The sequence below is a fragment of the Equus przewalskii genome, chromosome 9 (genome assembly GCF_037783145.1).
Source record: "Equus przewalskii isolate Varuska chromosome 9, EquPr2, whole genome shotgun sequence".
Classification (NCBI taxonomy): domain Eukaryota; kingdom Metazoa; phylum Chordata; class Mammalia; order Perissodactyla; family Equidae; genus Equus; species Equus przewalskii.
In genome coordinates, this window is record NC_091839.1 from 16131978 (window position 1) to 16200553 (window position 68576).

Below are 68576 nucleotides of genomic sequence, written 5' to 3' on the forward strand. Positions count from 1 at the left end.
ATAGTCCAGTAAAAGCGGGCATGTATGGCATGTGGCACAAGACCCACGCATAATGCTCAGGAATCATGCTGTTTATTTCCATCACCTGATCCCAGGTTGACCTTGGCTCGAGTCTGGAGGGCTTTTCTGCCCCTGGCAGTGTTCCAGGAATGCGGGCTGGCCTTTATGAAAACATCATTAGGAGTCAGAGTCAAGGGAAGGGAGAGTGGAGATAAAATCAGACGACAAGAGGCAGCGAGGTCAGGAGCAATTCCCCCTTGCCTCGGGCGGCAGGAAGGGTGAGTTGCATAGAGGTGAACATCGTAGGCAAGTAAAACGGCTGAGCAGACACACAGGCGACGGTGGCCAGAGACACTGACGCAGCAGAACTGGGTGCGTGCATAGTCCTGGGGTTGGGTGGCTGAACCCTGTCTCCTTGTCGATAACACAAGCATTTCTTCTCTCGCGTCCTAAGGCCCGAGACTCCACTCCCGTCGTGCTGCTCACAGGCAGAGCTCCCAGCCATTGTGCCATGACGAAGGTGGCAGGTATTTCCCCCAAACGGCCACAGTCATACTTGCAGTGGCACCTGCTCTGCCTTGTGGAAGCTCGGCCCCTTCCCGTCAAGAAGTGGCGTCCGTTTCCCACCCCTGGAAGCTGGGCAGGACTCTGTGACTGCCTTGATGGAAAGCGTGAGATGGATGACTTCTGAGACGTCCGGACCCGGCCACCATAATGTGAGGAAGCCCAAGCAGCCACCTGGAAAGGTCACCAGTGGAGGTTCCAGACACAGCCCCCAGGTGAGGTCCCAGCGGGCAGGCGGCATCAACCGGCTGGCAGGTGAGTGAGGAAGCTTCAGGCCCTTGCAGCCCACAGCCTTGGGGCTGCCCCAGCTGACGCCGAGCTGAGCTGCGATGAGCTGTCCCCATCAAGTCCGGCCCCGATTGCAGATTCATGAGCAAGATAAATCTTCCCATGGGGGCAATTTGTTTTGTAAACTGGAGAGCTTCCAGTTATTTCCCACCCGAGGGGAAAGAGGACTTCAAACTAACTCAGACATCACTTCCCTGCTCAAATGCCTCTCATGCTGCCATCTCCCTCACAGCAAAAGCCTAAGTCCACACATAACCTAAAAAACCCATCCTGCATGTTTGTCCCACACCACTGTCCACCATCTCCCCCCGCCATCACCTCTCTGACCTCATCTTCCTCTCTCCCCACCCATCCCTCTGCTCTAGCCACACCAGCGTCCTCGCTGATCCCTGAAATTACCAGGCAAGTCCAACCTCAGGGCCTTTGCACTTGCTGTTCTCTTAGCTTAGAATGCTTTTCTCCCAGAAATCCACAGGGCTCTCCCCTGTCCTTCAAGTCTTTGCTCAAATGTCACGTTCTCATTAAGCTTTTCCATGATGAAAGCATTTAAACTTATAGCTTCCCCTCACCCCCCAAAAAATCACTACCCGTCTCCAGTTTTCTGGGTTACGTCTCTCCACAGCACCTATCACAGTGGAACAGACTGCGTATTTCACTTACGTTTCTTGTGTATAGTCTGTCTAAGTTCCACGAGGGCAGGTCAGGGATCTTCACCTGTCTTGTTCACCACTGTATTCCCCGCCCCCAGTGCCTACAGCGGTGCCCTACATATGTTTGTCACTCTGTGAATATTTGTTGGATAAACTGAATGAATGAATGAATGAATGAATGAATTGGGGCGAGTATTGTAGGATAAACAGATCCAGGGGAGAGGAAAGAGGAGGAGGACAGGAAAAGACGCCAACGCACCTCGGAAACACAAAGGCTTCTCTTTGCCCGAGGCACAACACACTTTAAAATGAGACCAAACAAAACCCTCTCGTCCCCACAAGTAATAAAAAAAAAAAATTTCCGGCTAATATCTGCCTTGCTTCCTCAACATTTCTTGTTTCTTCCAACATTTCATTAGAAGTGTTTTCAAACATACAGAAAATCTGAACAATTTTACAGTGAACAGATACCATATCATCTAGATTCTACCGATAACATTTTGCTGCATTTACTCTTATCATATTTCTGTGCATCTATCCATCCATCACTCCGGTGTATTTTTTGATACAATTCAATAAAAGTTGCAGACAACAGTGCACTGTCCCCTAAGTCCTTCAGCACGTCCAGCAATGTTTGTTTACTTTTTGTATTTTCTGTTTGGAGGTAAAATTTACATACAGTGAGATGCACAGATCTCAAGAGTACCATTCATGGAGGTTTTTTTTTTTTTTTTGGTGAGGAGGATTGGCTCTGAGCTAATATCTGTTGCCAATCTTCCTCTTTTTTTTTCTTCTTCTCCCCAAAGCCCCCAGCACGTAGTTGTATATTCTAGTTGTAGGGCCCCCTGGTTGTGCTATGTGGGATGCCGCCACAGCATGGCTTGATGAGCGGTGCTAGGTCTGTGCCCAGGATCCAAACCAGCGAACCCTGGGCTGCCAAAGCAGAGCGAATGAACTTAACCACTGTGCCACAGGGCGGCCCCCCATTCACTGAGTTTCGACTAATGCATATGGCTGTGTCACTCAAGATAAAGAACCACTGTCCTGATTTTTTCCCCACCATAAATTAGGCTTGCCCACTTTGGAACTTCATCTAATTGAAATCACATGGTCTGTTCTCTTTTGTGTCTGGCCTCTTTCACTCAGCATGACGATTTTGAGGTTCATCGTGCCGTATGTGGATCAACAGTCCATTCCTTTTTCTTGTTGGGTAGTATTCATTGTATGGACGTACCACAGCTTGTTTCTCCATATTGCTAGGTTGGTATGTTGATACAGGGGTGAATCTCGATATCTCTTCAATCTGTCCCCTCTCCTTCAGCCCCACGGCCCCTTCTGTGGCCCAGGCATCTCTTCTTTTTTTTTTTTTTTTTTTTTTTTTAAAGATTTTATTTTTTCCTTTTTCTCCCCAAAGCCCCCCCCCGGTACATAGTTGTATATTCTTCGTTGTGGGTCCTTCTAGTTGTGGTATGTGGGACGCCGCCTCAGCGTGGTTTGATGAGCAGTGTCATGTCCGCGCCCAGGATATGAACCAACGAAACACTGGGCCGCCTGCAGCGGAGCGCGCGAACTTAACCACTCGGCCACGGGGCCAGCCCCCCCAGGCATCTCTTCTTTACCCCCAGGTCTGCACCCTAGACTTCTCCCTGTGTTCTGACCTCTGGTCTCAACCCCCATCATCCACTCCCCACATAGCAATCAGGGGACTCTTTATAAGTCACATATCGTGTCCCTGTCTTGCTCAAAACTCTGCCATGGCTCCCCAGTGCTCCCAGGAGAGAGTGCCCAAGCTTTTGTAATGACTTTCAGACCCGTTTTGACCTCACCTCCTTACCTGCCTCACTCCCATTCATCCTTCAAGTCTCCATTCAGATGTCTTCTCCTTAGGGCACCTTCCTGACAGCCCCCACGGGCTGGGCGAGGCGCCTGCCCCGAGCCCCCACAGTTCCTGTGGCGCAGTTCACGCTACATGTTGATTATAAGAAGGTCTCCCCTGAATGTCAGTTGCAGGAACAAGATGTCTCTTCAGACAAACAAGAACACATCCTTTTAGCAAAAATCAAAACCGCCTCAACTAACACATTTCCCCTATGGTCTTAGCAGCCAGGAACCACCGAGGGAAGTTTAAGGCTAACCTAGATCATAGATGCCTGGTGCATCCATATATGTAAATTTTGGTTCTGTTTTAATGTTTCTGTAACAAGTGCCAGTTTTTCTGGGGCCCTGGAAATCCTCCGACTGGCTATCTGACGTGACTCGGATAGCCTTTGCGTCCTTGGATAGGACAGTGCTTCCCTTGCAGCCCTTTCTAATTTAGGCCTCTCGTTTTCTCACACTCCACATGCCTGCATGCTGAGGCTCAGGAGATATTTTCTCTGTTTATTAAAATTCTTTTGGGTGCAAATAGCTGAAAATTCAAACAAACCTAAGCACAAAGTAAATGAATGTAGCAATATTTAAAAACAGCAACAACCAAAAAACTATATTGGTTCCAACATGAAATTGGATTTCAGGTATGGCTGGATCCAGGCACCCAAGTGCTGGTGTCAAGACTGCCTTGCACAAACTTTCATTTCTGCTCTCCTCTGTAACAACTTTCATCTCCTCAAGCCTCTCCTTTCTTGGTGACAAAGTGAACCCCATCAGTTTCAGGCTCACCTCCCACCAGCTTGGCAACTCCAGCAGAAATAGAGAAACTCTTTCTTGATAGTTGCAGCAAATGTCTCAGGATTGGTTCTTACTGGGCTAGGTAGGTCACATGTCCTCCCTGAACCAATCCTGGTGACCAGGGAAACAGAATAAACTGATTGGCTAGGTCTGGATCCTAGTGGAGCTGGTGAGGGCAGGGTTATGGCCGGCCCTATTCAAATTAAATAGACTGAGGGGTTCCCCCCAAAAGAAAACTGAGTGGGATACTGGGGTGGGCAAAACCCAGCCTTTTGCTATCGTGCCTCTTCCCTGCCCAACGCTGCATCCAGGATGTTGGTCCGCTGTGGATGAGCACCCCCCCCCCCGCCCCCCACCCAACGCACACGCACTCGCTGCTCCCTATCCGATCATCGATCTACTGCTCTCGCCACTCCTTGGTGACCTTCTCCCTCTCCCTTCTTACTCGACTGGTGGAAAGATACCATTTCTCTGCTCCTTTTAAAAGTGGGTGTGATCAAGTTTTCCATATTCACTTGACATAAACTTAATCATTCTACAATCGGAGTTCGAGAGGCAAGGAGGTGGGGCTGGGGGACAGAGGGTGCCCGACTGGAGGAGGTAGGGGGTCCGGGATGGAGGGACGGGGACGGATGGGGACTGGGGGGGAATGGTGGGGCACAGGGGGGAGGGATTGGAGCACGGGCGTGGGGTTGGGAGTTCGCGGGTGGCGCGGAGAAGTGGGGGACTCGTGGGATCAGGAAGAGGAGACAGAGCAGCCAGGGCTGGGCGTCTTGGAGAGGGTGGGCCTGGAGGTCAGAAGGGCCCAACCGTGGGTAGGAAAAGGAGGGGGAAGGCGAGGGTGGGGGTTAGAGGGTGGGGCCCGGGGCGTAAGGAGCAGAGTGAACTGGGTGGGTTCCGAAGAGTATCGGTGTGGGAACTTCGCGGGCCGGGCCGGGCCCGAAGGCGCGGCCCGCGGACCGCGCAGGCGCCACCGCTCTAGGTCAAGTCCGCGGCAAGGGGTGCGGCCGGGGGTGTGTGTGTGTATTTCAAGGCATCCCCCCCCAACGCCTCCCCGCTAGCCGAGTCTCCGTCTCTGGTCCCGCCCCTTTCTCGGAAGTGACCGGCGGGTCGTCCAACCAGAGCGGCGGGCCGGGCGCGGTGCAGCCAATGGCGCGGCGGGGGAGGAGCTGGGGAGGGGGCTCGCAGGGCCCGTGCGGGGGGCTGGGGGCCTCGAAGGGCTCCGGAGCCGCGACGGGCGAGCCATGGCGCTGGGGCTGCAGCGCGCAAGGTACTGGGTTCTGGGGCAGGCATGATGGGCATCGGGGGGCGGCCCTCCTTCCAGGGACCCCTGAGCCGGGCGGGGGACGCACACCCGGGTACAAGCCACGGCCGCCCCGGGACGCGTGGGTGGAGGCACAGCCCCGCCGCACCGTCTGCCCTAGGGGATCGCAGGGGTGGGGGAGTCCCCAGGTCCCCGGCTGCCCCGCCCCTCTAGGCAGGAGCGACTTCGGGGTCGTGACGCCCGAGTTCCTGCTGCTCCGAGTTCGCTTCCCCTCCTGGCTGGGTGTGAAACTCGGGGTCCCCACGGAATTGGGGGTGGTTGCGTTTGAGTAGTTCTGGGCTTCTCTGGGAGGCGTTCTCCCTCCACATATTGACCCTTCTGGGCTCCAAACCCCCAGACTTGAGGTTGTTCTTTGCTACCAGATCCCTGGGATCCTAGGGGGTATGAGGTCCCCCCAAATTGAGCCTTCTCAGCTCTAGAGAGTCCCTTGGAATGGGGAGTCAGTTCCTGAGTTCCAGAGAGATCTCCTTTAATTGGACCCTCTCTGACACAGTCGCCCAAACCTTGAGTTCCCTAGAGATAGGCAGAGGGCGTCCCCTTTCAGAAGCTACTGGGACCCTTCCCAAGGCCTTTTGGTAGCCTTTTGGAAGATAAGGTCACCCCCTCTAATAACAGGGAAACAGCTTGACCTACTTCCCAAAGTCTGGCCCAGTTATCTCATTCCCCCACCCCCCTCCTCCCCCCAGTCCCTGTGATGGTGGGAGGGGGCCCCACCCCAGCCTTATTTGGGGAAGACCCCATGGAGGGTGCTGTGTCTGATGCTGTGCAGGCGGGGATGAGAGCGCCCCCCGCCCACCACAGTGCCCTGCTGGGGTCATCCTGGGCGGAGGGTGGGTCTCTGTGCTCACTGCCCAGCAGGTGCAGATGTGCTGAGGTGACTGGGGACCTGTGCTCGGGGCCCACGGGCAGGACATCCTATCTGGCCATGTTTTCACGGGACCCCGGAAAATGTCCCTGGCCCTTGGTTTCCCCCTGTCCAATCTGAGGCGTCCAAGAAGCCTCACCCCCTTCCCTCCTCCCTGGCTTCGCAGGTCTGATTGGATCTGTCTACACCCCCTATGTTTTCACCCACCCAAGCCGCACCCCTCTCCCCCCAATTCTGTTCCAGTCTCTGGCTCTGGGCCCGCCAGGGAACTCCATCCCACCATCTCTGGGCCAGCCCCGGCCCAGCCCCTCCCAGCGCCCCCTTCTGGCTGGGTGGGGGCCCCTCTTGGCTGAGCTGGGGTGCTCCCCCTTCCCCAGCGAAGGCCAGCCCTTTCCTGTGGTGTCATCCAGCTCTGTGCGCCACCCACTCGTAACTCGCACCCGGATCCCGGCCCCGCTTTATCCCCTCCTGCACCCCTAGGATGGCACCTGGGCCAACGGGGGCCTGGGTGATGGTGAGTGGGCCCCCCCCACCTCCTCACCCCCTTCCTTCCTTCCAGCTGGGGCTTCCTGCTGCCCCCGGGCAGGGGTGTTCTTCGGAAGTCCCTGATGGGCCTGTTGCCCCAGGCCCCCCCAGGTTGGAGGGTTCCCCGGAGAAGATAGGACTTCGGGTACGGGCACCCCACTGGATTCCATGCCCTGGGAATGAGTGGCGCGGGGGGGGGAGCAGAGAGACACCCCCTGACTGCCACCCCGAAGTCCCTTATCAAATCCAAACCCTGCCTTGGGCCTCTCAGGCCACTCCTGGGCAGTGCCGAGAGGGGTCCCCGCCCAGATACAGCCTGAGCCCCCCCCAAATCCTCTACATTTTCTGCAAGATCCAAGAGCCAGCTGAGTGTGAGAAGAGACACCCAGGGGCAGCCCTGAATGTGGGCCGGCGTCTCCCTACTTTCTCTGGGCCTTTGCTCACGGGTGACAAGTTCTTCAGGATCGGGAAAAGTGGACTTCTCCTTCTCCTGGTTGGGGGGGCCCCAGGCCCCATTCCCAGGCCTCACCCTGGGGCCTCCAGGCCCTGGCCCCACCCCCTGTTCTCTGCTGGAACACAGAGGAAGGGTGGCAGGGTTCCAGCCGCACGTCCCAGGCTGGGCAGAGTGCCAGGGGGCTGGACCAGGGCCGGGCACGCGGCCAGCTGGAGAGACTGGCCAGCTATGGAAACCAGAGGCAGCAGAAGTGGGACACGGGGAAGGGACGGAGGCCACTGGGCAAAGGAGGGGCAGGGCAGGGGCCCCTTGGGGGGGGACACACCTGCCAAGGCATGACATTTAAGAGCACAGGCCCCAAAGTCGGGGTTCAAATCCAAGCTCTCCCAGTTCCTGGCTGTGTGGCCTTGTGCCAGTGACTGCCTCTCTGAGCCTGAGTTTCATCGCCTGGAAAATGGGGGTCATCCCTCCCCTCCCCTGCACCAGATCAAGCTGAGGAGCCATGGGGGAACAGATCTTTGGGGCAGGACAGCCCGTCGATGTGCAATAAGCTGTGTTCAAGTCACACGGAGATCTGGGCAGAAGTGGACACACACACGGTGGGGCTAACTGAGACGCGTTGAGCATAATCAGTGGAGGGCCCTGGGGTTCCCGGCTGGGTGACTTGGGGGCCGGAGATGCCATTGCTCAGAGCCTTTGTCAAAGAGAGACCACTTCTGGTTCATAGGGTTGTTCAAAGGATTCAGTGGGGTCTCCTGCTCCGTGAGTGTCCAATACACCAAAGCCATCATTATTATCACGATCACTGTTATTTAGTCTTCTTCCCAAAATGCTTGTGTAAAAGTCATGGATGGAATTGCACACACACGCCACACCCCGGGGTTACCACCAGGGCCCATGGGTTTCTCCAGTGCCCGAAAGGTTCCTAAGTCTTCCAGCCTTGACGTGGACAGAGGGGGAATAATAAGTTTACCCTTTTTAGAGCACTCATCCATTGCCACGCCCTGTTCTAAGGCCCTCACATATTTCATTTAATCTTCAAAACGGCCCTATGAGGTTGTGTTGTGATGGTGCACAGGGAGGCTGTGCAGTTTGTCTAGAGTCACACAGTGAATAAGAAATGGAGTCGAGACTGGACCCCTGAGCCAGAGGGACTAGCCCCTGCTCTGTTTAAAAGGAAAGGCCAGAGATCCAGGTGTCCGTGAGGCCAGCCAGAGGCCCACGCTTCCTGTCAGAAGACCATCCAGAGAACAGGCTGGGAGCTGGAAGGAGGGTCCCGCTGCAGACACCAGCTGGCTCCTTCTATGGGGAGAGAAGTCTGCCACGGAGGATTACAGAGCCCAGCTGCCTGGGAGGTGGGGGGCTGGCCCCACCCCTGTTCCTGTTCCCTCAGTCCGGGCCCCCAGCTCCGTGAGGCCCGCCCACCCCCACCCTCTGGGCAGGAAGACAAACAGGGCTGGGACAGGCCAGGACGGAATGTCCTCTGGGCAGAGCAGGACTGGAGGCCCTTGCCCCCACCAGCCAGGAGGGAGGGATGGGGGCGATTGCTGGCTCCCTCCACCACTCCACCCAGCCTGCCCCCTCTGTCCCTCCCACCCGGTTGCCCTGTGGAGTTTTTCCCCCTCTGTAGCCAGACACGACAGTCCCCTCTCCTCTCCCCATCGTGGGGCTGCAGGTCTTCTGCTTGGGGGTGAGGTTGATGCCACCCCCTAGAAGTGGCCTCTCTGGCTTTTAGGAAGGGAAGGCTCCCCTTCTAGAGTTCTACTTCCCTGGGCTGGGTTACAAGGAAGGAATGAAGGACCCTCACTGCCTGGGTCCAAATCGCAGCTCTGCTGGTTACTGGCTTTGTGACTTTTGGGGCAAAAGATTTCACCTGGCAGAGCCTCAGTTTCCCCTTTGTGAAATGGATGTTTAAAGTGCCTCCCGCTTGGGTCTCCTAGGATTGACTGCGTACACACAGGCAGAGTACTGACTATGGTGCCAGACACATGAATGCTTAGCACACCATAGCTGCTTATTAATGGTTTTACCAATATTATAAATATAGATACAATTATATATATGTAGGATCCTCTATAATTTTTTTTCCCAAAAAACTGTAGAGTTTGGGTTCAGAAGACCTGGAGTTTGACTTTTAAGACAGTGGCACAAACAAAGAGAAACGTTAAAACCTGGAGATAAACCCAGGGCCCCAGAACAGAGAAAATTGAGGAATTCAAGCACACCAGGATTCCAAGCCTGGCTTCACACCTGATGGGCGAACGCTGCACCTCTCTGTGCCTCGGTTTCCTCATCTGTTCAATGGGGATAATGTTATTACCTTCTTTCTAGGGTTGTCTGAGCTCTAAATGGGTTAATATACGTTACACATTTGGCACAGGGATTGACATAATAGTAAAAGCTGGATAAGTGGCAGGTATTTGTGACAAAATGATGCTCACCCTGCCCCCACCCGTACGTGCAGAATGTGGGCATTTGAAGTGGATTAAAGAGCAGGGGTGAGTGGTTACCTGTCGTCTAGACAGAACCCTAGGGTCAGTTTGCTGTCACCCTGGCAGGGCCCCTGTTGGTGGGTCGTTGGACTTTGAAATCTGTGCTGGAAGATTCTGAGGACTCAGCTCAGCTGGTAGGGGAAAGGGCGGGAGAGGGGGTTCTGGGAGCTGTAGGGCAGGGGGCCTGGGAGACTGCAGGCGTCTTCTTCGTGCTCCCTTCCTTGGCTCTGGGCCAGGTCGGCCAGCTCTCCCCGCCCCCCACCCCCCCCCCCACCCCCAGCAGGAGGCCTCCCTGGCCCCCAGGCGTCCCAAGCCCAGGGAATAAACAACAGATAAGTCAGGGAGGGGACAGAGCGGCTCTGGGCACGCCTCAGAGAGGAGTGAGGCGCTGGTGGGCTGGCGTGGGGACAGATAAAACCCGAGGCGAGGAGCGGCTCCAGAGTCTAACCCTCCCAGGTCCAGAGAGCTTCGGGGACTCGTCCGGGCCACAAAGCGAGGCCTTCACAGTCGTGGCCCTGCTGTCTGTGAGCCCGGGCCCCATGTGGCAGCACCCCACGTGCTTGTCCCCTCCGCCTCTTTCCCTTCCCGGGACGCCACCAGTGAATGCCGCCCATGCCGGCAGGTCGAGCACCGAGCTGCGCAAGGAGAAGTCCCGGGATGCGGCCCGCAGCCGGCGCAGCCAGGAGACCGAGGTGCTGTACCAGCTGGCGCACACGCTGCCCTTCGCGCGCGGGGTCAGCGCCCACCTGGACAAGGCCTCCATCATGCGCCTCACCATCAGCTACCTGCGCATGCACCGCCTCTGCGCCGCAGGTGAGCCCCGCCCCCGGGGAGGCCCTCCTCGGCGAGGCCCCGCCCCCGGAAAGCTGCATCCTTGGGGTGGCCCGGCCTCCGGGAAGCCCTCTCTCCACAAGGCCCCGCCCCCGACGTCTTCCCGGCGGAGCCCCACCCCTCTGGCCCGCCTCCCTGGTGAGGCCCCGCCCCCTTCGAATTCCGGGCCAGTCGGAGCCCAGTTCCCTGGGAGGCCCCGCCCCCTTAGGAGTCTATCACTCGTGAGGCCCCGCCTTTTGGAATGCGCCCTTGGGAAGCTCCGCCTCCTTAGGGTTAGAACTCAAGGAATAGGAGGCCTGCTGCTCCTTAAGGCGCGTCAACCCCTAGGATTTGGTCCCCTGGGAGACCTTCCTGGCTAGGCCCCGTCCCCTTAAATAATAAATACCCCTGGGAGGCTTCGCTGCCCAATTTTTAATTACTTGAGAAAGTCTCTTTTCCCCTCCCCTAGCTCTATAGCTGGTCCTTTTAGTAGCAATCCCCTAGAACTCCCACCAGTTAGAATTCCACTCTGCAGGAGGCTTTGCCACACTCACCGCCCCCCCGCACGCACCCCCCCCCCCCACACACACACACACAGTCCTTGGAATCCCAGGACCCTGAAAAGATTTTATTATAAGGAACATAGAGTCATCCTCTGGCTGGCTCTGCCCATTAGACTTCCCTGCCCCCTAGAATTTTACTTCTCTGGGAGGCCCTGTCCCCTTAGAGTTCTGTCGCCTAGGAGTCCTTGCTTTTTTAGAATTCTGCCCACCTGCAAGGTCATTCCCCAAGAATTCTGAACTCCTGGGAGGCTTGGCCCCCTTAGAATTCTGACTCCCCCTAGGCCCTAGCCCCTTAGAATTTCGACCCCCTAGGAACTCCGTCCCCTTAGAATTCTGTCCTCTGAGAGGCCCACCCCCTTAGAATTCTATTCCTTTGGGAGACCCCTACCTCCTTAGAACTGTGTCCCTCTAGGAGGCCCTGCTCCCTTAGAATTCCGATCCTTGTTGGCCCTGCCCTCTTCCTTGGGACTCCAAGCCACTGGGATGTGCCCCCACTCACCTCGGGGTACCTATACGTTCTTCTGAGTGAGGGAAGGCAGGGGGGCGGCGAGCCAGGGCAGGCCCACGGCTGAATAGAGATGCCCCATCCACCCTGGCCCGGACACCAGGGGAGTGGAACCAGGTGGCAGCAGGGGGCGGACCGCTGGATGCCTGCTACCTGAAGGCCCTGGAGGGTTTCGTCATGGTGCTCACCGCCGAGGGAGACATGGCTTACCTGTCGGAGAATGTCAGCAAACACTTGGGCCTCAGTCAGGTGAGAGGAGCTGCCTGCTTTGTGCCTGGCCCCGTGCAGGTGATGCAGGAATGCAGAGGGGGCGAGGACCACCTTAGCCGTGCCTTTACAGGGCCCAAAGTACAGAGGGACGACAGACGTGTCCCCAGACGGGGGAGCCTCAGAATGGTCGGGGCTGGGATGGGACAGGACAGCCTTGGGGGTTGTGCATGCCTGGGGATGGGGGATACCTGCCCCAGCCTGAGGGGCAGTGGAGAGCTTCCTGGAGGAGAAGACATCGGTTCTGAAACATGAAGGACTTAGCCAGTCAAGGGATATGGGGAATGGATGGCAGCAGTGAAGACTGGGAAGGTACATGGCCGAGGGGACAGAATATGCAAAGACCCAGGGGTGAGATAAAACAGACCATTTGGGAGAAATAAAGATAATTATCCTGGCTAGGTGCAGAGTGCAGTGGGAGAAGGTGAGAGAAAAAAGGCTAGTGAGGTCAGCAGGGGCTAGATAGTTTAGGGCCAAATTAGAAGGTTTATGGCCAGGGCACTGGGGAGCCATGGGAGGATTTTAAGCAGGGGAGAGGTTGTCTCAGAGAAGTAGAATCAGATTCACATTTCAGAAAGCCCCCTCTGGGTGCTGCACAGAGATAGACTTGGAGGGGGCGAGACCAGAGGCTGGGAGATCCCCAAGGAGGTGGATGCCGGGCCTCAGGTGGGAGTAGGACCTTGGGGCTGGGAAGACAAGCAAGAGGCACTGAGTGACTAGAACTAATTTCAGTTAATCCTCACAGCAAGCCCCATGTGAGAGCTACCGTTCTTTTTTTTCTATTTCATGTAAATGGGCTCCGTAGTTGGCATCCGTTGCATTTTCCTGCCTCGTTACCCCACCTCTGGTCCCAATTTCTCTGTCAACTTGAGCTCTTGGGCTCAGAGAGGTGAATGTCCCAAGGTCCCAAAGCTCGGAAGTGGCAGAGCCAGAATTCAAATCGAGCTACAAGAGGGGCCATCAGAGGAGGAAGAGCTCACTTCCCTAGTCCAGCATCACCACCGGGCTGTGAGCTGTGTGGGTCCCCTTTCGTCTGTGTCCTCTCCTCCCAGCACCAGGCTCCTTTCCTGAACTGAAAGAGCAAGTTGGTCTTTGGCTTGCCAAACGGGTGGGATTTGAACAGGGTCTCACCTCAGGGCCTTTGCACTTGCTGTTCCCTCTTTCCAGAACACTCTACTCCAGAGAGCCACAAGACCACTCACCGGCTTTGTTTAGCAATTTGTTTAAATGTCACCTCTGCAAAGAAACTGTCCCTGACAACTGCCTCTAAGATAGCCTTGCATCCTTTCATCACTTTACTCTGCTTTCGTTTTCTTCCTATTACTTATTATATTGTTTCACATATGTGTGCTGTTTTCTTTCTGTTTTTCTTTGTTTCTTGTCTATCTCCTCCTGCCAGCCGGTAAGCTCTGAGAGGAGGGATTCTGTGTGGTCACTGCTGTGCCCACACCCTCTAGAAGAGGGCCTGCAAATAGCATGCTGCAGAAAGGAATGAAGGCATGAATGAATGAATGAATGAACGAATAGGGAGAGGGACGAAGTAATCCGGGCTCATGAACTAGGGCAGGACTGATGAGGATGGGAAGGAGGAGCTGGGTCGGAGACCCTGGTGAATGTGCTTTCCCTCCCAGACACCCCCTCTGCTTCCCTCCCTCGCAGCTGGAGCTCATCGGACACAGCATCTTTGATTTCATCCATCCCTGTGACCAAGAGGAGCTGCAGGACGCCCTGACCCCACGGCACAGTGAGTTCCCTAGAGGCCTCTGTCCCCATGGCACAGAAACTGAGGCTCCACCCTCCCGCCAGCATCTCCTCTCCTCTGGAAGAGTGGACTGAGAGAAATGGGGCAAGGAGGACGCAGCCCTGCCCTGGGTCTGAGGGGACATGGCCCTTCCCTGGGCTCCAAGGGGATGTGGCCCTGCCCTGGGGCCCGAGGGGACACATCCCTGCCCTGGGAGGTCTGAAGGAGATACCCCACCCCTGAGGGCCCCTCTCTGGTTCCGGGTCTCAGTTTGGTGATGAGGCTGGGGAGACTGGAGTCCCCAGGGTGCTGGAGGGAACTGGGCCCTGTGCGAGGCTGCCCAGTGACCGGCGCCCCCTCCCCCCCACCGTGGCCCTCCCCAGGCCTCTCCAAAAAGAAGCCGGAGGCCCCCACGGAGCGGTGCTTCTCCTTGCGCATGAAGAGCACCCTCACCAGCCGCGGGCGCACCCTCAACCTCAAAGCGGCCACCTGGAAGGTGGGCAGGGCTGGCCTGAGGAGGGCGAGGGGTCTGGGGGCCTGCTGGGGCTGGGATGAGCCCTCAAATTCTGGCAGCAGGTTGGAGCCTAGGGGTGTCCTAGGCCGGGGATCCTGTGGGGCTCTCAGGCTGGATCCAGTGGATCCTTCAGGTATCTAGGAGATTGGGGGTCTGTGGAGTTCTGGGTCTGGGGGTCCTGAATCCTTTCTTAGGCTGGATCTCTGTGGGGCTGGGGCTGGGGGCTCCTCAGCCCCCATGGGGTTGGAATCTCCATGGGGTTGGAATCTGGGGACCCTCAGAGCTCCCTGAGTCTTGGAATCTTGCTCCACCCCCCACCAGGTGCTACACTGCTCTGGACACATGAGGGCCTACAAGCCCCCTGCACAGACTTCTCCAGCTGGGAGCCCCACCCTGGAGCCCCCCTTGCAATGCCTGGTGCTCATCTGTGAAGCCATCCCTCACCCGGGCAGCCTGGAGCCCCCGCTGGGCCGGGGGGCCTTCCTCAGCCGCCACAGCCTGGACATGAAGTTCACCTACTGCGACGAGAGGTGGGCGGGAGCCCTGTCTTCGTCTGCCTTCCTGCCCAACTTCCCTCCCTCTGTTTCTTCTCCCGCTGCCCGGGTCCTCTCTCTGGTCTGTTTCTGTCTCTCAGACTCCATCTCTCTCTGTCTCTGTGTGTCTGCCCGTCTCTGAATTTTCTGTGGGTCTTTTCATCTTTGATCGTGTCTCTCTCTCTCTCTCTGTGTCTTTCTCATAGTTTCTCCCTCCTGGTCCTTCTGTTGCTTTCCTTAAGCGAGTCACTTGGTGGCAAGCAGGTAGTCCAGTGTCGACACGAAGTAAGCACTCCATAAACCGTCATTATTCATTCTCCCTCCACCCTTCCCTTTCTCCCTTTTTCTCTCTCCCCTCTGCTCCTCTCTCCCTCCCTGCCTCCCTTCATTTTTCTGTGTCTTCCTTCTTTCCCTCATCTCAGAGTTGCAGGCGATTCTGGCTTCAGACTGTGGGTTTAAATCCTGGCTGTGTGCCTTTGGCCAAACGACTTCACCTCTCTGGGCCACCCTTTCCTCCTCTGTCCTATGGAACGACAGCAGAATCTACTTCAAACAGTCGTTCTGAGCGCCCGGTGGGTTGCCTGGCACAGAGCCCTATAGAAGTGTGTGTTTTTTAAATCATTATCATCATGATTACTTTTTATTTCTCTTCATTCTTCTCTTTTCGTGATTTTCTTCCTTCCTCTTCCCCTGTCGTATTTCTTTCACATTGTCTCTTTTTCTTTCTTCACTCTTCCCATTTCCACCCTCTTTCTCCCCTCATGTTAGTTTCTTGTTGCGATGGTAGCATAGACCACAAAAGTTGTGCCTCAACACGACCCACGTTCACTGTCTCACGGTTCTGGAGGTGAGACATCTGAAATGAGTCTTATGAGGCTAAAATCAAGGGCTGTGTTCCTTCTGGAGGCTCCATGGAAGAATCGTTGCCTTAAAAGCTTCTGGAGACTTCCTACATTCCTTGGCTCGTGGCCCCTTTCTCCATCTTGAGCCTCGTCTCCATCATTGCATCTCCGATTCTCACTCTGATCTTCTGCCTCCGTCTTATAGTGACCCCTGCGATTACACTGGGTCCACCCAGATAATCCGGGACCATCTCCCATCTCAGGATCCCTAACTTCATCACATATGCAGAGTCTCTTTTGCCATGTGAGGTGGCATATTCCCAGGTTCCGGGAATCAGGACGTCTTTGGGCGCCATTATGGAGCCTACCACGTCTCCTTTTCTATTTCTTGTTCTTTCCCTTTCTGTTACAACCCTGTCTCTCTGTCTTGCTGGCTTCCTCCCTTTGTCCCCCTGCCCCTTCCCTCCACCCACCCTCCACCTCAGCCAGTTTAACTGACCAGGCCCCCCCACCCCCCCATCCCAGGATCGCGGAGGTTGCCGGCTACAGCCCCGATGACCTGATTGGCTGTTCCGCCTACGAGTACATCCATGCGCTGGACTCCGACGCAGTGGGTCAGAGCATCCACACCCGTACGTGTTCCCAGTCCATTTCCCGGGGCCTGGAGCTGGCACTACATGGCCCCAGACAACACCGACTCCCTGCTCCCCAGGGAACCTATCCCCCCACCCTCTGAAGCCAGCCCCCCAGCTCCCCACAGCCCAGGGAGCCTTCTCTTCTCTGGACCCTTCATACCCAACCTCTGCTCCCAGATCCTTCTCTCCCCACTCGCCCCTTCTGTGGCCCTGACCCCTCCCTGTCCCCTTTCGCAGTGCTGAGCAAGGGCCAGGCAGTGACGGGGCAGTATCGCTTCCTGGCCCGGAGTGGTGGCTACCTGTGGACCCAGACCCAGGCCACAGTGGTGTCGGGGGGCCGGGGCCCCCAGTCGGAGAGTATTGTCTGTGTCCACTTCCTGATCAGGTAAGCGGGAGGGGGTGGGGCGGCTATGTGGGTGGGTCTGGTCTGCGTGTGTGTGAACAGGTGTGTGTGTGCACGCGCACAAACCTGCGTGCATATTGTGCACATGTGTGTGAGAGGGAGCGTGCACAGCTCCATGTATGTGGAACATGTGTGACTAAATGCACACACGTGTCTACAGGTACACACGAAGTTGCACGGGTGTGTGTCTGTTAATTTACACTAAAAGGACTCTATAACTTGAGAAATTTAGCAGAATCCTGGGGATGTTTTTGCTTTTTAAAAAATGAAGCGTCATTTACGTATAGAATATTCACTCTTTCTGGTGTACGGTTCTGTGCGTTTTGCTATGTGTGGAATTGTGTAACCACTACCACAATCAAGCAATAGAATAATCTCATCACCCAAAAAAATTCTCTCCTAATGAACCCCAGCCCACCTCCAGTCCCTGGCGACCACCGATCTGTTCTCTGACCCTAGAATTTTGCCTTTTCTAGGATGTCATCCTGGAAAATCCTACAGGATGTAGGATTTTGAGTTTGGCTTCTTTCACTCATAACGTATTTAAAATTCATCTCTGTTGTGGTGCGTGTCAATGGTTCCTTTTTAATGCTGAGTGGTATTCTGTGATGTGAATATGAGTGGACCACTGTTTGTTTATCCACTCACCAGTGGGTGGACATTTGAGCTGTTCCCTATTTTGGGTGATGATGCAAAAAGCCACTGTAAACATTCTCATACAGGATTTTGTGAGATCATGTGTTTTCATTTCTCTTGAGTAAACACCTAGGAGTGGAATGGATGGGTCGTACGGTCAGTGTATATTTAACTTCCTAAGAAACTGCCAAACCGTTTTCCGAAGGGCCGTACCATTTTGCGGTCCCATCAGCGATGTCCGAGGGTTCCAGTTCCTCAGCCTCCTTGCCAGCCTTTTGCTTTGTTTTGTCTTGTTGGGTTTGAATTCCAACCATTCTATTGGATGCTTAGTGGTAAATCATAGGCTCCCTCCTCCTCCTCATGTATCTTAGAAGTTTTTCACATGACAACATCATGACAAGCGCAGCAAATTATCACATAAGACAGACAGAATTACAGCTTTTCTTTGAAGATTGTCTTCCAGGACACGGCATCGATTTCTAAAGCTTTAGGAGTTTTCCCAGGTCTCTTTGATCCAGGACAGATTCTGTTAGAAAACAGAAATTGCTAACAGGGATATTCGTACGAGTCTTCACATTGCCCAAGAAAACAAGACTGAGCATCTGTGGAAAGTTCTCATTTTAACACCTTTTCAAATTAGACACTTGGAATAACTTGTAGGTATGGAAAGAGGTCTCTCCATTGTCACTGCAAGAGAGAGGGACCTGGCCCCATCTTTTCTGGAAACTCCTTTTTTTTTTGAGGAAGATTAGCCCTGAGCTAACTGCTGCCAATCCTCCTCTTTTTGCTGAGGAAGACTGGCCCTGAGCTAACATCCGTGCCCATCTTCCTCTGCTTTATATGTGGGATGCTTGACAAGCGGTGCCATGTCCGCACCCGGTATCCGAACCGGTGAACCCCAGGCCGCCGAAGCAGAACGTTCGAACTTAACCGCTGCGCCACTGGGCCGGCCCCTGGAACCTCCTTTTATTCACTAGGAAGATTTGCCTTTTTACAGCCCAGCCGTGGGATTGCAAATGTGTGCACTGTAATCGAGGGGCAGGCCAGCAGGTTCAGTTTTGCTGGCAGAAAATGGGGAGGAATGAATAGTTTACTTAGTAACAGGGAAATGAGGAGCGGAGGGTGTTAATCAGCCTTGGGGCTGTGTACGTACTGTGTGGTGTGCAGCTCTGTGGCTGTTTATGTGTGCTCAGGAGCTTACACTTTGTGGTATAAAAACCCCTCCCCTTCTGCACCTGAGCCTCCCTCCAATGCAGTGAGCGAATGCTTCACAAAAGTAAAACTCACTTATACGGGGCACCGCTGAATCGCCAGCGCCTAGAACAGTCTCTGGCACACGGGAGTTGCTCAATAAACCATAACAGAGAATACTTACGTGGAGCTCGCCTTGTGCCAGGCACGGCTCCACCCATTTTTCATATATTAACTCACTGAAGCCTCCTAACAACCTGGGAAGGAGGTAGGATTGTTATTTCCTCTTTACAGAGGAGGAAACCGAGGCCCAGAGAGGTTCAGCCACATGCTCAAGGTCACACAGCTCGTAAGTGGCAGCGCTGGGGTTGGAACCCAGGCCGCTGGCTGCAGAGCCCTTGCTCTTAACCACTAAGCGGGACTGGCCGTCTAGGAAGTGTTTGTGGAGTGAAGGAGCGAGTGAGCTCCACGTGGCCTGGATGCACGTGCAAGCCCGCCTGGAGGGCGTGTGTGCCCAAATCTGTCCGGGGATACACTGGGGCATATCTGAGTGTTCCTGTTTCTGCCTCTGTGTACCAAGTGTGTGTACGTGTGTGACTGCGTGTGCTTGTGGTTTTCCAAGGGGATGGAGTGGCTTTGGTCCAGCCTCAACTGGGATGTTTCCAGCCCGGAAGGGGTTTTGGTGAGGATGTGGAAGGGTCCTAGCTTCTCACGGAGCTGGTGGGAGGACCACCCACGTTCCATCCTGGAGCGTGTCATGCAAATGAGATGCAAATGAGGGCTGGTCTTCAGCCCCAGCCGGATTCTCCGAAAGCCAGTTGGCCCCGTGAACATTTGGGCTGTCTCTGCAGCTAGAGACTGGGGGGTGGGGAGGCGTGGGGGACGGAAGAAGGATGCGTTTATAAATCTGTTCCCTTGAATATGAAAAATGCCCCTGAATAGAAGCCTCACAAATAAAACCTTATTCATTAAAATATATCCCTATGAATGCTTCACATTTGATAACATGGGAATGTTAAATATAGATTCTTCATCAATACATTTATAAGAATAGGTTTATAAGTAAATATCTATAAGGATATCATCCTGATGACAAGACATCCTCTGGGCTGTGGCCAGGGAGCCTCCCTGACTCCCACTCCCCTTTCTGCCCTGTACCCCAGCCGGGTGGAAGAGACCGAAGTGGTGCTGTCTTTGGAGCAAACGGAGCGACACTCTCGCAGACCCGTTCAGCGGGGTATCCCCTCTCAGGACGGCCCTAATCTTGGGGACAGCCTTGGTATGGGGTAGGGCTGGGGCTGGGAGGGGTTGTGTCCCCAGGATGCTTGGGAGGAAGCCCAAGTGCCTTAATTTGGCTCACCAGGCCCTGTGTGACCTGCCTCCTGCTTCCCTCCCCTTCTTGCTCACTCTCCGAACCACACCAGCTTCCTTAGTGCTCCTGGAACATGCCAGACTCTTTCCTGCCTCAGGACCTTTGCATGTGCAGTTTCCTTTGCCTAGAATGCTCTTCTCTCCCTGCTCCTCCCTCTTCTGTGTCCCTGGGATGATTGCTTCAGACTTGTTGGTCTCTGCTGAATCCTGCTGTGGCTCCCCATTGTCCTCTCCCTTCAGCTTGTTCCCTGCTCCCATCTCACTGCTCTGGCTTCCAGCAATCTCCACCCTCCCCAGTTTGGCTCCTTTCTACCTCTTCCTTCTACCCCCCTGGATGAGCTTCCTTCCCTGTTTGTCCTTCAAGGCCTCACCTTCTCCAAGCTGTTGCTGGCAGCCCATGCGCCTGGGTGTGGTGTGGGGGTCACTGGTATCTTTTCCTTTTCTGGCTCAGAACTGACTCAGGGCCACGTCTTGACCTCCATGGACCTGAGAACCTCCTTGAAGGCCTCGGGCCAGTCTTTTCTTGTAACATGCCAGCCTCCCAGAGCCGAATGGCCGAATGCTGTTCTGTGCCGCTGGAGAACTGGGTCAGTCAGGTGCCCTGGTCCAGCCACGTCGAGTTTAAATATTAAAACATCTCCCCACCATTGGGCAATTGCGACTGTCTCGAGCCTACTGTATGCCCTTCACCCTCCACTGGCCTCTCCCCCGGGACCCTCCAGGGCCTGCCACAAGGTGACAACTGAAGGGGTAGCCCCTGGCCCCGCAGGGCTCCTCCAGGACCCAGCACTGTGAACAGTGTCCCCCCGATTGGTTGTTGACGATGTCAGCTATGCTCCCTGGGGTTGGGGCGGAGGGCTCTGCCCTTCAGCCCTGGATGACCATCCTGTGTCCTCCTCTGTGTCCTGCAGACGCCTCTGGTCCCCGGATCCTGGCCTTCCTGCACCCCCCTTCCCTGAGCGAGGCCGCCCTGGCCGCCGACCCCCGCCGTTTCTGTAGCCCTGACCTCTGTCGCCTCCTGGCACCGATCCTGGATGGGACTTCAGCTGCCGCCACCCCCAGCGCACCCCCGGCCGCACGGCGCCCCCAGAGCCCTCTTCCAGTAAGCAGTCCAGCACTCTTGGGCCCTCGGGGTCCAGGCTGCTTGGGCCCTTGGCCTGAATCGTGCTATTCTCTGGGCCTCAGTTTCTCCATCTGTGTAGTGGGAAGGTCGGGATGAGACAAGGTCTGGGGTTCCTTTAAGACCTTGATTCTAGATTCTTCCACTGTTATCTGGACCAAAACCTGGGATGTTTGGGACTGGCACAGGTGACCCCCTCCTTGCTTGTGACCCAGCATCCAGGCTCTCTGAACTTTGACCTCAAAGAGTCAAGAATATCTAATGTCTTAAATTACAGAAACCTGGGTTCAGATCCTGACTCCGTCACTTACCAGCTGTGTTACCCTGGACATGCAGGGCGTCAGTTTCTTCACCTGTAAAATTAGGATAATGGCAAGGAGCAACCATTGGTTACTGTGAGGGCCCAATGAGATCATTCATGGGAAGCAGTAGCCAGGGGCCTGGGCCCTGGTGGATGCCCAGTAGGCCATAGCGGTTACTATTTATCCTGACCTTTGACTCAGGGGTCCAAATTATCTGGTGTTGACCTTCCTCATTCCCACCCTATGCACCCACCTAAATACCTTCTCTCCACCGGAGAAATAGAGTGACCTTTGACCTCAGCTTTTTCCCCTGGGACAGCTGGAGTCTGCATCATCTCCCAGACTCCAGACTCCAAGACCTTTAACCCCAGAAGGCCTGAATAGCACTGCCTCAGGTTTGGTCTTTCGAACCTTTTCTGCTTGCCCTGTGCACTCTGACTTTTGAACACCCGGGTTCAGAACTTATTTGCATCTGCTCTTTGACCCCCTCAGTGTCCCAGCTCTCTGACATTCGACCCTCGCTTCTGTCTGAGTTCAGATGTCCAGACTGTCTCACTGTTGCCATCTCCTGGGCTCAAGATTTCCTGAAGCCTCGATTCTCTTTCCCCACAGGCTGATCTCCCAGATGAACTACTTGTGGATGTGGAGAATGCACACAAAGTCTTTGCCTCCGGGAAAGACCTTGAGGCAGTGGAGACAGATCTGGATATAGCTCAGGTGAGGACCGGCGTGGAAGAAGAGTCTTCACCCCTGTGCTCTGGGGGCTGACATGTCTGAATTTGAGAGAGGGGTGGTGGGATGGTTAAGGGGATGCGTGGATGGATGGATGGATGGATGGATGGACCATTGTATTCATTAGGTGGATGATGGTGGATACATGGATGGGTGATGTTTAGACAGATATTTGGATGGATGGATGGATGGACCATTGTATTCATTAGGTGGATGATGGTGTATATACATGGATTGGTGATGTTTAGACAGATATTTGGATGGATGGATGGATGGATGGATGGTTGGACCATTGTATTCATTAGGTGGATGATGGTGGATACATGGATGGGTGATGTTTAGACACATATTTGGATGGATGGATGGATGGATGGACCATTGTATTCATTAGGTGGATGATGGTGTATATACATGGATAGGTGATGTTTAGACAGATATTTGGATGGATGGATGGATGGACCATTGTATTCATTAGGTGGATGATGGTGGATACATGGATGGGTGATGTTTAGACAGATATTTGGATGGATGCATGGATGGATGGATGGATGGACCATTGTATTCATTAGGTGGATGATGGTGTATACATGGATCGGTGATGTTTAGACAGATATTTGGATGGATGGATGGATGGATGGATGGTTGGACCATTGTATTCATTAGGTGGATGATGGTGGATAGACAGATGGTGGTGTTTAGACAGATATTTGGATGGATGGATGATGGATGTTTGGATGGGTAGTTGGATAGATAGACCATTGGTTCATTGGTTGAATGATAGGTGAGTAGATAATATTTGAATGATTGATTGAGTGGATAGATAAATGGCAGTGGCATGATGTATTAGTTACCTATTGCTGCACAATGAATGAGCCCAAAACTCAGCACCTTAAAACAGCCAATATTTATCATGTCACACAGTTTCTGAGAATCAGGAATCTGGGAGCAGCTTAGCTGGATGGTTTTTACTCAGTCTCGCATGAGGTTGAAACCAAGCTCTCAGGCAGGGCTACAGTCATCTGGGGCTGGAGGACCCGCTTCCAAACTCACACACATGGTTGTTGGCAGGCCTCAGTCCCTCACCACGTGGGCCTCTACACAGGCTGCCCAAGTGTCCTCACAACACAGCAGCTGGCTTTCAACCATACCTTCCTGAGAATGCCCTTCTTTACACAGATGCTAATTTTAGCATCATTTGCCTTCTGGGGAGTTCCCAGAGTCAGCCAAACCTAAGGTGAAAGGCCCAGTCTGCCACGTCTGCCTGAGTCTGGGGGTCCCCAGGGCCACCCTCCCTTCAGACCGGCTGCCAACAAATTCAGAGATTCCCATGGACTCCCTCAGTTTCAATAATTCGCTAGAACCAGTCACAGAACTTAGGAAAGCACCAGACTTATGATTACAGTTTTATTATAACAAAAGAATATTACAGCCAAAGGAAGAGATGCATGGGGTGGAATCTGGGACTAGGAGAGTCCCAAATGCCAAGCTTTCATGTCCCCAGATACGTGTTACTCTCCCGGGGTTGACAGGTGACAACATGCACAGGGAGTATGGCCACTCTGGGAAGCCTCACCCATGCTTTGGTGTCCAGAGTTCTTCTTGAGGTTTCATTATGTAGGCATGATTGCTTGAGTCATGGCCCATGTAGTGAACTCGATCTCATCTCCATCTCCCCCAACACACACACTTTCCTTGGAGGGCAGCTGATTTCACACGACCCAAAGCCCCAACTTGGTTGGCCTTTCTGGCATGACCAGCCTCATCCTGAGTCATCTTGTTAGCATACACTATGAGGTGTGGTCCAAGGGGCCCACCATGAGTAGCCAAGACACAACTGTCACTCAGGAAATTCCAAGGTTCAGGGGGTACCTCCCAGGAGCCAGGACAAAGGCTGAACCTCTTTTCGGGTAAAATTAATTCTTAGAGACACAGGGAGGTTGAGAATTTTCAAGACCTTCAGGTCCCAGCTCCTTCACGTTTAACCTTTCTTCCTTTAGCTTCTCTCTCCTCTTGCCTCTTACTCCAACGTAGCAAGAAGAAACCAAGCAGCCCCTTCAACACTCTGGCTGGAAACCTCCTTAGCTAGATCACTCAGTCCACTAGTTACATTTTCTACTTTCCACAAAACTACAGGTGACAGTGTTGCTAAACTTTCAGCCACTACACAACAGAAATGCCCTTTCCTCTGGTTTCCAATAACATGTTCCTGACATCTTTTTAAGCCCTCACTGGCAGGCTCATGGTTCAGATGTTGACAAATAGTTTGGCAAGCCAAGGCAACCTAGGCTTTTCTCTGATAGCCTCTTCAAAGTCCTTCCAGCCCTCACCCGCTGCCCAGTGCCAAAGCCACTCTCATGTTTTAGGTTCTTGCCATGGTAGCACTCCATTCTCGGTATCAAAATCTTATTTGTTATCTATTTCCAGATAAGAAATTACCCTAACACTTAGCCAATTAAAACAACCAACACATATTACCTCACCTAACTTCTGAGGGTCAGGAGTGGGGGCCACTTAGCTGGGTGGCTTTTGCTCAGGGTCTCTCATGAGGATGCACTCAAGATGTCATCCAGGGTTGCAATCGTCTGGAGGCTTGACCGGGGACCAGAGGATCCACTTCCAAGATGACTCAGTTGGCTGTTGGCAAGAGATCTCAGTTGCTTGCCATGTGGATCTCTCCACAGGGCTTCCCCGAAAGCAAGTGATCCGAGAGGGAGGGCGAGACAAAAATGGAAGCCGCAGTATCTTTTATAACCTGATGTTGCAAGTCGCGCACCATCATGTCCTCAGTATCTTACACTTTTCAAGTCAGTCCCAGTCACTGTAGCAGGGGACCACGCTAGGGTGCGAATACCCAGAGGTGAGGATCCTTGGGGGCCATCTAGGCAAGTGGCAACCACAGAGCCCTTTTACCCATTTTGCAAGTGAGAAAACTGGGTCTCAGACCCTTGACGTCAGACACGCAACTCAGCCACCTGAGGCCAAGGCTCAGACTTTTAACTCCCTCCTGCCCTCTGCAGGACGTCGATGCTCTGGATTTGGAGATGCTGGCCCCCTACATCTCCATGGATGATGACTTCCAGCTCAACTCCAGCGAGCAGCTACCCAGAGCCTACCACAGACCTCCGGGGGCTGTCCCCCGGCCCCGCGCCCGGAGCTTCCACGGCCTGTCGCCCCCAACCCCTGAGCCTTCCCTCCTGCCCCGCTGGGGGAGTGACCCCCGGCTGAGCTGCTCTAGCCCGTCCCGTGGGAACCCCTCCGCATCCTCCCCCATGGCTGGGGCTCGGAAGAGGTGAGCCACAGGAGAGGGGGATATCAAGGGAGTGGAGAGAAGGTCCCTGACCCCCTATCTTGCTCCTGTCTCCTTCTTCAGCCTCATCCTTCATCATTCCTCCTACCCTGACCTCTGCTCCAGCCAGGCCCGCAGTGTTGCCAGCACATGCCACATTTGTTCCAACCTCCATGTTTTTGCCTAGGCTGTGCCCTCCTGCTGGAGTGCCCTCCACTGTTCTCATTGTTTATCCAGATCCTGCCAGTCACCCAGGGCCCTCTCCTTTGGAACATATTTATATCTGGCTCAGTGACAGTTTTTGTCGTAGTTAAGAGGACATTGCCGTAGTGTCAGAGGAACTGTTTAGAACTAAGTTTCCTGACACCTTTGAGAATCTGTTGAAAGCTATGGGCTCTTTCCCAAGAAAATTTACACACACACATACAGACACACAATTTTGCGTGTCATTTCAGAGGACCCGTGTCCCCCTTCCAAAGACATTAGATTATTAATAGTCAAGTTTTTGCTCTCCAAGTTGCAGGCATGTGCCCAGTTAGTCTCCAGAGTGGTCTCTTTACTGTCCTTATGAGGCCTTTATGGACACATCTCAGTATTTCCCAAGGCTCCTGGCTTGGCGCTGGATATACAGCGGGTGCCTAATAAAGACTTGTTAACTGAGGGACAGAGGAAGTTATAGTAGGTAGGTAGGTGGATGGATGGATGATGGATGGGTGGTGAGTGGGTGGGTAGTGGATGGACAGATTGGTGGATGAATGGAAGGATAGATGGATGAAGGTTATATAGATGGGTGAATGGGTGATGGATCATTGGACAGGTGAATGGGAAGATGGATTGGTGGATGGAGAATGAATGGATGGATGTATATATGGATGGATAGATTGGTTGATGGATGGCTGGATGGATTGGTGAGTGGATGGATGGATGGATGGATGGGTGGATGGATGGATCAATGGATGGACAGATGGATTGGTGGATGGATGGGTGGATGGATGGATCAATGGGTGGACAGATGGATTGGTGGATGGATGGGTGGATGGATGGATCAATGGGTGGACAGATGGATGGGTGGATGGATGGGTGGATGGATGGATCAATGGGTGGACAGATGGATTGGTGGATGGATGGGTGGATGGATGGATCAATGGGTGGATAGATTGATTGGTGGGTGGGTAGATGGATGGATGGATGGATAGATCGATGGGTGGATGGATGGATTGGTAGATGAATGGATTGGTGGATGGATGGATGGATGGATGGATCAATGGGTGGATAGATGGATTGGTGGATGGGTAGATGGATGGATGGATAGATGGATAGATCGATGGGTGGATAGATGGATTGGTTGTGGGTGGATGGATGGATGGATTGGTGTGTGGGTGGATGGAAGGATGGATGGATGAATGGATCAGTGGGTGGATGGATGGATTGGTGTGTGGGTGGATGGATGGATTGGTGTGTGGGTGGATGGATGGAAGGATGGATGGATGGGTGGATGGATGGATTGGTGGGTGTATAAGTAAAGGAATAAATAGGTGCTTGGGGGAGTGAATGAACGCTCATCATTTCTGATACTGGTGCCCACACCTGCCCAGGTGTGCTGTGTTTCCACATTCTTGCCTGTCTTCCTGCAGGGCCCTGGCCCAGAGCTCAGAGGACGAGGCCGAGGGGATGGAGCTGCTGGGAGTGAGACCCCCAAAACGATCCCCCAGCCCAGATCCCGAAAACTTCCTGCTGCCTCCCCTCAGCCTGGTATGTATGGGGGTTCGTGGGATTCTCTGGCCCTCAGAACCCAGCGGGCTTAAACCTACAGTTGTATAGATGGGATGACAAGAGGAGGCAGGGGCTTCCTGAAGGTCAGACGGACGGTCATAGTCCCGCTGGGGATAAGATCTTGACCTGCCGCTTCAGCTGATGCGTATGAAAGGGCTTTGCAAATATATGTAAGTCAGTGGTAAGTGCTAGGAAGAAACATCAATCAGGGTAAGGGGAGAAATGACAAGGTCAGCATCTGTAGGAATCTTCTCTGCTCCGGGGAAGCGCCCCCAACCCCAAACCTAGAACAGGTCCTGGTCTTAGATTATTAGGGTAGCGTTAAGAGTACAGACATTAGAGCCAGCAGGACTTGGGTTCAAGTCCCAGGTCTGCCACCTACTATCTATGAGACCTTGGGCAGGTGACATCACCACACTGAGCCTCAGTTTCCTCATCTGGAAAGTGGGGATAATCACATTTCACGGGATGGCCATGAGATCCAGTGAAAGCGGGCCCTTAGCTGATCCTCAGCGGGCTGTTGGTAGATGGAGGTAGAAAAACAAAGCAAACCAGGGCAGCACCCTGGCTCCTCACTCGGAACAGGGCTGTTCGAACATGAGGCGTGTGGTTGGTAATGTCAACAACTTGTATTTATTGAGTGTCTGCCATGCGTCAGACACTGATTGCAGGAGGTGCCTCACATGATTAATTTATTTAATCCCCACAACCACTCTTGAAATATTATTATTATTATAATACACATTTACACATGAGAGGTTAAGCAACTGTCTCATTTGGGGTCTGGGTGGAAAACAGCACGCTCCAATGGGATGTTGAGGAGATTTAGTAACAGGAGCATTGGCCAAGGTGTGGGCAGCATGTAGGAATCAACAAGAGCTGGGGCAGTGCCCTGGGGCTGGCACCACGGGGAGCGTGGCCTGAAGGCACAGGGCCGGGGTGGATACTGGACCCTTGACAGAGCAGGTCCACCCGGTAAGAGCTGGAACCCTCCGTGGAGAGGCACCTCCAACCCACAACAACCCAGCAGAGAAGCAGCTAGAACCCCACAGCGTCCTTAACCACTGCACCATCCTGCCTCCTTGGATATTGATGATGATGATGATGATTTCATTTCTGTCCTGCAGAGTTTCCTTCTGACAGGAGGACCGGCCCCAGGGAGCCAGCAGGACCCCAGCACCCATCTCCTGGAGCTGAATGAGCCCCTGGGTGAGTAGCAATCTGGGTTTCCAGAGGCTCTGGTCCCTCTCTCCCCTGGGAGGTACCTCGGATGGTTGAGAGAGGAGTGGAACAATCCTGAAGGTGGTGGGGGATTGTCAGTGCCCGGAGGTGACCTTGGTGGGAAGAGGCTGCCCGTCTCTCCTCTCAGGGGCACTGTAGTGGAAAAGAGAGACTCCAAGGGAGGCAGGGGCTAGCCAAAGCTGCCCCTTGGGGTGGAAGCCAAGCCTTGGCATCTGATTGCGCTCTGGAGCCTGAACCAATTGGGAGTCAGTCCTGCCAGGGTCATTCCCAGCTGCGTGGCTTAGCCAGCTAGCTTCTGCTTCTGGAGCCTCAGTTTCCCCCTCTGTCGACTGGGGCCTGGGTAATAGCTCTTACCTTAAGGAGATGTTTTGAGGACTCATGGAGATGCTGCACAGGCAGAGCTTAGCTTAAGATGTGGCTTGTCATAAACAACCAATGTCCGTGCTTGTGGCGATGTCGGTTCCACGGCCCCTCCAGAGGGCGCGAGGCAAGTGGCCGTGCTTGTTGGCGTTCTTCTCATCATCTGCAGCACAGCTGTCCGTAGCCATAGCTCCCCTTGAAACCTCCAGGCGTCAACCAGAGGGGTCTCTCCAAAGCTCAAATCTGACCCTGGTCTTCGTCTGCTCAAAACTCTGCCATGGCTCCCTAGGGCCCTTCGGAGAAAGATCAAGCTCCTCACCTTGGACTCAAGTCTCTGCAGGGCCTGACCACTGCCTTATCTCAGATCACACGGCTTCACACCCTGTTTCAGCCACAGTCACTGCCTTTTGATTCATTCTTTCCTTCATCCGTGTAGCAAATATGTATTGAACACGCAGTGAGTGCCAGGCACGGAGCTAGGAGCTGGAGACACAACTGTGAACAAAACATAGAAATCCTCGCCCTCGTGAAGCTGACATTTTAGCGAGGGAGACAGGCCGGAACAGAGAAACGAACAAAATAAAGAGTGCCAGAGAGGAAAATCAGTGCTGCCAGGGGGAAAATAATGTGTGCAAAGGAAAAAGGAGCTCTGGGATTGGGGATTTCAGTTTTAAAGAGTATGACCAGGGGTGGTTTCATTGAAAAGGTGACATTTGAGCAAAGACCGGAAGGAAGTGGGGGAGTGAGTCGTGACAGTTTTTGGGGGAAGAGCATACCAGGCAGAGGGAACAGCGAGTTCAGAGGTCCTGAGGTGGGAGCATATCTGTCTTATTTTGGGGAAAAACAAGGCCAGTGTGGCTGAAGCAGAGAGAAGAGGGGTGAGAGGTGAGGGGCAGACTGCATAGGGCCTCTGTAGGGCATTGTGGTGATTTCAAAGTCATCTTGCTTGAGGAGGCTCCCTCAGGACCTTTGCATATGCTGATCCCTCTGCCTGGAATGCTTTTCCCTCTATTCTTTGCCTAATTACTGCATCCTTTAGATCTCAGATCAAATACTACTCCTTCCTTGAAGCCCTCCCTAACTTCCTAAGCTGCTGGCTCATAACACTCATCACAGTCCATATTCACATACGTATTTGTGTCACTGGCTCAAGACAGATTTTGGCCGTCTTCTCCCTGTGGGTGTGAGCCCTGTGAGGGCAGGGGCCAGGCCTGTCTTGGTCACGGCTGTCCTCTACTGTGAGGCTGGGCACAGTGCAGGTCCTCAGTACATATTTGTAAATGAAGAGCTAACATTTATCTAGTACTTACTCTGTGCCAAGCTTTGTGTCAAATGTGTTATGTCCGTGACCTAACTGATCCCGTCACTGGAAGGTCAGCCCCACGAGGGCAGGGAGTCTCATCTGTCCCGTTCACTGCCGTGTCCCCAGTGCCTGGCACACAGAATGCGTGAATTCTCATAAATGAGGTGGGTATAAGTACCCCTGTTTTCCAGCTCATGTACTGAGCGCTCACAGTACCAGTTATTGTTCAAAGTACTCTACATGGATTCCCTCATCGACTCCACATAACAGCCCTGGGAGGGAGGTACTGTTGTTAGCCCATTTTACAGGTGAGGTCACCAAGGCACAGAGAGGTGAAGTCACCTGCCCCAGGTTACACAGCAAGTAAATAGCAGAGCCTGGATTCCAACTCAGGCAGCATCTGCTCCAGGATTCTTACCTCTTGCCTTAAACACCCTGGACACCTGAGGTGCAGAGAACAGAACTCGCCTGGGATTTCACTGCTATTTGAATCCCGGCCTGCTGGCCTCACCACCCCCGCTTTTAACTGTCAGGAAGGGAAGACAAGTTGGGGTGATCGTTCTCCCCTGGTTTACCTTCCATCTCCCCCCACAGGCCTGGGCCCCTCTCTGCTCTCTCTCTACCAGGATGAGGACACCGCCCAGCCCAGGAGCCACTTCCAGCCAGCGGCAGGTTTGGCCCAGGCCGACTGAGCCAGCCCCTCCTCCCATCGCCCTCCTCCTCCCCAGAAAGGACCTCAACCACACTCCAAGCCGGCAGCCAACGCACAGGATGGGGGCGCCAGGAGGGGGCTGCCCTCTCTGCTCTCAGTGGCCCTCGCCCGCCTCGGGCCTACCTCAGCCCCCACCCCTCTGCCCCCGCCCGTCTGGGGGCTCTCTGGGGTGGTCTCAGCTCAGTGACCTCTGGGAGGGGGTCCCTGGCCTCCTCCTTCTGCTCTCAGGACGTCCCTTGGGGTTCTCCGTACTGGTTACCTCATCCCTTTCTCCAGCTCTCTTGGCTTTACTTTGGGTAATTAGGGATGGGGGAGGTTGGGGTTCAGATCTGTGTTTCTGGGCTCTGGGGAGTACTGACAACCATAATCACATTTCTTTCCATCCATCTTTCTTTTACTATTATTTTTATTTTTGTTGTGTTCATGATAAGTTTTTCATTGCTATGAATTGCCTAGGGTCCATAAGAACGTGGTGCTCTGATCTTCCCCTGCCCTCAGGTGTCAATGGTGGGGGGCCTCTGGGCTAGACCGCACCCCCAGCGACTTCTCATTGAGCCCTCAGCCTCCCAAGCAACTACCCAGCTCTGCCTACCTGCTCCGCTCTGGACTTCTGCTTCCCCTAGCCTCGCCTGGACACTGACTTCATTCGTGGTCTTCCTGTTCCAGGTGTAGCCTCCAACCTCCTCTTCTTCCAGACCACACGACCCCCAACCTTCTCCAGTTCTAGACCACACAACTTCTGACCCTCTCCGGTTCTAGACCACACGACCCCCAACCTTCTCCAGTTCTAGACCACACAACTTCTGACCCTCTCCGGTTCTAGACCACATGACCTCCAACCCCCTCTGGTTCTAGACTCTGCTTCTGACCACCTCTGGTTCTAGACCTGAGGACCTCCAGCCTTTTCTTGTTCTAGACCATACAATTTCTGGCCCCCCTCTGGTTCTAGAGTACACTGCTTGAGACCTTCTCTGGTTCTAGACCATGCAACCTCCAGTCTTCTCTGGCTCTAGACTGCACAGCCTCCAATGTGGTCTGTTTTAGACATTGCATCCTCTAAACTCCTCTGATTCCAGATCTTTCAATCTTCAGCTCTCTCCTGTTCCAGACCTTTCAACTCCCTCAGGTTCCAGAGCCTACAAGCACGAGAGTCCTCTGGTTCTAGAACTTACTCTCTGGCTTTCTCTGGTTCTAGACCTCTCCCTGTAAATCTCCCTTGTGCTAGATGTCACGTGCTCCAACTCCTGCTGATTCCAGATCTTACCACCAACGATCTCCTCTGATTCTGCACCCCACAACCCCAAGCTTTGTGTTGGTTCTAGTCTTCCTGATGTGTAATACATTTTTTTCTATATTCAGACTTCCTAATTTCTAAATAATTTGGTTCTAAACCTCATCATGCCCAGCTCGTTCCTTTTCAGCGTGCCACACTCAAGCTTGCTTTTCCCATCAAAAAGAAGTAAAATGAGTTTTATGTCTTGATCTGATAACCAGTGTTTCCAGAACCAGATACCATGCTCCAGTTCTCTTTTGCTTTAGACTTCATGACCTCTACCATTCACTGGTTCTAGACTACATAACCGTTAGACCTTGCAATTTCTAGGACCCTCTGATTCCAGATCTGATGTTCTCCTTTTTTTCCTCTGGTTATAGAACTTGGCCTCAAATGTCTTCTGATCCCATACCTCATCCTATAAATTCCTTTGGTTCTAAACCTCACAATCTTCAATTCCCCCTCACTCCAGATCTTGACTCCAAATTACCCTGGGTCTAGAACTCAGCCTTCAAACACCTTCTGATTATAGACTTTGCCTTATAAATTTCTCTGGTTCTAGACCTTACAACTTCCAACTCCTGATTCTAGATCTTACAACTCCAAAATCCCTCTGGTTCTAGAACTTGGCTTCACTTTTTCAAACTCTAGTCCTTACTCTATAGATTCCTCTGGTTCTAGACCTCACAGCCTCCAGCTGCCTCTGATTTCAGATCCAAATTCTTTTGGTTCTAGAATGCACCCTCCAAATGCTTCCGATTCTAGAATCTGGACCTCGTCCTGTAGATTCCTCAGGTTCCAAATCTTATGACCTCTGACTCCCTGATTCCGGACCCCCCCCTCCTAACTCTATTCTGGGCTTCTCACCCTACTCCCCTCGCCCCAATTCCTACTCTCTGTCTTAAGTCTTCCCATTTGAAATCCCTGCCCTCCCGGTTCCTTTGCTAATGGACTTCATGCTCAAGCCTCTCTATTCTCAATCTTACATCCCTAACATTTCTCTGTCCTAGAACCACCCCCATCTCAGCCCTCCAGATGTGCACTTACCTTTACTTTACCCCAGGTATCTGGGGACCTGGGGCTCCCTTGCAATCCAGGAGACTTCCCCAGCCGCACAGGTACACGCACAGCCCTATATGCATATCATGGGGTGGGAGAGAGGCCAGGACTCCTCAGTACCCTGCCACCACCTATGAGTCCCCCTTACCCCCCAACCCTCTTTCTACGATGGTGCTACTCTTGGTCTCCCACGGAAAAGGCCTCCCTCTCTCAGCCCAATTCACCCCCTTTCTGGAAGGCACGTCTCACTCTGTTTCGTCAGGGGATGGCCTGTCCAGATTGGTGCTATGGGGGGAGAAGGGTCTGACCCCTCCCTCCCTCAGGGGGTCACCTGAGCCCTCAGTGGAGGGAACTGTGCTAGGCTGGGGGAGGGGAAGGGACTGGATCAGCCACGCTGGCTCTGAAACCCACTAATCTCTGTACCACCATAAAGACCTCGCCTTGGTGGGCACCAGACCTCTGTGTGTTGACTCATCTGTGGGCTTGCTTCAGGGGGCGTGGGGGCACTGGGTGACTGAGTGTCCACGTCACTTTGTGATTCTGTATGTGTGTGATTCTGTGTTCCTATGTGGGTCTATGCAACATTGTGTGTCTGGTGATGTCATTCTGTATGTGTGTGTGTCTTGGGGACAATTCTGTGAACCTGTTTTGCGGGGGGGGCTTTGTCATTCCTTCTACATGTGTGTGTCACTATCTGGGTGAAATGATTCTGCCTTATGTGCTTCTGGTTTCTTTGGATTTCTGTGTTCCTGAGTGTGGGAGGTGTTTATTTTCTTTTTGGTAGCTGTGTGTGTCTGTGGTGTTGTGATTCTGTGTACATGTGTGGGACTGTTGGACACTATGATTCTGTACTGATGCCTGTCTGTGTGACATGATTCTCTGCACTAGAGTGTGTGTGTGGGAGAGAGTGATTGCGTGTTTACAGATTGACGTGCTGATGGCTGTGCCTGTTGTCACGTCTCTATATATCACCCCCCTAATCCCTCTCCCATGTTCCACGTAGGAATCTTCTCAAAGGAAGAAAACTACTTTCAAGCCTTAGCACTTGCTGTTCCCTCTGCCTTAAATGCCTTTCTCCCTTCCTCCCTCTCCTCACTTGATTATCTCCTACTCATACTTCAAATCTTGGTTCAGACGTGCCCTCCTCCAGGAAGTCTTCCCTGCCCCAGCTGGGTGAGGTCCTCCCACAAGCTCCTGAGACTCCCCACCCAATCACAGCTTTAGGTACTCTGTCCCACTCTGAGTATCTATAATAGAGTGAATATAAAAAGTACTTGCTCTGTGTTAAGCCTTCTGCCAAACACTTTACTCATGTGATCTTATCAAACTCTCCTCTAATCCTATACAACAGCACGGTTATTATCCCCAATTTTACAGAGGATGAAACAGAGGTTCAGAGAGGACAGTCACTTGCCCAAGGTCACACAGCAAGAAAGGGCTGAGCTGGACTCAAATCTAGGATTCAAATCCATTATGGCAGCCCTCCCACCCCCACCCCCCACCCCCCAAAATCTCAAAAACCTAACCCACAAAGTGGGCTCTGGAGCCTACAGAGACGGCAGAGTAGGCATTAAGGGCAGAGGTCTTAGCTGGGATGGGTTCAAGTGCTGGCTTGGCCACTTTGTTGCTGTATGACCTTGGGTAAGTGCATTGACCTCTACATATCTCAGTGTCTTGGGCCGTAGAATGTAGACGATGCTACTCTGTGCCTTCCAGGGTGACTTGGCCGTGGCCGGAGGTGGTGGGGTCAGACTGCCAGGCCGAGAAGGTTTGGGGGTGGGATAGCCTGTGCTTCCAGGAGGGGACCCAGGGCAGATCCTTGAAGGATTCGGGGCTGCCGTTCCGCACGAGGGTCGGCTGAGGGCCGGGGAAGGATGGTCTGGAAGGGTGTGCAGCGTGTGGGCATCTGGGGATGCGGCCCGAGGCCAGACTATTCCTGGTCTCCCAGGTCATCAGGAAGAGCTTAGGTTTCCTCCTAGGGGCACTGAGGAGCCATGGAAAGTTGGGGAGTGAGGAAGGCGAGAGAGATGGTGCAACAAGCTTCTGAGCCTGGCTCCGGGCTAGGGGATCCAGGGCGCCTTCGGGTCATATCCTAGAAACATTGCTCCACAAGGTTGGAGCTGAATTCTGTTGGTTTGAGAAACCACCCATTCTTCAGAGAGGGGTAACTGAGGCTCTGGAGGAGCAGGGGTAGATCTGCTCAAGGTCACACGGGGAACTGACAGCAGGCCAGCCTCCCAGCTCCGGTTTCTCGTCGGGCACGGAGCTGCCTGGCAGCACAGCCACACCCACCGGCGGCATCTACCATCCACCCACCAACCCGAGAAGACGGCGTGGGAATCCCACTTGAAGACCCCGAGAAACTTCTGCACCCTCGGAACACGGTAACTCTGGGAGCCGGGGCCACCCCGGGCCTTTTTCCCCCGCGCGCCCCTTCCTGCCTTCCCCATTGGCTCATTCTCGGGGGCCCCCTGGTCACCTTGTCCTCCGCGCGCTCTCGGGAGAAAGCGCCCTGCGCACGCGCGCCCAAGGCGCCTCCGGGCCCGCGCTTTACGACACTTGTGCAGCAGCGGCAGCGCCACTCGGCGCTCCTTCGCGACGATTCGGCCGGGTGCCGCTGGCGGCGGTTGCCAGGGTGGGGGTCGCTTTGCGGCATGGCGATGGCGGAGGGCGAGCGGACTGAGTGTGCTGAGCCCCCGCGGGACGAGCCCCCGGCTGATGGCGCTCTGAAGCGGGCGGAGGAGCTCAAGACGCAGGCCAACGACTACTTCAAAGGTGCGCCCGGCCCGGAGAGGGGGCGAGGGAGGCCGGAGAGCGGCGCGGGGCCAGGGCTGCCGGGGCCCGCGCGGAACCATGGCAACGCGGGGCAGCGGCCCGGGCGCGGGGCGGGCGCCACCAAGTGCCCGGGCGTGGGGGGCGCCCGGGATGGCGCTCCCGAGGGGCGACAGCGGGGGCTCCAGAGAGAAGGGGGGATAGTCCGAAGTGGCGTGCGGAGCGGGGGCTGCTAAGTGGGGAGACTGGAGAGGGCGCCACCGACTGTGAGGCTGGAGGGGGCCGGGAACGGGGACCCTACCGAGTGTGGGACCCCGAGAGAGCTGGAGAGGGCGCTCCCACGGGGTGACACGGGGCGGGGGAGTGGTGGCACTACCAAGTGGGGAGACCTGGGGTGGGTGACACCGACTGGAGGCTGCGGGGGGCTGTCCCAACAGAGTAGGGAATCGTGAGGGTGGGGAACAAATCATTAGATGGGAGGGTAAGGAAGTAGGAGCTTTAGGGTTACGCGCGGAGAAGGGATGTGTGGGAGGCCCTGAGGGTAGAGGTGGGGGAGTCCCCAGAATAGTATGACTTAGCATCTTGGGAAAGAGTAAGACGTGGGGGCAGCTATTCATTCATTCATTCAACATGTTTGTGGAGCACGTGCTGTGTGCTAAGGCCTGTGCGAGACTCCGGGGTTATCAGCAGCCAATGAGGCAGTGGCAGCCCTGCCCTTAGCAGCGTGTAATTTAGCAGGAGGAGAATCAGACGTTGAGTAAAGTCACAAATAAGTGATAAAATACTTAGAAGTTGTAATGAGTGCTTTGAAAAAAAACCCCAACAGGGTGTGAAGTAGAGAATAAGGCTCTGAGGCTGCTTGAGATAGAGTAGACAGGAGAAGACATTTCCATTGAGAAGAATTGGGGAGGAGTGTTCCAGGTGGGTGGAGCCACATGTGCAAAGGCCCTGAGGCAGGAAATGATAGGAGACTGGCAGTTACTGTTGAGTTACTGTTTAGACTGATACAAGATGAGTTTAGGATAAGGGCCATATCACGTAGGGTCTCATAAGGCATTGCAAAGACTAGTTTGAATTTTACTCAGCTCTCCAGGAGGAGACATGCAGTAGATGGATGGGCCAGTCTGGAGCTCCGAGGAGAGGAATTTGGGCATGATCAGCCTGTGGATGGACTGGAACACTCTGGGAGAGGATGAGGTCATCTAGGAAGAGAAGGGGCCTAGGACAGAACCTGGAGGAATTCTGATGTTTAGAACAGAAGGGGAAGAGCCTGAGCGGGGTGGTCAGTGAAGTAGAAGGGAAATCAGGAAATGTGTCGGGAAAGAGGAGAGAAGAGAGTGCTTCCAGGACAAGGCGGCTGTGTCCCAGGTCAGAGGCTGCCAAGGCAAGGCCTGAGCGTTGACCGTTGGATTTGGCTCCACGAGTGTTGTTGGTGGCCTTGGCCAGAGCTGTTTCTGGGCACGATGAGAGTGGTAGCCAGATACGAGGGCCCTGGAGAGTGGACGGGAAGCCTGGAAGTGGAGACAGCAAGTGTCAACCAGCATGTCCAGTGTTCTGGTTCGGAAGGGGAGCGGAGAAGTGGGGGAGGGAGGCTGCTGCTTTTGAGGATGGACAAGACTAAGAGTGTCGTCCAGTAGAGGGGAGAATTGACCCCACAGGAGAGAGGGGAGACGTACAGCAGCAAGGCCCTGGAGAAGGGCAGCGTGGAAGGGGTCTAGAGCCTTGGTGGAGAGTTGGCCTCTGCTGGGAGCACAGACGGATTCGAAGAGTGGGACGGTGTGGTCAGGCTGGAGCAACGAGGAGGAGGTAGGCCTGGTGAGAGGTGAGGCTGGTGGTAGAGCCTTGGAGGCTGGGTCGAGAAGTGTGGATGTCATCCTGATGGAGATAGGGAGCCATGGAAGGTTTTAGGAGAGGAGCAACATAGTCTGATTAGCGTTTGAAAGAGATCCCCCAGCTGCCTTGCAGAGATTGGACGCAAGGGCAAGACCGGAGGCCAGGAAGGAGACTGCAGTGGGGGACAGGTGAGGGGAGGTGGCGGTGCTGCCGACCAGGCTGGAGAGACGGAAACTGACTCAAGAAATGTCTCCGAGAGGAAACGAGAGCGGCCCCCTGGAGAGGGGGAGGGGACTTCAGGCAGCAAGAGCAAGGATGGCAAAGGCCCAGAGGGGAGCAGAGCCTGGCACCCAGGAAGTGAGTGGGGCTGGGATGCGAGAGGCAGGAGGAGTTAATGGTGAGGCTGCAGGAGGAGGCTGAGCTGGCTCCTGAGGACTCAGGTGAGCCGCGGATGGTGCTGAGCAGGGAAAGGACAGGGTCGAGTTTGTGCTTTAGGAAGACCCCGCAGGAGGGGCAGGACTGGCGGCTGGGAGACTGGGAGGAGGCTGGGCAGGACCCTGGGCAGCAGAGGATGAAGGGCAGACCCGGGCAGGGGGTGCTGTAGGGATGGAAGTGAACGGTTCTGAGTGCTGCTCAGCAGGCTGACTGGCCGGAACACGGTGCCTGCTGGACTGTGGGGGTCGAGGGGTCAGGAGGTGTCCAGGACAAGGCCGGTCTCCAGCGGGCAGCTGGCGCGGAAGGGGGCTCTGGAGGAGCAGCAAGTAGGGGGGTTGCTGCTGAGGGGAGGTGAGACTTCTGGGGGACAGTCAGCCATTGGGAGGGGCCCCTTGCCCTCCAGGACCTGGGATCGGAGCCCTGAGGAGCCCTGGGGCTGGGCAGGTGGCCAGAGGTCCTGGTCTGGGCCCCTCGCTGTCTGGCAGGCGGGGCAGGCACGAGCCGCAGCCTCCGGGGCTGTGGGAATAACAATAAAAAGAATAATTACAGCCCAGAGTAATTGAGCCCCTGTGGTGGCCAGGTACAGCACGTTGTTTCATCCTCCCCGGCACCGCACGGCTGTTTGTTTTAGAGAGGAAGCCAGGCTCCGAGAAGTGAAACCGCTTGCCCAAGGTCAGAGTGTGTGAGCGCAGCGCCCGGATATCCCCCTTCCTCCCCACGTGCTTGGCTCCTACGGTCAGAGTCCTTACCCCGAGCCACCCTGGCCCTGGGGTCAGGGGAGAGGGGCCCTGGGGGCTCAGAGAACCCCATCCCTACCCCCGCCAACATGGCTCGCTCACCTCTGTGAGCTCAGGCCCATTCCAGGGGCCTTGGGGGGCAGAGCCTGGTCCCCCATGTCACTCATCTCTCCCCTCTCATCGCCCTTCTGTAAAATGGGGGAGGTGTGTTTAACCCCCAAGGCCGCCTCGGGTCTCGGGGTTTGTAGACTTGGTTAAGAGCTCAGGCTGCCTGGGTTCAAATCTTGTTTCTTCCTTTTACCTGCTGTGCAACCCCTGGACAAATGACTTAACCTCTCTGTGCCTCAGTTTCCCCATCTCTGAAATGGGGAATGTCTTGAGGAATAAAAGTGCTTGTGTTTTTTTAAAACCCGTAGAGCGGGCCTGGGATGTGGTGTGTTGGGTGGATGCGTGAAGTCCCGGCCCCTCCCATTTCCTCTGCTCCATTCCCCTTCCCTTCATATAGTCATTAGTTCACTTCTTTTACAAGTGTCTGCTCTGCTGATCACGTTCTCAGCTGTAACTGCATTTCATCCGTGAGTCCATATAACCCTCACAACTGTCCCCCCATGGGGCAGGGCCAAGTGTGATTCCCGCATTTCCGATGAGCAAGCAGAGCCCCAGGGAGCGGGGGCTGTTTGCATGAGGTCCCATGGTCGGGATCTGCAGGGCTGGATGTCAGGCTCTGAGACACCAGGCTCCTCACCCCGTGCCAGACTGCCACTCGAGTAACACCTCACCCGTCAGGAGAGCTGGCGAGCTGGGCTCTGGAACACAGCCAGGTGGCGGGAGGGAGTCCTCGAAGGCGCTGGCATTCCGGGGAGGGTGGGTCAGGCTTGGGCTGCCTGGTTCTGCCCTTGCTTGTTTCCAGGAAGTCTTAAGCCTACCCTCCAGGGCTCACGGTCCTGGGGGGACACGCCCATCACCTAACGGTGACAACCCAGGGTGGGCAGAGCTGGGATAGGGGAGCCCAGGGGCCGGAGCGGCCCAGAGGGGTGCCTGCCCCAGCCAGGGGGTCACGGAGGGCTGCCTGAAGAAGGGGACATAGGAGCCATTTGAAAGATTGCCAGATGTTAGCCTGCAGGAGGGATTGTTGCATTGTTCCTGGCTGTCTCCGCAGGACCTGGCTGCTTCTCCTTTCTCTAGTGTCTGTCTGTCTCTTCCTTCCTTCCTTCCTTCCTTCCTTCCTGCGGGACTGTTCATGGGGCCTGGGACCCTCTTTCTCCATTCCCTTCAGCTGCCTCACCCTTCCTCATCCTCCAGGTCCCAGCGTCAGCATCCCTGCTGGGCTGCCCCAGCCCCACACTCGGAGGACTCTCTGTCTGGACCTCACTGTCTGAGGACAGCTGTGTCCCCCACACTGGACTGTGAGCCCCAGCAGGGCACGGCTGGGTGGGAGCTGCTGTGTCCTCAGAGAGGGCTGCCCCTGCCCTCCCGGGGCTCGGGTTCAATCTGGGGAGATGCATTATAAGCAAGAGACAAAACACAGTCGTGGTGTATCAGACGGCTCTGGAGAAAGCTGAAGTGGGGGTTAGGGCAGGAATTCTCAGTTTCGGCTGGGGCTTAGGAGGACTCTGAAACGCAAGTCCAGAGAGGGTACGTAAGTTGCCCAAGGACACCCAGCGGGTAACCCAGCCAGGGTTTGGGCCCAGGCCACCTACCCCTGTGTCTGTGCCTGCCCCTGTGCCGGGCTCCCGCCCACAGGCCACCTGGCTGGAGGGGAGAGTGGGAGCGTTAGGGTCTTGGCCTGGCTCAGAATCCCCGCCTGCCACTTGCCTCTTGACCTTCAGCATGGGCTTCTCCTCTGAGCCTCAGTCCCTCATCTGGGAAATGGGCCTCATGCAGCCATCCTCGGGGTTGTGAGGGTTCAGTGAAGGGACTCGTGTACCCAGGGCCCCACATGCCACCTGGCACATCATGGACCCCTGATTCGGGTAAGCCTCCAAGCTGTGGTCTCCTGCCTGTTGAATGGGCCCGGGCGAGGGGTCCAAGCCTGACTCTGCAGATGCAGACTGGGTGCTTGACCTTGAACAAGACCTCCGGGAGCCGTCCGTAAAGTGAGCTCCGGACGATGCTGATGCCGTGGAGATGTGAGGATTCCACGGGTCAAGATGTAACGCGCAGGGCATGCCATAGCTCAGTGCACATAAGATCAGCCTTTTCCCCTTGGCCAGATGTCACATTTAGAACATCAATGTCCAGCCCCCGCTGTGGCTGCCAGGGCCTGAGGGATCTGTCCTGCCAGCCTCGCTGTGCTCATCTCCCACCCTCCCCAGCTCACCCTGCCTCGGCTACACTAGCCTCTCACTGGTCCTGGAACACAAGCACGCACACGTATGCATGCACGCGCAGACGACACACACACCCACACCCACCCCGGGCCTTTGCATCTGCTGTCCCTTCCGTTGGGAACGCTCTTCCTCCAGTCTGGTTGTCACTTTCCTCGGGTCTCTGCTGATGTCCCTTCTCCGTCCCCACCTCCTGTTCTGCCAGGCCCTCTGTGTGCTGCTTTCCTTGCTTTGGGGACGACCAGAGCTGGACGACCAGGGGCCTCAGAGCAGGCTCACATTTGCTGGCTCCCTTGTCAGCTCTGGCACTCAGGGACCCGTCCTCTTCAGGCCGTGGGGAGGGCGCAGGAGGACCCTCCTGAAGTCCTGGAAGGAGCATTGCCCGGCTGGGGTCTGGGGTGACGGGTGGGTGGAAGTGATTTCAGCTAGGGTGGGATGCTTGGGACAGGGAAGGGGGCAGGCTGAGGACATTTCTGAGCTCAGCCGTGGACCCCAGTTTCCCCTCTGTACACGGGGAGACAGGGCCGGTACCCCGCCCAGGGCCCTTGCTGGGCGGCAGCCCTGCCTCACACCGCCTCCTCCTCCTCCTCCTCCGCAGCCAAGGACTACGAGAACGCCATCAAGTTCTACAGCCAGGCCATCGAGCTGAACCCCAACAACGCCATCTACTATGGCAACCGCAGCCTGGCCTACCTGCGCACCGAGTGCTACGGCTACGCACTGGCCGACGCCACGCGGGCCATCGAGCTCGACAAGAAGTACATCAAGGGCTACTACCGCCGGGCCGCCAGCAACATGGCCCTGGGCAAGTTCCGGGCCGCCCTGCGCGACTACGAGACGGTGAGCGGGCCTCGGGGAGGGGTGCAGGGGAGGGAGGCCTCAGCGTGCGCGGCTTGGGGGGCGAGGAGGCCACTCAGCACTCACTCACCACTCACTCATCCGCCAGGTGCCCTCAGGCGCCTGGCCTCTAGCAGACCGCCCAGGTTCACAGCCCCGCTCTGCCTTCGCTCGCCTGGTGACCCTGGACAAGTTACCTGGCCTCTCGGTGCCTTCTCTCCCACTTCTGTGAAGTGGGGAAGAGTAAATGAGTTTCTGCTTTCCAAGCATTTAGAACAGCTCCCGGCACGTAGTCAGTGTTGTGGAACAATTAACGATTATGATTCTGATTATGAGTTTTTAATACGGAACGCTTCACGAGTTGGCATGTCACCCTTGTGCAGGGGCCACGCTGCTCCTCTCCGTAACATTCCAGTGTTAACGTAAGTGCTGTGAGGTGAGCGCCTGTTCTGATTGTTGGTGGCGGACAAGAGTCACACAGCCCTCCTGGTGGAGGTCACAGTTCCGAGCGGGGCGGAAAACTCGCCGTGTCCTCAGCTAGTCAGCAGAGCCATTGCCGCTGAGGTCGTGTGCCTGGGAGGGAATGGAATAGGGCGATGTGCGTTAGAGACAGCAGGCGGGGGACGTGGGAGGTGACGAGGAGGTGACGAGGGATGGCACCTAGAGCGCAGCAAGTTTGCTGCCCGTCTGCCACTCCCCGTGCTGTCGTTGCTGTGGTGGTGACAGCAGTAGAGGTGAGGACTCAGAGAGCACATACCCTCACGCCAGGCCTGTTCGCCTGCCGCACGGGCAGCTGAGGGCGTCGGTGTGGCAGCCCCAGGGTAGGAACCATGATCGTCCCCGTTGTACAGATGGGGGGACTGAGGCCCGGAGGGGTTGAGACACCTGCCCATCGACGTGCAGGTGGCAGAGCTGGGGTTTGAACCCAGGCGGCCTGGCCCTCCAGCCCCTGTCTCCCCCGTTCAGAGAGTTAGCCCCCTGAGAGTAGGGGGTTGTTTGCTTGCTCACTGGGATGGTGGCTGGCACTGGGCAGGGGCTCAGTCAGTGTTTGTTGAATGAATTGTCCTTCTGCCCCCTGTACACATGCACACCCTCACTTCCTCCTTTTGTTTCATTCACCACACACCGAGCAGCTTCTGTCGTCTGGGGAGAGCTACCGGGGGGCCGAGAACCACAGGCCGCAGGGGGAGGCAGCCTGGTCAGACTGCACAGGTTGCCCGCTGGCCTGGGGTGGAGGGGGCATTCAGGCCAGGGACACCTGTGTCAGGGCAGGGACAGAGGCATCGAGGAGCGGGGAATTTGGAGACTGAGGGGCAAAGTGGAGAAGGGGCTGGGGTGACACCCAGGAGGATGGGGAACGGAGCAGAGGAACAGTCCTATGAGCTTGGGCTCCCAAACCTCTCCCTTGGTGTCCCCATCTGGGAAATGGTGACAAGAGGAGCGGCCACCTCGTGGGTAGCTGTGGGCTCTGGGTAAAGGTCATTGGGGCTGGAGAGCTCAGTAATGAGTAACCCAGAAGGACAGTCAGGATTGGGTGGGGGCAGGGCTCCAAGTGGGGGAGGGGCCCGGAGGAACCGAAAGGGGCCAGAGAGGAGAGCAGCTCCAGGAGCACAGCTCTGCCGCAAGGGCCTCCCCGCCCCCTCCTGGGGTCGCGGGAAAGCCTTTCCCCAGGGTGAGGAGTGGGGTTCTTCTCAGCTTTGCTCAGACTGGGGCCTAACGACCTGCTCCCTGAGGCCCAGACGGTCAGTTCCAGCCTTGTGGACGTACGGCGTCTGAGCTCCCTCCCAGGCCTGTGGATGCCGTGGAGCACTGGGGGACATCCACAGCTCTTTTTGGACCCGCCTGTGGTGGAGCCGCACCCAGCCTTTGAATTGTCACAGCCCATTTCCCTGTGGGGGCTCTGCCAGCAGCACTGGGGAGTCCCCATGTGAGCCTGAGGTCCCTGCCACCCTGGGCCTCCACAGGCCTGCGGGCTTTCCACCCTGCTCCCTTCTGACGCATTTCCTCGGGCTCTGGATGCCGGGCAGGGGGGCTGGCCCTAGGGCAGCTGCCCCCACCCAGAGTCTCTGCCTCCCGCCCTCCTGCCCTCCGGAGCTGTCCTGTGACCCGCTGCAGTTTCACGGAGAACGTGCCAGGCCCGCTCTGAGATCGTGGCGTCCTCGGAGGCCGAGCCAGGGCGTGAGCCTGGATGAAGGAAGGAGCCCGCGGCGTTGCCCCTCAGCACCCGGGCCCTGGGGCGGGCGAAGGGCCTTTCCTCCCTCAGCCTCCGTCTCCTCGTCTGCACGCTCACTGCGGGCCTCGCTCTGTTGTGAGCTCTTTGCACGCTTGAGTCAGTCCATTTTCCAGGAAGGAAGCTGAGGTCTAGAGGGGAAGGCCTCCTCCGAGGTCGCCCCGCAGAGAGGGCGCCAGTGGGACTTGAAGCCAGAGTCCATGCCTGCAGCGCCTCGCGGGCCGCAGCTCACTTGAATGGTTTGAGCCCAGCCCGTCCGTCCTCAGATAGAATAGACAAGAAAACAATTTGTCATTGGGAGGAAGTGTGTGTATATTTTGTGGAAAAATATTTTCCGTTGGCGTGAGTCTAGATGTGTCGGGTGTCAGGTAAAATAGACGTTCCTTGCCGGGAGCCACGGTGGCGGAGTCTGCAGGTGCAGGCGCAGGGGCTGGAGGCCCCGGCTCCGGGTCAGGACGCCAGCCGCGAGCTGTTTCTGCTCTGAGTGCTTGGGCCCTGCGGCCTCTGTGGCCTCATCTGTGAGAGGGCGCGACAGGAGGGCCTGCCTCCGTGTCCCTGTGAGGGTTGAATGAGAGCAGAAGGGCCCCGCTTAGCACTGGTGCAGCTTCCCCTGGGGCTGTCTGGGGGCAGAGCCTGCAGCGCACAGGAAGGGCTGTGTGCAGGTGCCAGGACCTCGCTAGGGCCCTGGGGAGCTGGGTGTGTCTCCCTTCTGCTCTCCCTCTGGGGCCGGGCCTCAGACCCTCAGCAGCGACTGACCTCGGGTTCGTGTTCAGTCCCCCACCCACCACCCTCGTCTGCAGGCTTGTCCTTTCAGAGGGACCTTGCTCCAGGACTCCCCGGCCCTTTGTTGGGTCCTCTTCTCAGAAGGCCCCCTGTGTTCTTCCCTGTCTGTGGTTGGAGCTCAGGGCTCACGTGGGCCCAGGCCGGATCTGGGGGCTCCTGCACCCCCATCCCCTCCCAGGATTTCTTGGGTTTGGTTTGTAATATGGTTCACATTTGGGCTGCTTCTTCCGGCATAGCCCAGTGCGGTCCGTTAGAAGTGCGTTTTGCCTTGCACGCCTGTCCGTGTGCCCGCACACCTGAGGTTTGGCTGTCTGGGAGTTGCAGGAGCGCTCACCATGGGCCGGGCCAGGTGTGGCCTTCATACCACAGTAACTCCTGAGATCGCAGCACCCTGTGTGCTGGGAGCTGTTCCCCCTAATTTACAGATGAGGAAAGCAAGGCCCAGAGAGCAGGGCACTCCCTGAGTCCCACAGCCAAGAGGGGACAGCATGGCCCCAGGTGGGCTCCCACCACTGGATGTCGTGCCGTTCACGACAGTTTCTCGGCACAGCGCTTGCCCTTCGCTCAGGTGCTGTGTTTGCTGGTCTCTGCTCTTCTGTTTCACTGAATGGGAATGTTGGGTGTGACTTGCTCAGTACACTTACCAGAGGGTCTTGACCTGTGGGTGACAGACCTGGTGTTGCGTGTCAGGCTGGCTTCGGAGTGCAGGCCCTCGAGCCGGCCATCCCCGCTGTCCACATGCCTCATGCAGTGCGGCCCTCTGTGGGCTGCGTCTCCTCGTCCGTGCGTCGTAGGGGATCATGATGGTCACATGGGCCTCGGGGACACTCAGCATGGGGCCTGGCTCTCGCTACTGTTCCGAACCCAAGCTCTTCTGAAAACCACTTGTTCCAGTTAAGTTCGGGCAACTCGTTTGGTGGCAGAGTCTGACGGGAACTAATCAGAAGCCATCGCTGGCCTCTTACTGATGCTCCTGCCTTGTGTGACTGAAGGTTTTGCTGCAGAAAAAACCAGAGTGCGTGTGATCACCAGGTGCCACTCGGATCTACCGGGTGTCATATAACGTGGGGTGGCCCTGGGTCACCTGTCTAAAATCCCCCAAGTTCCCAGTTCCCATGTATGCGCAGCCCCCCGGCCTCACGTTGGGATTGCGCCCCGTGTTGGTGCGCCAGCAACTCGAGCGCTGTCGTTACTGCCCGTGAGCACTCCTGGCTGAAGGGACCATGTTTTAAACACAGCTTTTTATTTTGAGAGCGGTGTGGCTCCATGTGCAGTCGTAAGAACTGCAGAGATCCCGTTCTCCCAGTTTCCCCAGCAACATAGCCAGCCTCACTGCAGAAGCATCCCAGTCAGGATACTGACGCTGATACAGTCCAGATGCCACTCTTTAAAGGGAAGTCCAGCGTGCAGTTCTGACCCAGTGGGCCTCAGCTGCTCAAGGACCCGCCGGGCCTCTCCGGGCCGGAGCAAATGACCTTCCCCAGGGGTGGAGCCAGGGGGCCGCTTGCTCTGTCCCAACCGGACAGTGAGTTGGGAACAGCAGAAGCCACGGGCCCTGGAGCGTGCACTCAGGGCTGCTAGGCCGTGATGGGCCCAATGTTAAATTCTCACGCCAGCCCTCCAAAGGTGTGCTGGCACCCTCTCCACTTTCTAGAAGCTGAGGGAGACTCAAGAGGTGGGGCTGCATGCCCCCAAGGCCTGGCCCCGGAGCCGGCGCTCACCAGCACTGCCCCACACTGCCTCCCTGGAGGACATACAGGGAGCTGTAGGGACCGGTGGCAGTGGGCAGGGAAGGGAGGTGGCGGGAGGGGAGCACATCCCAGCCTGTGTGGCAGAAGTCAGGATCCTAGGCAAGGAGAAAACGGAACCCTGGCTTCTGGGGTCAGTGACTTCGCCTCTTTGGGCCTCAGTTTCCTCATCTGTCAAGTGGGGGTTGTGATAACATCACATAGAGCTGCTCCGAGGATAAAGCGAGCAGGTTAATTGCTCTCAGCAGCGTCAGGCACATGGCAGGTGCTGGGAACGTGAGCCATGTGCTCTTGCTGCCGCTGCCATTGTTAGTGCTCCTGCTGCTGTTCCCCAGCCTTGGCCGTGTCTCCATCCTGCACCCCAGCCTGTGAGCCCTCTGAGAACGGGCACTGACTCAGAGGAAGTACTGAGTGGTTCATCCATCCCCTCGGGGGGCATTCATTCACTGCTGGGACACACCTCAGCCCCACCTCAGGGCCCCCTTCCAGGGGGACACAGACCCGGCTCCAGCAAACAGATGAGCTGGGGCTCCTGCTTGACCCAGCCTGGGAGACGGCGGGGAGGGGGGCTGATACCTGGAGGAGCTAGAAAGGAGTCGGAGGTGGGACTGAGGTGTTCCGGGCCAGGGGGCAGCGTGTGCAAGGCCAGACGTGAGAGGGAGCTGGCACGTCTGGGGACTCGTGAGCTGGGGCGGATGCGGTGGGGCAGGGCAGACAGAACAGAGGGCAGGCGGGCCGTCCAGGGCAGGCCAGGTGCTGGTGTGGACTTTATCCCCAGGGGACACGCAGCCTCTCCCCCACCCGGAAGGACTCCAGAGGATGTCTGGTGCTGCCTGCCTCCAGGCCTTGCCCCATACCCACACCCCAGGCAGGCGGGGCCACCTGGCAGGGTGCCCTGGCCATCACTTGCCGAGACCCAGCCTCCTGCCGCCCGCCTGGTCTGCGCGTCCCAGGGCGGAAGAGCCACCCTGGCCCGCAAGGGTTAGCAGATGAGTTTCTGACTCACTCTGCCAGGCTCTCCCACGAGGGGGCGTGCTCACCCCTGAGGGCCAGCCCTGGCACCCCTCTTTCTGCCCCCTGGCACAGGAGCTCTGGGGGCCCACTCCTGGGGAGGCCAGCAGGGTCCACTAGCAATTACAGTCACAGTTATAGATGACTGAGGCCAGAGTGCTGAAGTCCCTGCCCAGGGTCACACAGCCCGTAAGTGGCAGTGCGGGACTCCGAATGCATCGCTGTCTGCTTCTGAACTTGGAGGATCAGAGTTTGTGGGAAGTGCATGGAAGGTGCAGAGGGGAGGAGACGGGCTCCTGTGCTGAGAGCTTGCTGGGTCCCAAAGCCACGTGCCTTTATCAGCACAGCAGCCCGTGATGGGCTGTGAGGAGCAGCCGAGGCTCGTGTGGCGTTTGTTCTTGCCAGCGCCGCTGCCTGCACTTTACAAGGGGTCACCCCGACACCCTCACTGTGGTCTGAGTGGCTGCTCGTCCCTTCCGTCTTACCGGGGCAAACTCACCTGCCCAGCGTTACTCATCTGGTGCGGGCGGAGCTGGGCTTCGAACCCACCGGCCTGGGTCTGTGCCCGCAGTCCCCACCTCCCTTCGGAGGAGGAAAGGGGAAATCACTTGTCCTGGGTCTCTCCAAACGCCTGAGGTCAAACACGGGACGTGACGCCCCTCAGTGCTGGCCGCGCCTGCCAAGCCGTGCCTCACCCCAGGCCCCGTGTCCATCACTTATCCTTCCCCACAGCCCGGGGGGAGCTGTCACCTCCCCGTTTTATAGAGGAGGGAACCGAGGCTCAGGGAGTCTATCACCCAGCAAGTAGCTGGCCCTTCTGATGAGTCTGGGCTGTTAATCATGATTTTAGACCCAGCCCACCCTTTCCTCGCCACCCCCCACCTTGGTATCAACTATAATAGTACAGGTACACACGCAGCTCTGTTATGCACAGTTTGGGGACACAGAAACCAAGGCCTGGAGGTGGAACATGCCCAGCGGGGGTGTGCCACTAGTGCATGGCACCCCGGGGGTCTGGCTCCAGCGTTCGTGGAACCCAGGGCCCGGCAGGCGGAGGGCAGCCTCGGCGTCCCGCCTCCGGCCTGCTCCTCTGCCCCAGGAGGGCCGTGCCACCTCTTGGCCTGAGTGGGGATGCCTCCTTCCCTCTGCCCGCCGCCCGCCCAGGTGGTGAAAGTGAAGCCCCACGACAAGGACGCCAAAATGAAGTACCAGGAGTGCAACAAGATTGTGAAGCAGAAGGCCTTCGAGCGGGCCATCGCGGGCGATGAGCACAAGCGCTCTGTCGTGGACTCACTGGACATCGAGAGCATGAGTGAGTCAGGCCCGGGTGCCCTCACGCCCAGCCAGAACATTCCAGATGCTTGCAGGGGTCCTCTCCATCCCCGTGCACACTGGGGGTGAGGAGTGGGGCTCAGAGGTGGTCTCTGCCCCGCCCCAGGCCACCGTCTGCTCCTCGTCTGCTTGAGTCCCCCGGTTCTGGGAGGGGGCGAGCCCTCCGCCCCAGCCTGGCTCCCTACCGGCTCCCGGGCCGCGCCCCCGTCCCAGGCCTCCTGCGTCTGACCCGCCTCTGTCCTCTATGTGCTCACATGGTTCCTGAGCACCTACTGTGTGACAGACACTGTGCTAGGCACCGGGAGCCAGCCGTGACCACAACAGTCCCTGCCCTCGTGGCGCTGACGCTCTGGGGAGAGAGGACTCGCTAGTCACCAGATGCGTTGACAGTGTGAAGGGCTGTAAACCAAGTCGGCGGAGGGGAGGGAGGGTGCTGAAGAGCGGACCCATGAGATGGGGGGGCAGGGAGAGGGCCTCGGAGCCGGCCTGAGCGCGCGGAGCAGGCCGTGGGGGTGGATCTTCTCTTGCTCCATCCCTGTCCTGACCCGTGTCCAGAGCCGCGTCTGCCCCGGGCCAGGCCCCTCCCCACCCTCACACTGGCTGTGGCCACTGACTCTCGCCCCCATTCACACACCAGCCATCGAGGATGAGTACAGCGGGCCCAAGCTGGAGGACGGCAGAGTGACAGTCGCCTTCATGAAGGAGCTCATGCAGTGGTACAAGGACCAGAAGAAGCTGCACCGGAAATGTGCCTACCAGGTGACACGCCTGTGACCCGGGATAGCGTCGCGCTGGCAGTGCCCAGATAGCCACAGAGGGCAGGGTGGAGGCAGAAGCCAGCACTTGCTGCGCGCTGGGGCCGGGCATCGTGCAGATGCGTTCTTTATTTCTGAGGTTGCACGTTTTTATTTCTGGCATTTCCATGGTTATTTTTTTAAATAGCTATCATCTCTGCCCCATATGTTCAGGCATGCTGTCTATCTTCCCCAGGGGATCTTTGAACGTGTTTGTCGTTATTTTAAAGTCTCTGTAGTGCCACCGTGTGGGTCATGCCTGGATCTCCCTCTGTTGTCCGTTCTTCGTGGGTCTCAGTTTTTATCATATGCCAGGCATTTTGTGTGAAAGGACAGTAGAGACGGAGATAAACAACTTTCTGCAGGAGGTAGCGGGAGCCTGCTGTCAGGCTGCTGCTGTGAGGGCTCCGTCAGCCTAATCTACGGTTCAGGCCGTTTTTGTGGGCCTTAGGTCACCCCTGGTCTCCAGTGTTTTCAGAGGGGCATCGGGATGCCCCCTTCAGCAGGGCGTGGGGTCGGCACCCTGGCGGCATCCCAGGGATGTCTGTGTGTTGTCAAGTCTCCAGCTTTTGGAACTGTGATTTTGGTGCTCTGATTTTCCACCCTGCTGCCGGACTTTTGGGTTGCTGGCGAGCTCTCTGCTCTCCAGTCTTGCTCCCACCTTTGTGCCTCGGGAGGGCTCCCTCCCCTGTGCCGCCTTGCGCCCAGCCCGTGATGGAGTGAGAGCGTTGGCAGGTGCGGCAGGTGCGGGCGGAGGCGTTCTGTGGCGCGGGCTCCTGGGGACTCTCATCCGTCAGGCCGCCCAGCAGGGACGTCCCGCTGGCTTCCCCTCCCCTTCAGTGGCGGGCCTCAGGCCGGGATGAACGCAGGCACGGTCTCTTCACCAGGGAGGGGCCTGGCGCGGGTGACAGTTTGGTTGATTGCGGTGTTTTTCCTCCTCGGCTCTCAGATGGGTTTTTTAGTTCAATTTGTTGGGCTTTTGGCCTGTTTTCATCACTAGGGCGACAGCATCAGACTTGTCTTTCTGCATTCTGACCAGAAGTGGACAGCTTCTACTATCTTAACACCTTTTTTTCCCCAACTGTTCATTTTGAAAATTGTCAAACCCTCAGAATAGTCAAAAGAAGAGTACAGTTAACATCCACACATTCTTCCCCCAGATGCCCCAGTGGTTGAAATTTTGACACATTTACTTTATCGGTCTTTCTGCATATATGCGTGTATGTTTACGTTCTTTTTCTTTTTTCCTGAACCATTTGAGACTGGGTTGCATCATAACCTCTGTGTCCTAACCCTGGATCCTGGATCTCTTCGTGGGGAGATGGGGCTGTGCAGTCACAGACATACGGCAGCCGGCGCTGCCCACACCCGGGTGCCCTCCTGGCCTTGCCACTTCCCGGCTCCGTGACCGTGGCTCATGACCTCACCTCTCGGTGCCTCGGGGTCCTCATTTGCAAAATGCAGATAATAAGAGGGCCATTCTCCTGCGTGACTGATTCAGTCGTTGCACCATAGAAATGTAGCTTCATACAGGAACACCGACAAATGCATGCAGTCCGCAGGCTGTCCACAAAATCTGGAAACGTTGTCAGATGTATGTGATGTTGTCAAGGTCGTCTTTAATCTTCAATTAGTAAAAATTAATATTACCTACGTTTCCAGACGAATATTTTAATTTCCCCCAAAACATCCTTTTGAGCTCTTTTTTGAAATCCAGAATCCACTGAAGGCTCAAATATTGCGTGTGACCTGCCTTTTTCTCTCTTCCCATCCAGAACAGTCTCACGCCTTCCGGGGGAGACTCTTTCACGACACTGACACTCAGACGTGTCCAGGCCTGTTGTTTTATAAAACGTTCCACAGCGGGATTCATCCGCAGGTTTCTTCATCATGCTGATTATTTTCAAAGAAACCGAGATTCTCGATTTTCACATGAAATAATCCTGATGCTTAAATGCCACAGAGGCCACTTGGGTCACAGTTTGGGGACCACCCCTGGCCCCGGCCAGCACCCACCTGTCCGGGCGCCCCGCCCCTTCCTCCCCTCTCCCTGCCTGTCCCGCACCCTCGGCCCAGCAGCGTCTCCTGGTCGGGGCAGGGTGGGCAGCAGGCCCTCCAGCCGGCCCGCTCACGGCCTGCCCTGTGCTCCCCTGCAGATTCTGGTGCAGGTCAAAGAGGTCCTGTCCAAGCTGAGCACGCTGGTGGAGACCACGCTCAAAGAGGTGCGCGCTCTGGGGCGGTGGGGGCCGGGGCGGGGGGCTCCTGGCCGGGGGCCCACGGAGCTCAGAAACTCACAGACCCACCTGGCTTGGTCTGCCTTCCCTCTGCCCACCTGTGTCTCCCCCTGGATGTCCTTCTCTCTGGCCTCTCGGTCTCTGTCCCACTCTCTCCATCTCGTGTCCCCTGCCTGTGTCTTCTGCATGGTCCCCCTCGGTCTGCCGTGTGGCCTCTTGCCCCTGCCCTCCCCGCTGTCCCCTCCCCACGTCTCTCTCTCGGCCCCTCCCTCTCCGGTGGCCTCTTTTCTTTCAGACAGAGAAGATTACAGTGTGCGGGGACACCCACGGCCAGTTCTACGACCTCCTCAACATATTCGAGCTCAACGGTTTACCCTCGGAGGCCAACCCCTACGTATCCTTCCTCGGGAGATGCCCGGCCCGCCCTGCCCTGGGTCTGCGGGTCCTCTGCCAGAGGGGAAGGCGGCGGCCTGTGCAGGGAGAAGCTGAGCAGCCACCCGGGCCCAGGCCGCGGGCCGGCCTTGCGCTCCAGGGTGGGCTCAGACAGGCTAGGGCCAGTCCCCACATGCTGCGTTACCTGGGCAAGTGACTCAGACTCTCTGGGCCCTGGCTTGTCTGCCTCTTGAGATGGGGCTGCTGCAGGATCACATACAAACAGCACCCGGGGCTGCGCACACCTGGTGCCCTCTCGGCTTTGCCGCGTCCTGGCTGCGTGGCCACAGCAGGTTCCTTCCCCCTCGGTGCCTCGGATCCCTCGTTTGCAAAATGGGGATAAGAATAGGGCCTTCCTCAGGAGGTTACTGAGAGGAGTAAATCCTCGTGAAGGGCTGGGCGGCCCCCGTGGCCACATTGCAAGTATCTGCTGACGTTCTTCTGATAATCGCTTGATAAATGGCCCCTGTGTGGGGCCACCAGGCCTGTGCAGGGTTTGGGGGGAGGGTCCGTGTCCCATTTCCCCTGTGGCTTTGGGCCTCTATTTGGGAGAAGCTGAAGCAGCCTGACCACCTGGTGTCGCCGCTCCACCATGAGTTTCCCTGAGAGACACGCGAGCTTGAGGACCTCAGTAGCATCCTGCTCGGAGGCTCAGAGAGGCCAGGCTGCTGGACCAGAGCCACACAGCGAGGAAAGAGACAAAAGCTCGGACCCCCTGCGCCCTGGCGATGTGCCTGCTCCTGGGGAGGTGCGGACAGCAGCCGCAGGCGTGGAGGGCCCGGGGAGGGAGCCGGCCGCTTGTTTTCCTTAGCAGGGCAGATATTTAATGGCGACTTCGTGGACCGCGGCTCCTTCTCCGTAGAAGTGATCCTCACCCTTTTCGGCTTTAAGCTTCTGTATCCAGATCACTTCCACCTACTCCGAGGTGAGCTGGGAGGCAGCAGGGTCTGGGGTCAGGGCGGGGCACTCGCTTTCTCCTCTGTGAGCCTGCCAGTTCTCTGTAAGGCAGGGATGCTAGTGGCAGCCGTGTTTATCTTGTCCCTTCACTGAGACCATGCACAGGGTTGCCCTGTACAGTCAGGCAGGTTGTGCACTGCACAGTGGCTCACACAAATGGCGCTCTCTGGGCCCTCATGAATACTTTGGTCACGCCAGGGCTCTGAGCAGAGGAGGGTGGGGCTGACTCGGGTGTTACCAGGATCCCTTAGGCCTCTCTATGGGGAACTGATGAAGGGCTGAGGATGGGAGCACAGAGACTGGTGGTGGCAGCTGGATGTGGATGGGAGCAGTGGCTGGATTAGGGCTCTCTTCATGGTACAACCCAGAGTGTTTACCCGTGGGCTGGCTGCAGGCATGAGAGAAAGAAGGGGTCAAAGGGCATACCCCAGGGTTTTTGGCTGGAGCAGCTGGAGGGCTGCGGCTGCCACTGACAGGTGGGAGGTGGGACAAGCGGGTGTGGCCAGGGGATGAGGAGCCTGGGGGCTGTCAGTTTTGGGGTCCTCGGCATACGCATGGTACTGGGAGGAGGAGCTCACGAGGGAGTGAGGGCCGCTGGGGAGATGAGCGGGAGCTGCAGCTGGGAGGGGGGAGACCCAGGAGGAGGGGCGAGGGCGCTGGCTGGGTGGGGGCTCCCGGGGGCCTGCGGGCTGACTGCCGCGTTCAGGGAGTCCAGGCCGCTGTACTGGCACCTGGTAGATGCTTGGAGCACCTGCTGTGGGCCTCATAGGAGGCCGTGAAGAGCTCACCCCAGCCAGAGAGTCAGACCATGGGACTCAGCAAACGGCCCGGCAGCCTCCTGTCTCCCCCAGGCCCCGGGAGCCCTGAGACGAGGGAGTGAGGAGTGTGTGGGAAGGTGCAGGCGCAGTGTGGGGCCGGCACGCAGCAGGGGCTCTGCGGTGGCGCATGTTGGGTCAAGACATCTCTCTCCTGGTACTTCCAGCCTGGAAGGCAGGCAGGTCCTCCCAGAGGGGGCATGAGACCCACTGGGGCGAGAGACGTGCCCGAGGTCCCTTGAGGCCAAGCCAGAGCTGAACCCAGGCCTCAGCCACTCCCGTGGCGCTTTGTACGGCCTGGGCCTGGTGGCCATGTGCCCACGTGTGCCACTCAGTTTGTCTCTCCCCCTGAGAACAGATGGAAAACAGTGTCTGCACCTTGTCAGGGCTCTGTGAGGGGCCGATGAGCTGATGTGAGTGTTGTTGGCTTCGGGCTGCCAGGCAGGCCTCCCTGGGCCCCGGGCCTGAGGGCACCCGGGCGGGGCTTTTAAGGTTTCTTCGTTCCTGCTGTCGGCCAGGCAACCACGAGACGGACAACATGAACCAGATCTACGGCTTCGAGGGCGAGGTGAGGGCCAAGTACACGGCCCAGATGTACGAGCTCTTCAGCGAGGTGTTCGAGTGGCTGCCGCTGGCCCAGTGCATCAATGGCAAAGTGCTGGTGAGGACGTACCGGGACCCACGGGCTCCCTCCCCCGCCTGCTGCCTGTGGGGGCCACATGTGGGCAGACGTGCTGGGGAAGTGGGTGGGAGGATGGGGTCTGGCCGGCGCCTCCCCTCTCACGGCTGTCCCCACCCTGAACCCCAGATCATGCACGGGGGCTTGTTCAGCGAAGACGGTGTCACCCTGGACGACATCAGGAAGATCGAGCGGAACCGGCAGCCCCCGGATTCAGGTGACTGGGGTCAGGAGGGCCTCTGCGGGGTCACGTGAGAGCTGACACGGAAGGAGGTGGCACCTGCCTCACAGAAGGGTGTCTGGGACAAGCGCTGGGGGAGCATCCGGGAGGCCGGTGGCTTTGGGGTGAGCAGGGGAGTGCTTTAAAGGGCTTGACGAGGCAGACCCTGTGCTCCTCACAGGTCCAGGGAGGAGCTGGGTCATGGTTCCCGGGGCGGAGGAGCCGGAAAGGCTATGAGCAGGAGGGGCGCGATCTGAATTGTGATGTTGACAGCTCCCTCGCCAGGCCCCTCGGGGCCATAATGGATTGAGGGGGTTCTGGAGGGGAGGCATTGGGAGGCTGGGGCGCTATCCAGAGGAGAGGCCTGTGGCCAGCTCAGTCCTGGCCCATGTGTCCCATGCCCCCTCCACTGTGGATGTCCCCTGCCCAGCCCCTACCCAGCTGCTCTGTGCATTGGGCAGGGGGTGGCCTGTGAGCACCCACCCCCGGCAGGCAGGCCAGTCCCTGACGTTCCCCTCTGCTCCCCTCCAGGTCCCATGTGTGACCTGCTCTGGTCGGACCCACAGCCGCAGGTCAGTCTCCCTGGGGCCATGGTGGCGGCTGTGGGCTGTGGGCCGTGGGCAGAGCGGGTGGGTGGGAGTGGACGTCATTCTGAGCCCCCTGTCTCCCCAGAACGGGCGCTCGGTCAGCAAGCGGGGTGTGAGCTGCCAGTTTGGGCCCGACGTCACCAAGGCCTTCCTGGAGGAGAACCACCTGGACTACATCATCCGCAGCCACGAGGTCAAGGCCGAGGGCTACGAGGTGGCGCACGGCGGCCGCTGTGTCACCGTCTTCTCTGCCCCCAACTACTGGTGCGCCCCCCACCCCACCCCACCCACGCCTCTTCCCAGCCCACTTTTTTAACTTTTTATGGTAGAAAATTCCAAAGATACAGAAGAGTCCATAAAAGAGTATAATGAACGCCCACATATCCGTCACCCAGACCCAGTGGCTACCGGCTCCGTAGCTGTGACCACCCCCGTCCCACAAACCCCAGGTGGCATCTCCTCCGTCCGTTGATAGCCCCGGGTGTTTCTGAAAGGAAGCACTCTTCTTTCCTGTATATAAGCATGGTACCACTGTCACACCTTCGGGCGAGGTCACCGGACCCAGCCGGAGTTCCGTTTCCCCATGTCTCATAAACGTCTCTCCAGTGATTTCTGGACCCACACGAGGGCCGCGTTTTCAGTCTCCTTACCTTCGATCTCCCGGTCCCTTTCCCACCCCTCTGGGCATTTTTTGCTTGAAGAAACGAGGCCCGTGTCCTGCCGAGTTGTCTGTGCCCCAGACCTGGCCAATTCCGTCCTCAGAGGCCAGTCACCACTTTCTTCATCCCTCATGTTTCCTGGTGGTTAGAACCAGGGTCTGGTCCGGTTGGAGTCCAGGTCTTGGCAAGAGTCCTGCCTCCGTCGGGCCGCGTGTCCTATTAGGAAGGCCCTCCTGGCCCGGCTGCCTGCCTCCTGCTCCCCCGCCCTGTCCCGCCTCCACGCTCTCCTTCCCCTCAGCCCCCCTGCTCAGGCCCCTTTTGTCTGGACTCCTGTCTGTTCCCCTGCTGGCCTCTTTCCCCCTCCTGTCTCTGTCTGTCCCTCTGTGTCCTTGACTCTCCATCCCTCCACATCCCTGTCTCTCTTTCTGCCGTGTCTCCCATGGGCTCTGTCCCTCTGTCTGTCTCCTCTCTCGGCCTGTCTGCCATCCAGCCTCAGTCTCTTCTCGCTCGCTCTCCCTCTCCCTGCTCGCTCCCTCCCTCTCTCCTCTCTGCCCGCCCCTTCCTTCTTCATCCCCCAGCCCCACCGGGCCCCTCACTGGCTACTTTGCCCCTGTCCCCTGTCCCCACAGCGACCAGATGGGGAATAAAGCCTCCTACATCCACCTCCGGGGCTCCGACCTGCGGCCCCAGTTCCACCAGTTCACAGCAGTGGTGAGTCAGCCCCCGGGGTCCCCCGCTCTCCCTGGCCTGGGCCTGGGGTGGAGGAGCTGAGAGGGCTGTCAGGAGGGCGGGGGGCGGGCGCAGGACAGCTCTGGGGGGATAGGGCTGGTGCGTCTGCTCAGAGACTCCCCCTGAGGCTGCCCCTTTCTGTCTCCGCCCACCCCGGTGGCCTCCGCTTGCAGCCTCATCCCGACGTCAAGCCTATGGCCTACGCCAGCACGCTGCTGCAGCTGGGGATGATGTGAGGCCCAGCCCAGGGCCACGCTGGACCCCTTTTACTTTGTAAAGTTTGTATTTATTCCCCTTTAGGTTTGCAGAGGGGGTGGGGGGCTGGCCAGAGGGTCTGCTCCCTGGACAAAGAGGAAGGAGGTGGAGAGGCAGGGCTGGGGCACCGCCTGGGCATTCTGGGGGAGGCGGCGGGGAGGGGCGGGGCCAGGGCTTCTCCGCCCCCCTCGTTTGCATGGCCCCTCCCCCGCTAAAGCAATAGGGCCCCGCCATAGGAAGACCCCGAAGGAGGGTCATCAGGGAGGCCTCGCCTGCACCCCCTCCTGGGAGCCCCGGAGCGGGGCTAGGCTGGGGCTCACCCCCTTCCCCAGCTATTTTATGTCTGTAATTAAATGTTAAAATAAAGTCATTATTGTAAGTCAGCTTGTCTCAGGTTGTGGCGCTGCTGGGATTGGGGTGACCCGTTCATCAGGAGAACGGGAAAGGTGGGGGGCCACAAAGCCCCACTCCCTCGTCTGCCATCTCCCTGGGGCGCCCTGGAGCCGGGCCGGGCGGGGGGCTACCAGCTGTGCACAAGCAGCCGTGCATCTGCCCATCACCATGGGCTCTGGAGCTGGGATCCCCTGCCGCCCAGGACGGAGGACCCTGGTCAGCAGGCTGCGGGGCACACGGGGCCGAGCGTGGGCCCAGCGAGGCTGCGTGGGCGCGGAAGCTGGAAGAAGGTCCTCCTTTCCTCTGCCCATCCCCCTCAGCAAGTGCTTGCTGCGGCGGCTCCGCGCGACCTCCCCTCGGCCGCGCACGTCTACCGGGCAGACCCGTCGGGCAGGCCGGGCCTTGGTCCTTGCGCCACACGCGAAGCAGACACTTCCACCCTCCCAGGAAGAGCAGAGGCGTCCCCCCACTCCCCGTGGTTCTCCGTCAGAGGGGAATGTCGGATCCCACGCAGGCCGCTCTCGGGCCTCGGCTTCTGGCGACGGGCCTGTTTGCATGTCTGAGCTCTTCTGGACCCACCTTTTCCGGGAGAGCAGCCCTGGGGTGTTGTCTGTGGGCGGATGATGCCGCATGGAGGGTGGAGTCCATTGAGTGCTCTGACCCCCTTCGTTGAAGTGAGGGGGCAGAAGCCAGGCCATCACGGTCCTCATGTTTTGTGGGCGTTCAGAGAGCTCCTTGGGTGGGTCCCTTTCTCTGAAGCCAGTTGGCATTGCAGGAAGTGAGCTGTGGGATGTGCGCTGGCGGCTCGAGGGTCCTAGGAAAACAGGCGGGAAGCCCAGGTTGCCGATTCCGTTTATTTCCCCTGAGAAAGAAGTGTTCTGAGGTCTTCAGACCTGCGGGCGGGGTTCCCCAGGCAGGAGCGGCAGCGTCCCCAGGCAGCCTGGGGGCGTCCTGCTGCAACAGTTCAGGAGCCCCAAGCACGCCCTCAGGTTCAGTAATTTGCTAGAGGGACCCACAGAACTCAGAAAAGCTGTTAGACTCACGGTTATGGTTTCTTACAGTAAAGGACAGACTAAAGTCAGGGAAGAGAAGAGGCACATAGGGAGGGCCAGGAGACCGGGCGCCAGCTTCCAGTTGTCTCTCCCAGTGGAGTCACACCGACGGCGCTGATTTCTCCCTGCGGCGTCAGGTGACAGCACACAGAGTGTCGCCTACCAGGGAAGCTCTCCCGAGCCTTGGTGTCCAGGGTCTTAACTGGGGTTGCTCCTGTTGACTGCTCAGCCCACCTGGCTGACCTTAGTCCCCAAAGAGACTGGCCCGTGCCGTGTGGCCCAGGGTCCCCAACACAAATCACGTGTCAGTATAGACTGCCTGGAGTGGCCCAAGGCCCCTGGTAAACAAAGGCCCTCCCCAGGAAAGATGTCCCCAGGGCTCAGAGGGGCCAGGCGGGTCCTTTACTGCGTAGCAGACAGCCCTAGAAGTCACCGGCTTTAGCCGTTTGAAATCTGTCTGTTCCGTGGGTTGGCGGGGCATGGCTGTGCCGTTCACACTTGAGTCTTATGCGTGTGTGGTCAGGTGGCATCTGGGGCAGGAGTCGTCTGAAGCCTGGCCTGGCTGGCTGTCCAGGAGGCTCACTCCCACGCATGGCTGTCGGTGCAGGTTGCTGGCTGGGAACCATCACTGGGGTGCCCACACAGGGCCTCCATGTGGCTTGGGCTTCTCACAGCATGGCATCTGGGCCCACGAGGGAGCGCCCCGGATGCCCAGGGGGAAGCCGCAGCACCCCATGCCCTGGGCTCGGAAGTCCCAGTGGATCACTTCCCCACATGGTGTCCATCGAGCTCGTCACTAAGGCCGGCCAGATTCAAGTGGGTGGGGATGTCCATCCCACGTCCCCTTGACGGAGACACTAGCAGCGGTCCTCCAGGAGACTGCCCGCCACAGAGGGCCTTTAAGACCCATACGGGCCACCCTTTCAGAGGAAGCTTTTTGTCAATTTCTTTAAATTTGTAGTCAAAAGTAAATTTATCAGTTGATCCCAAGATGCGTGGAATTAACTTTAAGCCCAGAGATGCAATTTTTCCTATTGAAAGAGGCCCATAGCTGGCATTTAGTTTGTCAGCTGTTTGGCTTTCTGTGTTGAGGATGACTCAGTCCAGATTGCACACTGCTGGCGTTCCTCAGCAAATACTGACGGGGTTTTTTTTAACTTTTTATTTGGGAACAACTTTAAAGCAACAAAAAGTTGCAAGAAAGGTACAAAGAACACCCAGATACCCTTTGCCCAGATTCACCTATTATGAAACATTTTGTTCCATTTGCCTGCATGGGAGGAGGGGGTGTGTGTGTCTGTGAACACACACGTGTATATGTATATACACACACACACTTGTTTCCTGGCCTGTGTGTGCACACACGTGTACATGTATACACACACTTGTTTCCTGGCCGTCTGAGAGTAAGTTGCAGAGCACATGTCGTGACCCCTCATCCCCGTGTAAGCTTCCCGTGGCTCTCACGCTTGTATTTCAATCTGCCGCCTGCGTCTGGCTGTGCCAGTGGTCCCAGTGACGCGCTCCGTCTCATTTCGGTGTCCTGTCTCTTTGGTCTCCTGTGATCTGGAGCATTTCCTCGGCCTCTGTGTCTTTATGACGCTGACCCTGTGGAGAATACGTTCCTGTCCCATCCCCTCTGAGTAGAGTGCTTGGGGTTGGTGTGATTCTCGGTGATTAGACTGGGTGTGGACCAGCTGGAGCAGCACGTGAGTGAGGTGCTAACAGCCCCGTATTTGTGATAAATGTGGAAAATAATTCTCTCCCAGTCTGTCTTTTTTTTTTTAAAATAATTGTGGTAAAAATACCTAACACGCAGCGTACCATATTCCAGTCTGTCTTTTATCCTCAGACTTTGCTGGTGGTGTTTCTGCCATGCAGATGTTTCTGTTTGTGACAGCCGCCGCCTCTGGTGTGTGTCAGAGTTAAGAGCGCCTTCCCCTGTGCGCGTTTCAGGGGAGCGCCCTCCGGTGTCTTCGGGGGCTGGGAGGGTTTGATGCCTGACTTCCAGATCACGGGCCTCTTTGGTGTTTATTCTCGTCCGTGGTGTGAGGGACCAGTCTCATTTGATCTTTTTCCAAGTGGGTATTGGAGAAAGGTGTTAAATGAGAATGGAAACCGAGTCAGGAGATGCTGCGAGGGATGCGGGAAGTTACAGGGATCAATATCTGGGTAAAGTTTACTGTCATAACAAAAAAAGTCAGCAACAGGAAAATCAAAGTTTACCCACAACAAGAACTAAAACCATAACCAGTTGGACGTGGTGGAGGTGGGGTGGGGGACAGAGGGCCGTGAGGGGAGGGAGGCCCTTGGGGTGAGAGCTCAGTGAGTCAGTGCTTTTGAGGGAGTCAATAGGGACACATAGAGGAGTCAGGGTCTGAGGCTAAGGGCAGTTAGCTAAACAAAAAAACAATGTCTAACTTCCAAAAGGGAGTTTGACCAAGAGATGCCCATAGAAACAGGTCATTAAAATCCAGGGATGCTCTGGGCCATCCGGGTGGCGCAGTGGTTAAGTTCTCACTTTCTGCTTTGGCAGCCCAGGGTTCACCGGTTCGGATCCCGGGTGCAGACATGGCACCACTTGGTAAGCCATGCTGTGGCAGGCGTCCCACATATAAAGTAGAGGAAGATGGGGACGGATGTTAGCTCAGGGCCAGTCTTCCTCAGCAAAAAGAGGAGGATTGGCAGCAGATGTTAGCTCAGGGCTAATCTTCCTCAAAAAAAAAAAAAAAAATACAGGGATGCTGAGATGGGGGACACCACCCTGGGTAGAGTGTGGGTGAGGGTCCCCAAGCTGGGGACACGGAAGGTGCACAGGGGTTGTGACAGGTGGGAATGAGGGAGACACTGAGGTCAAATGCGGATACTATGATGTGTGATGATGTTAGAGGCCGCCAAAGGGTCTCGGGGTCTGGGTAGGAGTGGATGCGGGGGTCCCTGGAGTCATGGGCATGAATGAGGGGGCCCTGAGACCCCACCACCACCCAAGGAGGGCCTGCTGGAGTGAGGGATGGTGGCGCAGGAGAGGCCGGAGAACCGGGAAGGGGTCTCAGAAGCCGCCCACCCCTGCTGGCCGGAATGGACCCCGGCAGCTGCCCCCCTGGACGGATGTGAGACTGCAGGCAGCCGGGATCTGAGGTTCTTCCTCCGTCTCTGTCTTTCTCTTGGTCACTTTCCAGCTGTCTCCCCCACCCCTACCCCATGTACCTCCCCCCCGACACCTGTCACTGGTCATGATTAGGTCACAGGCCTGAGCCCTGGCCAGCAGGAGCCCGCAGAGAGATTCCCCCACCTCCACAGCACGGGGGGGCACCTGCCTCCCGCCTGTCCGGGGATGTCAGGTGCTTGGCAGCCAGAGTGACAGATCGCCCCACACCCACACACAGCTTTGCCCCTGACAGCTGGGGAAACTGAGCCTGTGGCTCCTCCTCTGCTCATCGCCCTCCTGTGGTTCCCAACTCAGTAAAAGCCTGACTCCTACACGGCTCCTTGATGTTCTGGAACCTTCCAGAAGACGTCTGCCTCAGAGCCTTCCACTTGCTCTATCCCTTTCCATTTCGCTCTTGCTCACCTACTTGAACGTCTCCCTGCTGGCCTCAGGTCTCTGTTTGGAGAAGGCAAATGGCCACAGCCCCTCCTCCAGGACCCCTGCCAGCTCCCAACAGACTGGATCTCTTGCTGGTCGTACTCCCTGCCTGTGTCCCCCCAGAGTGACAGCCCCTGAGGGCAGGGCCTCCTTTCTTCACAGCTGTGTCCTCAGTGCTCCAGTGGCCCCTAGCACCGCGGGGCTGCTCAGGACGTGCCTGACAGAACGTCGGCGCGTGGTTCTTGCGCCAGATCACGCTCCACGTCCTCTCGTCACCCTGCATTCAACAGCTACTTCGTGTGACAGACGAGGAGACAGGCACAGAGAGGTGAAGCCACTCGTCCCGGGGCACACAGTGAGCAACGGAGTCAGGATTTGAACCCAGGTCTGCCTACATGCAGAGTTAGGATAACCACATAGAGGCCCAAAGGCCGAGGGGAGCCCTCGGGAGGAATTTGGAAATGAACACGGGCGGAAGCAGCTGACATCCCAGGGTGCCAGGAGGGCTGAGGCGAGCGCCCAGCTGGGGACGAGGAAGGGGCAGCATCCGGGTTCAGGGGGCCTCGTGCTTTGCAGCCTGCGCTTTAAAAGCAGGCAGCCGGGCTGGCCCCGTGGCCAAGTGGTTAAGTTCGCGTGCTCCGCTGCAGGCGGCCGAGGGTTTCGTTGGTTCGAATCCTGGGTGCGGACATGGCACTGCTCATCAGGCCACGCTGAGGCAGCGTCCCACATGCCACAACTAGAAGGACCCACAACGAAGAATATACAACTATGTACCGGGGGGCTTTGGGGAGAAAAAGGAAAAAAAATAAAATCTTTAAAAGCAGGCAGCCGGGGAGAGATGGGAGCCCCGGCCATCGCTGGAGGGAGTGGGAATGGCGCCGCTGCTGTGAGAGCCGCTTCGTGGCTCCTCCGGGGGCTAAACCGTTTCCTCTCCTAGGTATAGTCCCAACAGACACAAACCCACTCCCAGGAGGACAGCCCAAAGGAGTGAACACAAGTATTGAAACAAAAACTGGTACACGAACGTCCTTCGCACCTTTCACTGTAGCCAAAAGGCAGAAAACAGCCCACCCGTCCGTCAACGGGCGACTGGATTAAAACACGTGCTACACCCGTACAATGGAATATTAACTCAGCCATAAAGAGGCCACAGCATGAATCTTGAGAACATCATGCTGAGTGTAAGGAGCCGGACACAAAAGGCCACACAGTGTAGGATTCCGTTTGTATGAAATGTCCAGATTCGGCAAAGCCGTGGAGAGAAAGCAGATTAGTGGCTGCCTGGAGCTGGAGCGAAGGGCCAATGGGGAGCGAGCTTAATGGATGTGAGGTTTCTTGCGGGGTGATAGAAATGTTCTGGAACTGGACAGACGTGATAGTCGCACCCCCATCGTGAATGCACCGCATGCACTTGAATTGTAGATCCGTCTCTAGGCAGGGGCCCTCCCGTCTCCCCACGTTCCCCCCAAGTGGGGCCCAGCGACGGTCACCCTCGCCGAGGTGGAGGGCGGAGGGTTTGCAAGATGGAGGGTCGATGGTGCCCTTCCGCTGTTCTAGGCAATTCCATGGCCCCCGGTGTTCTCAGGATAAACCCCTAGCCGAGCCCGCAAGGACCGGCACAGTCTGGCCTCTGCTTACCTCTCACCCCTCACCCCAATTAAAGCTAAGTTTAAGAATTTGGGTCTTGTATATCTCTATAGATTATTTTATTTTCAGGCTTTTAAAAAACATTCTGCACTGCAGGCTCTGTCTATATGCATGTGTTTGGATATAAATATTAAACACGGGGGTGGGGGGACACGCAGAAGCCATAAAATTTGAAATGAAACCACACTGAACATTTAAAAATAGTACGTGGTAGCTGGAGAAATGACTGAGGGCAAAAAATAAATTCGCGGTGACAGAAATGGCCCAACGCCACCGATCTGAAATATCTGTAAAAATTCAAATAAGAGACTGAAGTAACAAACCATCTGCCCCTGACTTGGTCACACGTCCCACAGTGCCTGCTGAGTGTCAGCCCGGGAGCCCTTGCCAGTCCTGGTCCGCGCGCGGGCGCGGCTTCTGCTGCAAACTGGGGGAGCTGCGCTCGGGCGAGGTGCTCGCTGGCCGGGAGCACGGACTCAGCCCCCGTCATCTTTCTCTGGTGGAACACACTTCGTCTCAGCAGTCTGCCAACCCTGGAGAAATTCAGGTCTATTTTTTCCTCTGGCTTCAGTCAGCAGATTTCTTACATTCTCTATGTAAAGCTTAAAATGAATGCCCTGGGAATCATAAAATGCGATAATCTGATTAGAGAGTGGCCCGGGAAGGAGCGACCAGGGACTTCCAGGTGAGTGGAATCAACAGAAGACTCTCTTTAAACAAATCTGCCCTTTTTTACCCCATTATATCCTCTGGTGGCCAACTGTCTACGAAAAAAGTTGTTGAAGAAGTGAACATGGTTCCAGAAGGTTCTGTCCCAAAATTTTCTTTAGAATGACCTTACAGCTGTGGCCTATGGTCAGAACTCTTATTTAAGGAATATCTTTCCCATCATAAGGCCCAGTGCAGATGCCCCAAAAAACACAGAAAGACACGGCGCTGGGCTGCCCCCAGGGATGGATTCCGTGTCCGTGCGTGCCCCTCCTCCCACCACGGAGGCAGCCTGTCTCCCCTCTCCTTGACCCTGGGAAGGTCTTGTGACTTGTTTTGACCAACAGAACGCAGAGGAAGTGATGCTGTGTCCATTTGGGGCTAGTCATGACCAGGCCTGGCAGCTCCCCATATTGCTCTCTTGGAAACCGGCTGCCATTTTGGAAGGAAGCTCAGCTTCACTACCCAATAATGAAAGGCCACTTGGAGGGAGAGGGCCCACGTGGAGGAGAAGCAACCCAGGGATCCTGGCCAGCAGCCCCAGCCCATCACCAGCTGACTGCAGCCACAGGGGAGACCAGCAGAAGAGCCGCCCGGTGACCCCCTGCATCGTAGTAATCATTGCCCTTTGAAGCCACTAAGCTCCAGCTGCTGCTCATGCAGGAGCACGGAGCTGAAGCTGACAGGTCCCCATCCACCCCCAGCTGGGAAAGGACCCCTGCTAACATTTTGCTGTAGGTTCTGCCAGATTTCTTTTTCCTGCGCCCCTAGTTATAATAATAATAATAATAATAATAATAATAATAATAATAATAAATGACAGGAATAGGTGGAATCTACAAAGTAAACATCTTGGTGTTATTTTTACATTTCAGGAAAACTGCGCAAATGACTTTATGATGCCAGGTCAGAGTTTCGGGACCCAGCTCGTGCTTTTTAATAGTCACGCAACCATCCAGAGAGTTGGCAGGTCGTCCTCAAACAGCTGTCGTTAAACAGCTGTTGGTGTGATTAACGTGCTCGGTGGGAACCGGGCCTATTTTGATCACAACTGTATCTGCTGACAGTGGGCGCTCTGTTTGATGGATGGGTGCATTGATCGAAGAGTAAATGAGTGAATGAATGTGTGAGCGAATGGCAGGGACGGTGCTGCCAGAGCCGCCTGATGTGCCTGTGAAGAGGCTGGGTTTTTGGGATCTGAGAGAGACTGTGTTTACTTGCTGTCCTGCCACTTCCCAGCTGGGGGCGCTCGGCAAGGCCCCCCCGGCACTTCTCCCCACCACGCCTCAGGTTTCTCATCTGGAAAATGGGTATATTCATAGCACGACCCAGCTTTCTCACTTCCCCAGCCTCACAGGTGTAAAGCCGTGGCTCAGTGTTACTTTATCTTGTGTGTCTCTAATTTTAACGATTTCAAGCATCTAATCAGGGGCGAGGGAGCCTTTGACGCATCCCTCTTCTAAACGGCCTGCTGGTATTTTTGCCCGTGTTTCTGTTGTGCCTGCCTTCTTTTTCTCTGATTTGCATGAGCACCGTGTCCATTTCTCATCACATATTTCCTACCTTCAGGACTTTGCCGTGATCTTCTTCCATCCTCTGGTGTCTTTGTCTATGGTGATGTGTTAACAGAAATTCTTGATTTTGAAATAATCCATTTCACCCGTTTTGCCTAATGGTCTGTGTTTTTGAAGCTTTGTTTAAGACGTACTTCTTCCTTACGCCGCATCCCCAACTCAAGGTCGTTCCGTGCATCCTGGTCTTCTCAACATCACGGCTTCTCTTGGGCACCGAGTTCTGCTAGAGCCCAGCTGTGTACGCGGTGTGAATTAGGGGCTCCACTCTCCTTCTCTCCATATATTCGCTCAGCTCTTCGTGAACCGTGAAAACCCTCCTTTCACACATAAACCTCCGCTGTCGGGTATCTGTTCGCATGTTTAAAAGCACCTGCACCGCGGGTCCCCAACTGTGGACCCAGAGATTTTTCACATTTTTGAGGGAGACACAGCGACATCTGTCGGACGCCGCGTGAACTGCCAGCTCAGGGAGTCCTCGGGGTCCCCCCCAAAACCCGCCCGGGGCGGGGGGCCTCTCGGTGACGTCATATATCTTCGGGACGCTGCGGGGTCGCCGGTTGCAGGAATAAAAAGCAAGTCCCACGCGAAAATCAGTGCGGAACAGGAAATGAGAGTGGCGGTGTTCGATCTGACCCCAAGGATTGAGAAGTTGTGCAGTGCTCAACAGGCACACGCGTCCTGTTAGTAAATAATTACGCTTATTTAAGAAGGAAATAAAAATATCACTTTTTCTTATATATATATATTTTCAAGTGGCTACTAACGTTGTTAGGACATAAATACTTATCAAGTTGTTAGGACCTGACTAGAGAATAAATGAAATTGTCGAGTGTTTCTTTGGGGGCGCCGTGGAAGAATGATGCGAACATTGAGAGCCATGCACAAAGCCAGTTTGGGGCTGTGGGCCCAGGACGCAAGGATGGAGAGCTTGGGCTCTGGGGCCACAAGACCCAGGTTTGCGACCTCGCTTTGCCACTCCTGGGGCTTCATGCAACTTCTTTGCCTGTAAAATGGGAATAATAGTTACGGAGATTAATGACAAAAGTTCGTGTGAAATTCTTAGACGATTCCTGGCATGTCGTCAGCAGGCAGTAAATGCAAGCTTGATGAAATCATGCCTTTAATTAACCAAAATGGAATTATTCTATATACATAGTCCCCCCAAGGGCTGTTTTCTTCACGTGACAATATCACCATGACGCTTTTTCCAGCCTCCATAAGGGACCTAGATTGTGCCAATAGCTTCACAGTTTGCCTGTTACTTCCCTTTTCCTCAGTCTGCGTCCTTCAGCTTCTTTTTAAAATAAGAACTTCCAAGGGGTGGGGCCTGTGGCCGAGCGGTTCAGTTCGGCTCTCCACTTCAGCTGCCCTGGGGTTCTCCAGTTCGGATCCTGGGTGTGGACCTAGCACTGCTCATCAAGCAATGCTGTGGCGGCGTCCCACATAGAAGATTGAGAATGAGCTGCAACTAGGATACACAACTATGCACTGGGGCTTTGGGGAGAAAAAAAAAAAAAGAGGAAGATTGGCAACAGATGTTAGCTCAGGGCCAATCTTCCTCACCAAAAAAAAAAAAAAAAAAAGAACTTCTGAGACCTTGAGGTCCCCGGTGCTCCCCTGAACTTTGATGCAGACCTACAAAGGCCACCTTTTCCTCTCCTTCTCACCCCAGACCCCCACCCTTTAGTTACTTCTTCCTCCTCTCAGGAAAGAGTTCCATGTCCTCGTCCTGGCATTCAAGGCCTCTGTGTCCGGCCCTGGCCATGGCCTCCTGCAGGGTAAATTACATCTCTGCCATCTCCATGACCTTGGGCAGGTCCCCCATTGTCCCTGAGCCTGTATTTGCTCATCTGTATGACGGGGATGATAACAGCCCGCACCACTGGGCTGCTGTGAGAATTACAGGTCAGCATCTGAGGCTTTGAAGAATCTGCCCTGGAACACACGGGCCCTGTCGGGGTCAGGGAGCGTGGGGAGGGCTGTGGGGCTGGAGGGCCCCTCTCCAAGCACTGCCCCACCCTCATCAGGGGGATCAGTACCTGGCCACCACCGTCTCTCTGGGGGAACGTGGCAAAGAACAGAGCAAAGAGCTGTGAAGCCGCAGAGGCTGGGGCTGGAACCTTATCTGCTGCTTAGATGCTGTGTGACTTGGGAAAATTAAACAACCTCTCTGAGCCTCGCTTTCCTCGTCCGTCTTCATTGGGTCTC

At 56.3% G+C, this 68576-nt stretch overlaps 2 protein-coding genes, 1 long non-coding RNA gene and 1 other non-coding gene across 10 annotated transcripts; 2 read left to right on the forward strand and 2 right to left on the reverse strand.

The window, feature by feature from the left end:
* The first annotated feature begins 5346 nt into the window (after positions 1-5346).
* HIF3A (hypoxia inducible factor 3 subunit alpha) lies at positions 5347-33458 on the forward strand. Of its 6 annotated transcripts, XM_070633043.1 has the most exons (15): positions 5347-5439; positions 10452-10642; positions 11811-11956; positions 13634-13718; positions 14099-14211; positions 14551-14759; positions 16130-16236; positions 16477-16624; positions 19633-19748; positions 20752-20942; positions 21875-21979; positions 25012-25283; positions 26915-27032; positions 28181-28262; positions 30553-33458. In XM_070633043.1, exons 1-15 carry the CDS (start codon positions 5414-5416, stop codon positions 30648-30650), a joined length of 2007 nt encoding a protein of 668 aa, XP_070489144.1. In that variant the 5' UTR covers positions 5347-5413; the 3' UTR covers positions 30651-33458. The 6 variants fall into 6 exon arrangements, with proteins under 6 accessions (XP_070489144.1, XP_070489148.1, XP_070489143.1 ...); XM_070633047.1 differs by lacking the exon at positions 25012-25283 and having other exon boundaries at positions 5359-5439; XM_070633042.1 differs by lacking the exon at positions 5347-5439 and having other exon boundaries at positions 8966-10642.
* On the reverse strand, positions 23385-35556 carry LOC139085498 (uncharacterized). Of its 2 annotated transcripts, none has more exons than XR_011543835.1 (4): positions 35482-35556; positions 32991-33075; positions 28650-29150; positions 23385-24628 (listed from the first exon to the last, which is right to left on the reverse strand). It is a non-coding gene; the product is annotated as an uncharacterized lncRNA (long non-coding RNA). The 2 variants fall into 2 exon arrangements; XR_011543834.1 differs by lacking the exon at positions 23385-24628 and adding an exon at positions 27664-28427.
* Positions 35490-57791, forward strand: PPP5C (protein phosphatase 5 catalytic subunit). The gene is made up of 13 exons (XM_070633048.1): positions 35490-35777; positions 41705-41946; positions 48880-49027; positions 49685-49806; positions 51998-52063; positions 52371-52469; positions 53327-53432; positions 54798-54940; positions 55088-55175; positions 55710-55750; positions 55851-56029; positions 57054-57135; positions 57327-57791. The coding sequence occupies exons 1-13, from the start codon at positions 35657-35659 to the stop codon at positions 57387-57389; spliced, it is 1500 nt and encodes a 499-aa protein (XP_070489149.1). The 5' UTR covers positions 35490-35656; the 3' UTR covers positions 57390-57791.
* On the reverse strand, positions 42282-42387 carry LOC139073755 (U6 spliceosomal RNA). The gene has a single exon (XR_011522743.1). It is a non-coding gene; the product is annotated as a U6 spliceosomal RNA (small nuclear RNA).
* Positions 57792-68576: the final 10785 nt, after the last annotated feature.

What these genes read in the sequence shown, in the direction of transcription:
- HIF3A (XM_070633042.1), top strand. Translation starts at nt 10,369, where the DNA reads ATGTGGCAGCACCCCACGTGCTTGTCCCCTCCGCCTCTTTCCCTTCCC. An exon ending in GCACCGCCTCTGCGCCGCAG is followed by an intron (nt 10,643 to 11,810) that starts GTGAGCCCCGCC and finishes CCCGGACACCAG; the next exon opens with GGGAGTGGAACCAGGTGGCA. An exon ending in ATGGCTGGGGCTCGGAAGAG is followed by an intron (nt 25,284 to 26,914) that starts GTGAGCCACAGG and finishes GTCTTCCTGCAG; the next exon opens with GGCCCTGGCCCAGAGCTCAG.
- PPP5C (XM_070633048.1), top strand. Translation starts at nt 35,657, where the DNA reads ATGGCGATGGCGGAGGGCGAGCGGACTGAGTGTGCTGAGCCCCCGCGG. An exon ending in CCTCGGAGGCCAACCCCTAC is followed by an intron (nt 52,470 to 53,326) that starts GTATCCTTCCTC and finishes TTAGCAGGGCAG; the next exon opens with ATATTTAATGGCGACTTCGT. An exon ending in GGTCGGACCCACAGCCGCAG is followed by an intron (nt 55,751 to 55,850) that starts GTCAGTCTCCCT and finishes CTGTCTCCCCAG; the next exon opens with AACGGGCGCTCGGTCAGCAA.